The following is a 69,325-nucleotide window of genomic DNA, read 5'->3' on the forward strand; positions in this document are numbered from 1 at the left end:
ATCCCAGTAAAAAGAGTTTCTCTTTTTTCTGGGGAAAAGAGAGAAAAAAGAAAGAAACATAGGCACATTTAGGAGAAAAGATAAGCACTACTTGAGTACCTACTGTATATCAGCCTACTACTGGGCTAGGCGCTTGAGATACAATAAAGCATTCAATTCATCATAAACCCAATTTTATAAATGAAGAAATGGAGACACAGAGATAAAGGAACTAGCTCAAGGTTGGACAACCAAGTAGAAGACCTGGGATTTGAACCCAGGTCTGTCTGCATCCAAGACCACTACTCATAACCACTGAGGGGACCAGCACCCTCACACCATGCGATGGCAGTGAGAGCACTGGATTTGGGCTCAAAGACCCTGCTCATAACCTATTAGGAGTTATGTAGATTTGCTCAAGTCCTTTAATCTCTCCTGACCCCAATGTCTTCATCTGCAAAATGGGGCTCAATTTTGTTGCAAACTATGAAGTGCTATACACACAGGTCAAGGGGCTGGGAAGAAGGTAGAGGTTGGGTGGGGTTGGGTATGGAGTAGGTAGGTGGGATTCAGGGATTGGGGTCGGGGAAGGGAGGGAGAGCATTCTGGAGGTGCTCTTCCATCCCTTGACTGGATAAGAAACCAATGACAGGCAACCCCAACACTGGGTCTGGGGAGAAAACAGGCTAGAGCCTCCAGCACTGTGAACTCCACGATTACATCGATAACATCGCCCTTTCTCCAACATCTGCTTGGGACTAGACAGAAAGTTTTTGCCTGGGAGGGAGCCAGGAGAAAGGCCCCAGCCTGAAACTGTTAGGTAGGAGCTAAATCCAGGGCCAGATTTCCAGGAGGCAGTCCCGGCAAATTTAAAACACCAGGATTTTTAGGTGGGGTGGCCTGAGTTCCTGGGTCCAAATGGCCAGGGACCCACTCTCCACCTGAGGCTTCGTAAGACCATCTCCTGAGCCAATTTCCTCCTCCTTTATGAGGAAATGGGTGGTCCTCACCCACCATGCAAAGTTTCTTTGAGACAAATAATACCATGAGACTGAGCATTCTTCCGCCCTGTGGGGAAGCACAGACATCTCTCCTTTACAGACAGAGAAGGTCAAGGTGGCAGGATCTGTCATCAGAGCCCTGAGCAACCTCCTGGAAGGGAGTCCTAAGGAGGCCTCGGTCAAGGTGGCCCGTTGGAATAGTGGGCTTCTGTCCCCACCCTAAGCCTGGAGTTTGTGGAGACACCCCATCAACCCTACAAGGGCAGAAGGGAGAGAAAAGAGGGGGATGACCCGGGTTGTACCTACTCCCAGAGGGTGTCTTCAGGGGTCCTGGGGGTCAGCGTTTAGGAGGTCCGGACTCTTTGGGGACTTTGTCCCAAATATCCGGGTGCAGCCTAGGTCTGAGGGAGCAGTAAGGGTCCCCTCGACCCTGCCCTGGAAGGAGGAGCTCAGCACGGGCCCTTTAAGAAGGTTGGGGGTGGGGGCAGACGAGGGAGCCCCCGCCTGCCGCCCTCCCGAAACCCGAGCGCGGGTCGGCGCCTGCCCCGCCCCCCGAGTTAAGTACCGCGGGCGCCGAGCCCGGCCCAGCCCCGACGCAGAGCCCTCTCCGCTCGCCGCTTTGCTGTCGGGACTGCGGACTCGGGACTCGGGACTCCTCTACGCGTCGCGCCAGTCCTGCCGCCCAGCCCGCCGCGATGCGCTCCGGCCCGCGGAGCCCGCCTCCAGCCCCCGCCCTGGCCCTGGTTCTGACCCTGGCTCTGCTGGCCCGACGGGCATCTGCAGGTAAGTGGGGGGCTGAGACCTCTCGCTGGAGTTATGAGAGGCTCCTCAGAGGGAAAAGGGACCAGAGGGGCCAGAAGAGGCCCCCAGATGAGGAGTCAAGGGGGTCTGAGCTTTCCCCGCTCCACGCTGCGGTCTCCAGGGTTCACCCTGGGGTGGACATGGGGAACCCCAGAGAAAGCTCTTGATCTGGGTTATGGGGGACTCTGGTTGTCCCAGATTGTCCAGCTTGGGTGACCAGGGGCCCTGGAGTCAGATTGCCTAGGGCGTGGCTCTGCCCTCTGGGATCGTCTAAGCCTGCCTCAGTGCCATCCAGGCTCTGTGTGCCCGGCAGGCTTGGGGTGACCATGTTGGGTGCACTTTGTCACTCAGTGACAGTAGAAGCAGAGACCCCCAACCGCAGATGCCATACGCCATCTTTGGGACTGATGTGTGGCGGGAAATGGAGAAGGAGCCACCCTGCCTCACCCTGTGTATGGCGCCCCCCATGCTTTAGCCATCACCTCCTGGTTGTTTCTGGCCCCCTGCACCTTCCCCTCCCATTGTTCCCAGGTGGTCTTTTTTTTTTTTTGGCTCTGGGGATTGAACCCAGGTGTTTCACCACTGAGCTACACCCCCATACCTTTTTTAAGTTTTGATTTTGAGACAGGTTCTCACTAAGTTGCTTAGGGCCTTGCTAAATTACTGCTGCTGGCTTTTAATTTACAATCCTCCTGCCTCAGCCTCTTGAGCCACTGGGATTACAGGTGTGTGCAACTGTGCCTGGCTCTAGGTGGTCTCTTGGGCCCCTGGCCTCTGCTGCCACTTCCCCCTCTTCCTTCTGCCTTTGTCCCCCGCTCCTTTTCTCTCCTTACTGAGAGGCCTGGTTAGTGACAGGACCACCCATCCTTCAGCCTCCTAGAGGCAAGGCTGGAGCCCCCAAGTATCCTGTGCCCCAGGAGAGGCTCGTCCTTTAAACAGATCCAGGCAGCCACCCCCATGCCACACCTCCCTGTCCCTAGCACTAATGCCCCAGCAGGGACTGAATAAAAGTTTGCCTTCTGAAAGGTGCTGGTCTGCCTCCCCTGTCACCATGCCAGGAATCTCAACATTACAGCATTCTTCCTTTAGTGAAGGCATAGTCTAGTTATGCCATAAGAACCGTGGCCTCAGGGCCCATCGGTCATTACTACCCATGTATGAATCAGTGCTTCAGCCTACATCTTTTGGGACCAATCCCAAGAGCAACTTTGAGCAGAGGAGGGGCCTGAGCTCTCCCTTCCAGGGGCCCAGGCCACACCCTTCTCCCCATCAGATGGGGAAGCCAGTTCTAAAGGAGAGCGTCACGAGGTGCTCAGAAGGGAAATGAGTCAGGGAAGGACCCCCCTGTAATGGGGTGAGTCAGGGCTGAATTGCTGGGCTCCCTGTTTCTACCGCAAAGACCTAGTCCCCTAAGATCTCAGGGTGGGTCTCCAGAGACATGGGAAAGGGGCATCCAAGATGACTGGGGAGGTCAACTCATCCATCCTATGCCCAAGGGAGAGATTCCCAACACCCCCACCTCCTTGGGCTTCAACTGAGGGGCAGTCTCAAGTACCACCAGCAACATGCACATCATGCCAGGCAGTAAGGGGTGCTCAGAAAAGGAAAGGCTGAACTTTGACTTATTCAGGAGACAGAAAAGCAGATTAAAACTCAAACAGCATGCTGGGCGTGGTGGCATGCTCCAGTAATCTGGGCAGTTTGGGAGGTTGAGGCAGGAAGATTGCAAGTTCAAGGCCAGCCTCAGTAACTTAGCAAGGCACTAAGCAACTTGGTGAGACCCTATCTCAAAATGAAAACAGCTGGAGATGTAGCTCAGTGGTAAAGCACCCCTGGATTCAATCCTTAGTACAAAAAAAAGAAAAAGAAAGAAAGAAAGGAAAAATCCTAGTTGTATATGCAAAGATCCAAATCAAAAGTATGGAGCAGAGGAAATCGGGATGGGACAGGGATCCCTGAGATCAGCCCTGGAGTCTGGAAAGGGAGTCAGCATTCCAGGCAGTCCTTGCCTGAGCAAGAGAACTGAGGTGGTGTAAGCTGAGGGGTGTTGGGATCAGAAGGCATATTTTCAGCACAGGCCAAGGAGAGCCATTGGGCTGGAGCATTGAAACCGTAAATGGCAAAATGAAGCCCATAGCCTATGCCCAGTTGGCGATTGGAAGCCAATGAAGGCTCTAGGGCAGGAAAGTGGCAAGGTGCCTGTGGAATTTTATAATGTTAAGCTGACCTCTGACTTTAGGATTTGGAAATGGGGAGGGGGTGAAAGAGCTGGTATTCTCACCCCTGCCATCCCCATCCCCACCATGCACTGCTCCCCCCTCGTCCCCCCAGCCCCTGTGCCAGGCAGAGCTCCTGTCCAACAAACCTGTCACCATGCCTGGCCCAGCTCCCTGCAATAGGGGCAGCCCCTACCTGAGGAAGGCTTCCCTCTCCACTGTCCTGGAGACTCTCCATCACTCATCAGCAGCCTGGGAGTCGGGCATTCTTGGACTATCTGTACAAATTGGGAAACCGAGGCCCCAGGGAGTAAGCAAGGTGTCCTAAGTCCCAAGAAGAGCTCCCAGCCCTGCGTCATTATGACCTATGGATGAAAAATGTGCCTCCAGCTCCTTCCAGGCCCTGTGGAGGCCCTGAGCAGAGGAGCAGGCCCTGGGAGAGAGGGGGTGTGAGCCAGTGCCTGGAGGACAGGCACACAAGAAAGGAGATGGCATTGATTTTTTTTTTTTTTTAGAAGTAGTTGGACACAATACCTTTATTTTGTTTATTTATTTTTATGTGGTGCTGAGGATTGAACCCAGGGCCTCGCACGTGCTAGACAAGAGCTCTTCCACTGAGCCACAACCCCAGCCCTAGAGATGGCATTTCTGTCTGTATGAAAAAAAACCCTAGGAGGTCAGAGGGAGCGCAGAGCATACAGGGACGATGGCTCCTGTACCTCTTCTTTGCCCTGGCCTGGCTTGACTGTGAAAGGCAGAGAGTGAGGGACTGAGGTGGGACCCCCATGCAGCGCCTGACCTGCAGGGTTTTGTTACCTGGATAGGAACTCTGAACTGAGGGGTGCTGCAGAGAGCAGGGCAGGGGCCAGAGCCTTGTCCCAGCCCACTCGGACTCTAGAAAAGCTGTCCCTGAACCAAGTGTAACTGAGCCCCCTCCCGCACCCACCAGCCCAGGCAGGATAAGAAGGGCCTTTCAGTGCTGCTGCTCAGGGTGGGAGCGGCTGGGGGAGGGTGGGCCGCGCCAGGTGGGCCCTGTGGCTGGCGGCTGGCGGGAGCGTGTGCAGCTCGCAGAGGAAGTGTATAGGCTGCCTCTGGGAACTGGGCGTGCTGCCCGAAAGGGTGGGCAGGGGAGGGGGAGTTGGAAATAGCCCTGACGTCCACTCTCACTGGCGCTCACAGATGTGGGTGCACAGAAGAGGACGCAGAGACGCACGGACCATGGGCACAGCCCCCCTCACCAACCCAGACAAAGGGGCTGACACCAGGAGCCCGTCTCAGGGGTCCCTACCTCCCAGACCTGGCCTGGGCAGCACCGTGGGGAGAAGTGAGCCAGGGTGGGGTCAAAGGGCGTTGTGCTGAGCAGGTGGACAGGGGGGTGATCCAGGGCTTGGGCCTGCTCCCTCTGCTCTCTCACTGCCTCTCCCCCAAATCTTGGCAGCATCAGCTCCCTTCTTGCCTCCAACATACCCTCTGACCTGGCATGGGTCCAGTTCTATAGAACCTTCTAGAGTTAAGACTTTCTCCAGGTACAGGCAGAGCCTGGGTTTCACACTAACTGTATTACCATCATTCCTGAATTGGTGTGAATAATTTTGGAAATGAATTAAATTCAAATGAACAGCTCTGTGCTTGAACTCTCTCTAGGGTAGGAGTTCCTAGCTCTCCGCTTCTCGGGAGACTCCTTACTTCCAAGCAGGGCAAAGGAGGGAGCCATCTTATCCCTGAGCTCTGACCTCCAGACACCTCTTGATGGGCCCTGGCCATGTTACAGCAGCACTGCTGGTCGGGAAACAGCCCCACAGGTCACTCCTTGGACACACAACCATGGCGTCCTTACCCACCCCAACAACAGCAGGCCTTCCTGGATCTGGCCCAGTGGCCACACCCCACAGAGGGCTTAGGCCCTCCAGCAGGGAGAGACGGCTCCCTGCTCCTGTCCCCACATAATCCTCCAGCAATTGTCCCCCACCTCTCTAAACCCTCTACCTTTTCAGAGCCGAAGCAAATCCCTTCAAAAAGCCCCCCACACCTTAGCTAGGGCAGCCAATGAAGCCACCTCTGTCTTAGATGTAAGGTGTTACCCCTGAGGCTGCTGTCACAGTGGCTTGGTGGCCTGGGTGGATCTGGCCAGGGACAGTGCCTGTCTTGTTGGCCATTGCTTCCTCCTGTTCCATGCCGACCCACGCCCGTCGGCTCCCAGACCTGGTGTGCGTTAGCCAGGCCACCAGCCGTGCCTCATGCTTAAACGTTTCAGCGTGGCTCTCTCTCTGGTGGCTTAATGGTTGGTCGGTCAGTTGTCCTGGTGTGTCAGCGAGACTGCCTCCCTCCCTGGACTCTACTGCAGAACCCCCACCCCAGACCAGCTCACCCCCTGCTGTGGTTCAGCGGGAATTCGAAGCTCAGGGCAAGAAAGTTGCCGGACCAGAGTCACACAGAGCCTCCTGTAGGCCTCCCTGACCTTTGTCCCTATTCCCTGACTTGGGTGGCAGCCTCGCCCACAGGACCAGAAGCTTCCCTGGGGTGGACGTCCCCTCTGCTTTCTCTAGGGCTCTCCATCACACTGCTGAGCTCGGGGCTAGGCCCACAGAGGGCCGGGAGGCTTTCCAACAATGGCCTCTTACACCTGAGTCCCGCTGGGGGCAGCAGAGCCCAGGAACACAGGGCCCCTGTCCCTCCCAAATTCATGCCTAGCAGCTCCCTGAACGTATGTTTGTAGATTGGGTTTTTGTGTAAGATGTGGTCTTGACAGAGGGTCATGTGACTTTAAAAAGAAAAAGAAAAAAAATCTTTGAAAACTTCCTGGCTTTCAAAGATTCCCAAATCAGACTGATACCAAGGTTTCCTGGAAGATGTCCTTCCCCAGGTAGTGCTGTCCCCAGGAACCTGAAGGCGGGGTGCAGGCCAGGACCCCAGCTTCCTGGCAGCCAGGCCTGGGAGCTGTGGGTCTCTCCTGCCCCAACTTCCCGCTCCTGTTCTTCCTGGAAGCATGTAACATCGCTGAGCCCCCAGCGGGGAATGCCTCCTTGTCTGTAGGGCTGTGCCCTTCTCTTCCCCCCAGGGTATCAGCTTCCATGTTCAAGGTTATCCTGTGTCCCAGGGATGGCTGATGAAGTAGGCCATCAGATAACCATCCATTGTTCCCTGCACCCTCCACCTCTGTCCACACTGATCTTTGCAACTGGCCTTCCCTCCCCTCCCCTCCAAGGCTTGGCCCAGCAGGACACCCTCTGGGAGACTTTTCTAACCACAGATGGTCCTGAGACCCACAGCCTGCTCTGCTCTCTCCTGGGATCCTGCCCACTCTCACTGGCCCTCTGCCCCCTGGTCCATGGCCTTCATCAGTCTGACACCTAGCAGATGTGTGTGTGTGTGTGCATGTGTACACACACTCCGACACACGGCGCTATTCAGCAAGCTCTGGTAAGGAGCGTGTCCAGCCCCTGAGCCAGCAGCCCTGGGGGAAACCCCCAACTCAGGACACACAGCCTTTGGCTCCACAGACAGGGCAGGGCCTCTGGCCTGGGCCGGTCTACTCTCTGGGGACCTAAAGGGAACTGGGAAGAGGAGAGCAACTTCCGTTCCCACCTAAGAGCAACCCCTTCCCCCGCCCACATTTCAGGAGGGAGCAGCTATAAATATCAATGGGCCCAGGATGCTGATTCCCACGACACGGCCCCTCCCTGCCCCCTTTGCTTGTGCACAGCAGCTGGGGCCAGGCTGGCTGTCCTGCAGCTGGAGGCCAGCCAGGGAGGCCTCAGGCGCTGGTACACACCACACACACAGAGAGACACACACACACACTCACTTCCCATCCAGATCAGGGAAGGAACAAATCACCCTTTACCCTTTTTGGGAGTCTCCTGTCCTGACTCCCCTCTTCCCCTTCTGAGTCCTCAGCTCCCTGGGGACTACATGGGGGGCGGGGTGAGCAGGAGCAGTTGCTAACATGGTGTGAGAGAGCTGGGATTGCATTCCAGCCCTACTACTCTATGTGTGACCTTGGGCAAGTGACTTGGCCCCTCCAAGCCTCTCCTCTCCGTTTTCTCCTCTCTAAAGTGGAAGTAAGCCAGGCACGGTGCACACGCCTATAATCCCCCAAGGCTGGCTGGCTGGCTCTCCATTGCAAGTTCAAGGCCAGGCTCAGTAACTTAGTGAGACCCTGTCTCTAAATTTAAGAAAGGGCTGGGGATGTGGCTCAGTGGTTAAGCACCCCTAGGTTCAATCCCTGGTACAAAAATAAATAAATAAATGACCAGAAAACCTCCTAGCAATTCCATGTGTTAAGGATTTAACAAGATTCTTGACCTGAAATAAACACCCAGCTGGGTCTGCACCTGAGGTCACTGTTAGGGTCACTACCGTGTTCTTCCTGGGGTCGGGCACAGAGCAGTATGGGAGCCTTCATCAGGAGCCTTTAGGAAGTTTCCAAGGCAAGAGCTCAGAAGAGGTGAGTCTGTGGGGGATCAAGTGGCACAGGGGAGGTGGCTCTCCAGGACGGCATCAGCCAGCTTCTGCTTACCAGCCCAGGACCCTACAAAAGTAAGGCCCCTGCATCTGTCTGGCTGCGTGCCAAGCTCAAACTTCCCCCACCCGCAGGAGAAGCAGAGACAGCCCCTCAAAGCCCTCCAGGGCCCACTTCCCAAGGTCCACAGCCCCTGGGCAGGACACAGGAGCTGGAGGCAGCAAGAACCCAGTCAGTGGGGTCGAGCCACTGACCAAGTAGAACTCAGACCCGGTCTGCAGAGCAGGTGGCTGGGGAGAAGAGAGTGAATGTCTGCTCATGGGCCAGACAGCCTAGAAGCCTATCTTTTCCTTGCTCTCTGCCAATCTCTTAGGGGTTCCCTCTTGGTATACCTAGACTCTGGCCAGGGCACAGTGACATGAGATGACTCAACTGCCAAAACTACCATGGAGCTGTTAACCACCACCCATGATAAACAATGGTGGCTACATCATGAGGAGCAGAAATCCAGACTGAAGGAGGTGAAGGATCCTCTCTGGGGTGTTGGTAATGCCTGAGGTCCCTCTGTGTGAAATTGGAGCTGGGGAAGTGAGGGGAAATGAGTGTCCAGAGGTGGCTAGAGTGGAGCAAGCAGCCTGAGGCAGTGACAACTGCAGGGACCCTCTGGATCAGGGGCTGGCCAGAGCCTAGGCCTCCAGATTGAGATCCATCTGTGTGGACAATCTGCCTTCACCCCCAAAGGGATAACTTTTCTCCATTGGCCACCGGGCAGAATCCAGCAAGCTCCCCGGATATGTGCTAGTAGAATCCAGGCGCCTTCCCTTGGCCAAGTTTCCATCTCCAGGCATCTGGAGCCCAGCTGAGCCCTTCTAGGGAAGGATAATCAGGCGGGGTCCTGTTCCTCCAAGTACTGACAGCCCTGGGATGAGGGAGATTGTTATAGGGATCTGAGCCTGTGATAAGTTGAGATACCTGGCCCTGCTGTGTGGCCTTGGGCAGACTCCTGTCCCTCTCTGGGCCTTTGAGTGGGATCTTCAGTCTTCCAGATCAGCTCTAAATTTCTGAGCTCAAGCCTATTGAGAATAGGGTAGGGGAATTATGCTCCTGTCCAGAGAAAGCAAACTGTTCATCCTGGGTCACACAGCAGGGCAGGCAGGTCCTGAAATGGGGCTGAGAGGCAGCCTCTGGCATTGGGAAATTACTTTCCTAAGTTGGCATGGAGCCCTGGGGCTCTCCCGGGAAGAGCGTAGCAGCTCCTCTCCACCCCCGTTCCCATCTTCCACCCGCTGGCCCCAGCCCCACCCTGCCAAAAATAAACCCAGACCACCCCATCTAGTACCCAGCAGACCCACCCGGCCCTTCACAGCCAGTTGAGTCACCGCTCAGAGCTGCTCCTTTTTTAACTGTCTGAGTCACTGGTTGTGGCTCTGGCTCCAAGACACATGCCCCAGGCTGGAGTCACCCCACCGCCCTGAGGAAGCACAGCCACGAGGGGTCCGGTAGAGGCCAGGAGCAGGTGTGAGGCCTGTGATGGCCTCAGCTTGTCACCTCTCAGGCTGGGGACTCCCTCCCCAGCAAGCCAGAGACCAGAGCTGTCCCCAAGAGTCCTGGCTTTGCCCTGTCCCTTCCTTCCATTTGAGGACCTTGGGACGGGGCTGGATGTGGCTCAGTGGTGCAGCACTTCCTAGCATGCGCAGGACCCTGGCTTCCATCCCAGATACCACAAACAACAACAAATGATAAAGGATCGTGGTGACAAGTTCACTGCAGGGCCTCTATCCTGCACCTACTAAGAACAGAGGGTCCCCAGGCCCTGGGACAGGAGGGGCTGCGGTCTGACCTGTGGAGCAAGGGCCACAGAGATGCCTGATTCCTTGCTCACCTGGATCCAACTGAGATCCTGCTGTGCCTAGAGCACACTGAGACTCTAGGGAACAGAAACCCCTCTCAGGCTTCCTTGAGCCTCCCCTTTCCCCTCTGCCCCAGGGTCAGCTGGCCTGCAGGCCGCTCTCCCCAGCCCTGCTCTCCCATCTTGTCCTCCCCCGGTTCTGCCTCCCCATCTCTGGTCCCTTTTCTCTGGGTCCCCTTCATGGAGCGCTGGTGGAGTCTGAGGTGCTTCCTCTGCTGCTGGCACCCCGGCCCTCCTGGTCCTCCTCAGTAGACATCACAGACCCCACCTCCACCCATGCCCACATGGGACTCTGAGCCCCAGGGACAATCCCGAGAGACATTTTCTATCCTCCTCACTCGGGTCTCCTCCCCAGCCCCAAAGCACAGGCTACATCCTGTCCCAGCGAATTCAGGATCCCACAGGCACTTCCTTGGGGGCTAGGGGTGGGCAGGGGCCTGGGAATGGCCCCACCCCGCAGCCCCTGCCTGAGCAGGAGCCTGCATGGCCTCAAACCAGTCCCTCCGTCTGTGGCTATGGCCCCCAGCTATAAATAGGGGCTCTGAGTCTATTTTCTTAAAAAACAAGCACCAGACTCAGTCACCACAGGCCCAGAAAAGCACTCCCTGCCGGGGCAGTCCCCACCCTCTCTGGCCGCTGTGTCTAACCCCTGCCTTTGAGCACAGGGGCCCTGGAGGGCTGGAAAGCAGGGGTGCGGCCAGGTGGCAGAGAGCTGGGGTGGGCTCCCAGCGGGGCCAGGCGGGGATGTGGCCGCCACTGGCGCCCTGCAGCAGCCCTCCCTCCTCCCTTTCCATCTTCTTTCACTGTCCCCAAGACTCACAGTGTTAACAGAGAGGTGGCAGTAACGCAGATCCCCAAGTCCTAGCTGAGCGTCTTTGAACCCCAGTTGAAGAGAAGGTGCCTTGGGTCAGGGGTGGATGGACTGGTTCCTGCAGGAACAAAGGGACAGAAGAGCTTTGGGGTACGGGGCGGGACAGGGAAGGCCCGCCGAGCCCAGGCAGGGAATGGGGACCTGCTAGGTGTCCATGAGAAAGCCCAGGGTCCAGCGAAGCTGGTGTCGAGTGTCCAGGGGAGGTGACAGGAAAGCCTGGCTGGCAGCGGCAAGGCCATCCCTGGGCTCCAGTTGTGCTGGGGTCTGGAGGCCTGGCCCTGGGGGGAGGGAGGCATGGAAGGCGCCCAGGCAGGGAAGGAGGATGCAGGGACCCAGTTCAGGTGTGCGGTGGCTGCTGCTAGAGGGACAGGAAGGTCCTTGAACCAGGCAGAGGAGAAGGAGACGAACTTAAAGGAGAATTTAGAAGCAGGATTGAAAATATGGGTATTCGTCAACTTTGGGGAGGGAGGAAGAAGAGGGTCTAGGGTGACTCAGGTGGCTGCTGGCTGGACCTTCACTGACTGGAGAGCAGGTTGGGGAGAGGTGACTCTGAGGCCGGCTTATGGTGGGTGGTCTTAGATGTCCTGCATGTCCTGTGGGCACATCAGCTAAGAGGCCATGTCTGAGGTTGGAGGAGAAAAGGTGTGCGAGAGAGAGTGGGAGCCGTGAGCCTGGCCCCCGGGGCCGCGGGACTGACAGTGCCAGCTGGAGGGATCCTGCCCAGGAGGTGAGACCTCAGCATGGGGACCTCTGGAGGGCCACAGCCTCCTACTGGCAGTGCCTGGAGCTTGCTGCATGCCTGTCTGTGTGGGGAGCTCTGCCTGATGGAACCCCTCTAATGGGGCCAAATGCCACCTCCATTTGATCCCTTTAGTCCCCTAGATGCTAATGTTCCCTCTGCAGCCCGTATCCGTGGGTCTCATGATGTACAGGTAGCTTGTCAGGGGACATGGGCCCTGGGTCGTGTCCTTAGGAGCTTCTAGCCCGTGGGGGTACAGCGCAGTGGACGAGTGCGTGCTTGGGCCAGGGTTGGGGCTTAGTGGTAGAGCATTTGCCTGGCACATGAGAAATACTGGGGTCGATCCTCAGCACCACATAAAAATAAATAAAATAAAAGTACTGTGTCCACCTACAACTAAAGAAAAAAGGAAAAGTGTGCACGCTTAGTGTAATGTAAGCAAGGCCCTGGTTGGATTCCCAGCACCAAAAAAACAAAAAGCAGCAGCTTCCAGCCTGGCTAGGCTTGTGGCCATTTATACTAGAGGTGGCTCTGCTGTACTCACTGTGGTGACCACAGCTTTCTGCCAGCCACTGACCCTGGGGTCCAGGCATATATCATTCTCTCCTCTTAGACCCCTTTCATGGATGGGAAAACTGAGGCCAGAGAGAGCATGGGGCACGTGTCTCTGAATGACATGGGGGAGGCCTCTGACCTGGCATCTGCTCTGGACAAGGGACTTTTTTCTGGGTCATTCTGCTCTTCTTCCCTGTGTGTCACATGGGGAACTAAGGATGAGATGGCCGTGGCTTTTCCAAGGCGCATGGCCACCGGGCTTCAGGTCCAAGCCACTGTCCAGATCCACCACCATTGTTTCCCGCCCCAGCTCACACACTCACACTCTCCAAGGTAGCCTGCCAGGCAGGGGAGCCCAGCCACGTCCCCACAGCCTTGTCCTTAGGACCTTCTTGCCCCGTGGCTGCTGAGCCAAGGAGAGACTGGGAGAAGAACAGTAGGTTCCCCACTCTGAATCCTGCCCAGGGGAGGCCCAGGGTAGAGTCCAGACCCCCTGCCCTCCTGACCCCTTCCTGACCTTCAAGCCCCCCAGTGGGCAGGGCTGGCCACCTCCCACCAGCCCCCAGGCAGGTCCCTTCCTCTTCTGGCAGTCCCAAAGCCAGACCTCACAACCCCTCCAGAAGAGGCTGATGCTTTCCTGCCCCGCCCACCCCCACCCCTCCCTGACACAGGGAGCCTCAGGGGGGCAAGAAGGGAAAAAGTGTGTCTCCGCAGGCACAGGCTGAGGGCCAGCTCTCACACCCTCATCCTCTGCAGCCAGGGCAGATGTTCCACTTCCGATCCACAGCCTGCTTCTTGGGCCTGGGGTGTTGCACACACACCCTGCCAACACCCCCAGCACCCAGCCCCAGCCACACCCAGCTCCACCTCTGCTCCCTGTGAGGCCGAGCATGAGGGAGTGTCCTCTCTGAGCCTCAGCTTCCTCGCCTGTAGAACGGGAGCCGGAGGAGCCGGGTGAGTTGCTGGCCAGGTGAGTTCCTCCTCTTTCTCTTTCCAGCAAGAGGGGCCACTGAGATGAGAGCCCCACGTCCCCTAGGTCCTGGAAAGTCAGGGACTGGGGATGTGGAAAAGAGCCAAGAGATCCACCCATCTCCCCGAACAAGGAGGAAAATTATAAGGCAGGGAAAAGCCTCCTGGAATGGCTCCCCACCACAGCAGCCCCACCCTCTGGGCCCGGGCCTGGGGAGCAGTAGTGCTTCACAAAGACGCCATTGAAGCCCATCCTCTCCTCCCACCCCTCCAGCCTGGGCTGGACTCTGGGCTACTGCTTCCCTCAAAACCTCTCATTTTCTCTCCCACTTCCTCTGTGCCCCACATGGCCCCAGGGTTGGGACACATGGCTGGGAGCCCAGAACACCAGCCTGCCCCTGTAGGCCTCCATGGACCAAGCTCAGCATCCACCACTCCACCCATCATCCCCTGCTGTCTGTCCGGGGGCACTCATCTTCCAGGGGAAGGCCCTAATTTGGAAATATTCCCAAATATATGCCCCTCTGCGTGGGTGACTCATGGCACTTGGTTAGAGGACCTGTAGCTGAGGCCAGCGCCCAGGGGGCCAGGACTGAAGCAAGAGCCAGGGAAATCACTTTCCTGCCCTGGCCTCCTTTGAAAGGGACCAGAAAGGCAATGAAACAAGAAGGTCAAGTGCCTGGAGTGAGAGTCCCGTGACTCAAGAGTTCTGGGGTGGAGTGGGAGGGAGCCACCCTGACCCCAGCAGAGGTCTCCGCAGTGCCTATTTATGGAGGCCGTCCACCCTGAGCCCTGTGGAGCCTGGCATTCAGCTCTCCACCAGGATGAGGTCTTGTCACCTGAGAGGGATGGCTGCCATGTTAAGTTCCATATGATTTTGAACTAATCTCCCACTGTCTGGAGGCAAATCTTGAGCCAGCGGAGGAGCAGTGGCTGCTGGTTATAGAACCATCTGGAATCAGGGATTTAGAATGGCTGAAAACCCATGACTACCGTGTGAGCTGCAGGTGTGGGGTCTGCAGCTCCCAGACAGCAATCCCAGCCAGCAATGAGCCATCTAGCCTTGGCTCTGGGGACCCCACTGTCATGTCATCCCTGGACAGGCTATGTTGTCCCTTGGGTCTGACCTGAAGTCTGCCCCCTGTAAATCCCATGGCACCTTCAGAGTAGCAGAGTTGGGGGGAGGGTAATAACTCAAGTTTGGGACGGCCAAGCCTTGTGGGGGTGATAATGGAGGGTTTGCTGGGGAGGAGGTTCCGGAGAGGCTGGCACCTGAGCAGGTCCAAGAGGCAGTGTCTCCCTTGTGATGGGAGCCCAGACAGGAGGCAGACACAAGGCAGGGAAGGGGCCCTCCAGTCCTGTCCAGTGTCCAGAGTTCACGGTGGACCAGAGTGTGGACCCAGGGTTCCCATCCTTACCACCCACTCACCTCCTCATTGCCTGTGGCTGCTGACCCAGGCACACCCACACACCACCCACATGGCCATGCAGGCTCCGTGCCCTCCGCACATCCCTTTGCTGTCCTTCCTTGGAGATGGGAAAACCGGCCCAGAGCAGCAGCCCCACAGGCTCTGCCGGCAAATCAGAGACCTGTCCACCCCACCCCACCTCCTGTAAGTGTCCCTGGCCTCAGGGCCGAACACTGGTGTTAAGAAGAGCTGATCCCCTCACCCTGGGTGGTGTGGCGGCACATGCCTATAATCTCAGCCAGGAGGCTGAGGCAGGAGGATCCCAAGTAGTCTGGGCAACCCCTAACTCAAAATAAAAAAAGGGCTGGGATGAGCCCTTTGATGGGCCCAGGTGGTAGAGCACCCCTGGGTTTAATTCTAGTACTGAAAAAAACAAAGGTGAGGGTGTCCCTTGAAGCTCCAAGGGAAGGAATCTGGCCCATGGTCTAGAGGGCTGGGTGACCTCAAAGAGGGCCTGGCTGCTGGAGCGGGGCACCAGGCCCTCTCCTGCTCTCACACAAGGCCAGCATTCAGCCTCCAGGTGGGCCACCCCCAACACACCCATCCTCAAGGGGAGACAGAGAGGACTTCATCCTTGCCTCGGCCCTCCCACGCACTGCACACCATGTCCCCCTCAGGCTACCTCAGACTCCAGCCTCACCCAGACCTGCCACCCCTGGTGCCAAACCCCAAGGGGCTATGGTGGAGAAGTCCAGCTCCACCCAGGCGGGACCTCTCCCTCCCCCGCTGGCCCCCTCCTCCCTCCTGTCCAGGGAGGCAGGGCCTCTGCCAACGTCCTGCCTTCTCTGTCCTCCACCTCCTGCCTCTGCCTTGGTCTGAATCCCTGGGTTTACTCTGTGGAGGAGGAGAGCATCTTCATTTCTTTCTTTTTTTTTTTTTTTTTTTTTATCCTTTGATACTAGAAATTGTACCCAGGGGCACTTAACCACTGAGCCACATCCCAACCCTTTTCATTTTTTCTTTTGAGATTGGGAACACTGACTTGTTTAGGGCCTTGCTAAGTTGCTGAGGCTGGCTTTGAACTCACGATCCTCTCGCCTCAGCCTCTCTGGCTCCTGGGATTATAGGTGTGCGCCACCGCGCCGGGCTTCTTCTTCTAAGTTTCAATCTCTCTCTCAGGCTCACTGTCTCCAGGTTGGCTCTCGCATCCCTGCCTTCTAGCATTTGGGAATGAATGAATGATGAATATGCCCCCCCTTCCCAGCCACCTCTCCCTTAGAGCAGCACTCAGTGCCCCCCAACACTCCCATGCCCGGGTCTCCAGTCCCAGCCTCAGCTGGGCCCTGGGCATTTCTCACTGGCCATCCTGCCCGGTGGCTCTGGGCTCCCACTTACTCCCTTATAAAGTCAGGCAGCAGCAGACACCCAGGAATGCTGCCACCGCCCATGACGCACGCCGGCTGTGGGGCCTGCCTGGCTGCCCCCAGGCAAACGGGAATGTGGCGGAGAGCAGGGCACAGAGGGATCCGCTGCCAGGGAGTGGGGTGCCCCTGGGGAGCCTGGGAAGCAGGCCTCGGGTGGCTAGGCCAGGAACTGCAGCTCTTTCTGCCTCCCTGTCAGGTGCTTCTCCCCTGGAGCCTCCGTGTGTCTGTCTGGAAAGTGCAGTCTATCTCAGGCTTGGGCTGCAGACAACTTTGACATTGGGGGACTCAACTCCCAGGAATTGGAGGTACAGGGCGGGGATGGCTGGAGGCCCCAGGCCTGATTCCCCAGACTGTCCTAGGGCAGGAGGAGCCAAAGACCAAGCTAGGGAAGGACCAGGGCAAAATAGAGGTCCAGGCTGGCATGCATGGCAGAGAGGACAAGACAGAGACAGGGACAGAGGCAGCTGGCGTGTCCCCAGACATCCTGAGAACTCTGCAGGCTCTGCAGCAGCCTCAGGTTAGGAAAGGCTGGGGCCTTGCCCTGCCAGGAGCCTAATGCACCGAGGTGCTCCCCACACAAGGACCCCTTATCCCAAGAACCTACTGACAGGCAGAAGGTCGGGCATATGATAAGAAGCAGGCCTCTTGCTTAGGGCTCCCCGGGGGCAGGGACCAGGTCCCCATTCACACACATCCCAGGGATGCCCCCAGGGAGCCAGGAGATGCCAACACAGCCCATGACCTGCCAGATGGTGGCTTGCTGGGGGACCCTGACTCAAGCTTCATCTGCCCATCTGAGAAGGGGATTGGCAGGAAAGGACACAGGGCTTTTTCTATGCCCTCAGGTCTCAAGAAGGACAGAGCCGCCCCACCCTGGGCCCAGGCAACAGCGCCCTGCACAGCAGAGCCCTGTTCTGGGAGGAAGGGTGGGCAGCTGAGGGCTTCTCCACCTTCGGCCGACCTCTCGGATGGGCGCCAGCGGGAGGGGCAGGAGCCCTCCAGGAACACACGGCTGCTTTCACACCACCAGGCCCAGCCAAGCAGCAGCGGGCAAGCACTAAGGGGCAGGACAGGCCTGGGCACAATCGCTGCTCTGTCCTGGCAGCTCCCGGCCCACACGCGCACACACACAAACACATAGCCTTATGCAAACTCAAAGCACACCCCGTCAGCCACCCACTTGCACACACTCGCGAGTACACATCTGCATAGCCCTGGATACTTCCCTATGCACCTTCCTCCAGACAGGGAGGCCCAGGCCCACGCTGTCCTCCTGCTCCTCTGCATGTCCCCCAGGCCCTCAGGGCATCCTGCTCCTTCTATGCTGAAGGCTTGGTACGACCCTGGCAGCCCATACCATTAACCCTCTGCACATCCATACTGGAGAGCAGACTCCTGGACCTGGAAGGGACCTCCAGGATCAGTCCCCAGAGTCAGAAGTGAGAAGGGGTGGGAAGGAGTGTCCATTTCACAGAATGGTACCACTGAGACCTGACCTGCCAGTGAATGGAATAGTCTACCCAACTGCTGCAAGTCTGGGCTGGTGTTTTGATAAATCTTTGGGGTCAAGAGAATGGAGGGCAGGTCTCAGCTGTGCGATGCCTCATCACCGCCCATCTCTCCCCACTACACTGCCCTAATCTGGTCACTACACCTGTCGTGGCTCATGCTGCTTTTTCCTTCTGCTTCTCTACCTTCTAGAGCCACTAGGGGATGAGGGGGCAGAAACATCCTCTGCCCCACTGAAGGAGGACCTGTGTATTCCCACTGGCCCCTCACATGGCCTCACTGCCCACCTCAGAGATGGTCTCTTCCCCTTCCTCTCTTCATCTGTGGCACCCTCACCTCCTCCAGGAAGTTTTCCGGAGTTGGCTCAGTTGGAGGCTTCTTTATCCTGCACCCCTCTACATTCAAAGCCCCCTTCAGCTGCTCCCCCACCTCCAGGACAGGGATTCCAGGTTCTTGCAACTGTAGCCCATCAGAGAGGGTAAGAGGGGCAGAAGAAGAACAGAAGTAGGGGGAGAGGCTCTGTCAGAGTTTCCAAAGCCCTGGCCAGCAAGGCCTCTGCCGGGACAAGGGGCTGCCTGGCCTGCGTACTCCAGAGCACAAGGCAGCCAGTGTGAGCCCCTCCTCGCCTGTACCCACAGGAAACAGCAGGGCCCAGCCCCTCAATAGGCCCATTCACACCCCAGCTCTCTGGAAAGTACCTCTGCTTCCTGCCGCCCTCCCACTCTGGCCAAACAGACTGCTGCTCTCTCCTGTGGGAGGGGGCTGGCCGCAGGTGGCTGAATGGTTAGGGCCAGCCATGTACTTCAGTTCCTGCCTGGCCCAGCGCCCTGGCTTCCACCACATCCCAACCAGTTTACGTACACCTTCAGTGCAAGGGAGTGTGGGTGGGCTGGCTCCCACCAGGGGAGGGAGAGGCGCCCCCTTCCTTGTGGGAGACCAGCAGGTCAATGTTTCGCAACAGGATTTCTGGAGGGGAGGGGGAGTCTTGATTTGACATGTTTACTTCTTTCCATGATATAAATATTCTCACTGTGGGCAACATCACCTGGCTCACCGAATTCCTGAAACTTTAACACTTGGCTCTTGCCAGCTGCTGTGAGCCACCCCAGCCCATCTCCATGGTGGCTCCATCCTGTGGGGGCTGCATGCCCCATCCTCTGTGCCACGGCTGCCCTCAGTTTAGCATGCTGTGTTGTGCTCTTAAGAAGCAATGATCTGCCAGGCATGATGACACATTCCTGTAATCCCAGCAGCTTGGGAGGCTGAGGCAGGAGGATCATAAGTTCAAAGCCAGCCTCAGCAAGTTAGCAAGGCCCTATCTCAAAGTAAAACACAAAAAGGGCTGGGGATGTGGCTCAGTGGTTAAGCGCCCCTGGGCTCAATCCCTGTTACAAGAAGCAGAAGCAATGACCTTGCCTATAGGTGCCCCTATAGGCACTCACCACCTGCCAGTTTCCTGGTCTGTCCCTTACTGGCCTGAGGTGCTCTGGGCCTGCTGAGCCCACTGGGCTGCACCTGCCCAGATGCTTTAGCATTCTTCCTTGATCCTGTTAGCTCCCAGACAAGGTTCCAGTGTTACCAGCAGTGCTGGCAAGAGAAGGTGCTGGAGGGGATTCCAGCCCAGCCTAGGGAAGAGCGATATCTTTCTTGCACATCCCTCCCAGGGCACGCAAGGCTCAGGCCCCTCCAGTGGCTGATGCTACTTCCTCAGGCAGATGTCAGCTGGCTCAGGCTGGCTGGGGACCAGCACGTGTGTGGCTGGTGCCAGATTATCCCTATCAAGGCCATCAGCCTGTGCTTATTCACAGGGTTTCAGGGGAGCCCAAAAGAGCTGAGTCCTCCTTTCCCCCATTCCTGTCTGCCCCCCACACCCAGCCCCAGCCCTGGTCATCTGCAGGCGGAGTCAAGGTTACAATTATTCTAAACACTGCAAAAGGAATGGACCAGAAATTGTGGTGGCAGGTTAGAGATCAAGGGAGGCTAATTTTAGGAAACTGCCTAAAGAAAACAGTAACTAATAAAAGAAAGTGTCCCAGTGTGGTACAAGAGGAACCCTACGCAGTGACCAAACAGGCTCTGCTGTTTTGGGAGCCCTCTTTGGCCTGCTCAGCAGACCCTTTGGCCTCCCACACCGTGTCTTCAGCCTCAGGCCCCAGATTGTCCTGAGGGAGGAGGATCTCAGCTGTTGTCATCCCAAACTCCTTGGCCATGGTGGAAACATAGGGGTGGATCTGAGTGCTCACCAGGGACTGGTAACAGCTCTGTAGCAGGAAGCAATAGCAGTGGGGATGGAGGAAGTTTGGGCCAATTTTGGGTCTGACACTGCAAGTGGTTTCCATCTGGCCTCCGAGCCTTTGCTCCTTGGCAGACTCAGACCAACAAGCCGCTACCCCCACCCCAAAATGCAGCTGTAAGAATGGCCTAGGAGAAGAGCCGGGTGGGTGGGCTGTCTGTCTGAGAACCACCATCAGGCATCAGCATGGCCCCAGCCAACCATGAAGGTAGACGTGGTGTGGCAAGGATTTCCCAGGAACCCTTGCCGGTATGGTGCCCCTGGGGGCACCCAGGAGAAGGAATGTTAGCACGGATTAGCTTGGATTAGAAGTGATTCTTCTGACACTCCATTTCAAGGCTCTGTGACCACCAAACAAGGTTTTCAGGCCAGGGATGGTTTCCTATGGACCAGGGAGGTTCCACACTGAGGCAAGAGTCTCTGGGGCCCCAGAGAGGAGAACCAGAGCTGTTCGAGGCCTTCTGCCCTACAACCTCTAAGAAAGGGATCTAGATTACTGGAAACTTCTGGTCTGGCCTTCTTCATGTCCAAGGCCTGGACTGGACACAAGGTGAAACTGTGCCTTCTGCTGGGAGCAAGAGGATTCCGGGAGCTGGCCAATACTCTCAGGCTGGGCCACAGAGAACCAGGAGGGTACCTCAGCCCAGGACCCCCTCCCTGCAGCCACCTGCCTATCTCTGCAGCACCTCTCCTCCTCCAGGCAAGGTGTGAGCCTTGACCACAGCTCCCTCTCTCACCCAGCCTCCTTCTTCGGTGAGAACCACCTGGAGGTGCCCGTGGCCACTGCCCTGACCAACATAGACCTACAGCTGCAATTCTCCACGTCTCAGCCTGAAGCCCTTCTTCTCCTGGCAGCAGGCCAGGCTGACCACCTCCTGCTGCAACTCTACTCCGGACGCCTACAGGTCAGTGACATTCCTCTGGGAGCAGGGACAGGATTCCTTCTCTAGCTTAGAATGATGCCCAGCTGGTCACGTGGCCTTATGCAAGTACTTTCACCTTGGAGTCTCAAGTGCTGCACTGCAAATGGGTAGCAGCATCCCAGAAAATGTGACTCCCTCTTAAAAAGACTCTGCCCCCCAGCCACAGCCACTCTGCAGCAGTCCCCTGTGACCAGCCTGGCCCCTCACCATGTCCCTAGCTAGACTTCAGCTCTGAGCACCCTGAACCGGTTCCCATTCCCTGGCCATCGGCGACTTCTGGCTGCAGGCCTTTCCTCTACCGTGTGTTCACCCTTCCCTGGGCCTGCTGAGCCTGGTCTCCTTCCCATCTCAATGCAAACAGCCTGTTTTATTCAGCTTTTTTTCTGCCGTGACTAAAAGACCTGACCAGAACAATTGTAGGGGAAGAAAAGTTGATTTGGGGGCTCACATTTTCAAAGGTCTTAGTTCACAGACGACACCTCCTTTCCTCGGGGCTCAAGGTGGGACAAAGCATCATGGTGGAAGAGCGTGGCGCTGTTCACATCATGATCAGAAGGCAGAAAGAGAGACTCCACTTGCCAGATACAAAATATATACCCCAAAGCCATGCCCCCAATGTACCACCTCCTCCAGCCACACCCCACCTGTCTCAAGCTACCACCCAGTTAATCCAATCATGGGATTAATTCACTAATTGGGTTAAGACTCTGACAACCTGATCATTTCTCCCGTGAATTGCACTGTCTCACACATGTGCTTTTGGGGGACACCTCACATAACACATCCCTTCGCCCAGAGAGTCCCCTGGTGCTTACCCTACCTAGGCCCCCTCTCCTGAGCTCCCACTGTCCACTGGGCATCCTCTGGCACTGCATTAGTTAGGCTGTGTGGCTACTGTTCATCCTGATGGTAATGGCCAGTATTGCCAGCTGAGCCTCCTCATTTTTCCCTTCATCCTTTAACACAAGCTTTATTACCAAGGAATCTTCTGGCTCTCCCTTGAGTCTTCCCTCTAATCATGAAGAGTGTGAGAACCCAGGGTCTTAGTCCACATCTGGCAGATCCATCTGCTCCACACCCCAATGGGAAGAGGACTGTGGCCTGATCAGTCTGCTGACGCCATTGCTTCTCACTGCCACAAGGTGTCACTGTGGAACCCTGGCCTGGTGCGGTCTGGTGCTGATGCAGTTCTGCCCTGCAGGAATGATGGTGGTGGCCACCCTGTAGAGGGTGCTCCATACTGGGACTCCCAAGGTCCCATGCTCTACCACCACCCATTCTACTGTCTGGTTGTGGAAGTATCAATACAGCCAGTTCTGGTGTTGATGTTATGGAAGACCCCCACATACACGGAGTCCCCGTCCCCCCAAGTCAGGGAGATTTTCTTTACTAAACTATCAAAACACTGATTGAGTTCCCATCCCTGAACAGTGAGCCCAGCCGCCTTTAGTCACCCCAATGGCCTTCAATGACTTTGCCTTCCTTATGGGGTCTTTCAGACAATTTCCAAGTGCTCATTTTTTTGGAGGTAGAATTTTCTAGAACCCATGGTGATTCTTCTGGCACCTCTCACCCAAGGAAAGAGGAAGAAGAATAAAGATATGAATCGAATCTTTGGGAGAACATCTTGCTCTGCAGCAGTCCCCTGTGAGCAGGATCAGATTCACATCAGGGTCCCTGAGTCTCTCCAGACCTGGCTGAGTTCCTTTTGCTGAGTTTTCTGGAGATGAGTAAAGAAATGGCAAGAAGGCAACAAGGGCCCTTGTCCTAGGACCCCTTTTTCAGGGAACCCCAAGTGTGAGGGACACACTATGCTTTTGTAGGGGAAGGGTGGATTCAGGGTGCCCTGATCTCCCTGTCTCTCCTCAGGTCAGACTCGTCCTGGGCCACGAGGAGCTGAGGCTGCAGACACCGGGGGAGATGCTGCTCAGCGACTCAGCCCCCCACACTGTGGTGCTCACCATTTCAGACAGCTGGGCCCTGCTCTCTGTCGATGGGCTTCTGAACACCTCCGCCCCAGTCCAGGGAGCCCCCCTGGAGGTCCCCTATGGGCTCTTTGTGGGGGGCTGTGGGAGCCTCAGCCTGCCTTACCTGAGAGGAACCAGCCGACCCCTGAGGGGCTGCCTCCATGCAGCCACCCTCAATGGCCGTAGCCTCCTCAGGCCACTGACCCCTGATGTTCCTGACGGCTGTGCTGAGGAGTTCTCTGCTGGCAATGATGTGGCCCTGGGCTTCTCTGGGCCCCACTCACTGGCTGCCTTCCCTGCCTGGAGCACTCAGGACGAAGGCACGCTGGAGTTTACGCTCACCACCCAGAGCCAGCAGGCACCCTTGGCCTTCCAGGCAGGGGGCCGGCAGGGGGACTTCATCTATGTAGACATATTCGAGGGCCACCTGCGGGCTGTGGTTGAGAAGGGCCAGGGCACCGTGCTGCTTCACAACAGCGTGCCTGTGGCCGACGGACAGCCCCATGAGGTCAGCATCCACATGGATGCTCACCGGCTGGAAATCTCTGTGGACCAGTACCCCACACGTACGTCCAACCGTGGGGTTCTCAGCTACCTGGAGCCACGTGGCAGTCTCCTCCTGGGGGGACTGGACACAGAGGCCTCCCGTCACCTCCAGGAACACCGCCTGAGCCTGGCCCCGGGGGCTGCCAACGCCTCCCTGCTGGGCTGCATGGAGGACCTCAGCGTCAATGGCCAGAGGCAGGGGCTGCGGGAAGCTCTGCTCACTCGCGGCATGACGGCCGGCTGCAGGCTGGAGGGAGACGAGTACGAGGAGGACGGCTACGGCCCCTACGAGGCTTTCTCCACCGTGGCACCTGAGGCTTGGCCAGCCATGGAGCTGCCTGAGCCATGCATCCCCGAACCCGGACTGCCTCCTGTCTTTGCCAACTTTACCCAACTGCTGACCATCAGCCCACTTGTGGTGGCCGAGGGTGGCACGGCCTGGCTTGAGTGGCGGCACGTGCAGCCCACACTGGACCTGACTGAAGCTGAGCTCCGTAAATCCCAGGTGCTGTTCAGTGTGAGCCGGGGGGCACGCCATGGCGAGCTGGAGCTGGACATCCCTGGTGCCCAGGCCCGGAAGATGTTCACTCTGCTGGACGTGGTGAACCGCAAGGCCCGCTTCGTTCACGACGGCTCTGAGGACACCTCCGACCAGCTGGTGCTGGAGGTGTCAGTGACAGCTCGGGCACCTGTGCCCTCTTGCTTACGGAGGGGTCAAACTTACCTCCTGCCCATCCAGATCAACCCTGTCAATGACCCACCCCGAATCATCTTCCCGCACGGGAATCTCATGGTGATCCTGGAACACACACAGAAGCCTCTGGGGCCCGAGATTTTCCAGGCTTATGACCCCGACTCTGCCTGCGAGGGCCTCACCTTCCAGCTCCTAGGTGCTTCCACCCGCCTCCCTGTGGAGCCCCGAGACCAGCCTGGGGAGCCGGCCACGGAGTTCTCCTGCCCGGAGCTAGAGGCCGGTAGCATCGTGTACATCCACCGCGATGGCCCCGCACAGGACCTGACGTTCCGTGTCAGTGATGGGCTGCAGGCTAGCCCCCCAGCCACACTGAAGGTAGTGGCTGTCCGGCCAGCCATCCGGATCCGTCACAGCACGGGGCTGCGCCTGGCCCAGGGCTCTGCCACCCCCATCTTGCCCGCCAACCTCTCGGTGGAGACCAACGCTGTGGGGCAGGATGTGAGTGTGCTGTTCCGAGTCATGGGCACCCTGCATTTCGGGGAGCTGCAGAAGCAGGGGGCAGGGGGGGCGGAGGGCGCAGAGTGGTGGGCCACGCAGGCGTTCCACCAGCGCGACGTGGAGCAGGGCCGGGTGAGGTACCTGAGCACCGATCCCCAGCACCACTCTGAGGACACCGTGGAGAACCTGGCCCTGGAGGTGCAGGTGGGCCAGGAGACTCTGAGCAATCTGACCTTCCCAGTGAGCATCCAGAGAGCCACGGTGTGGATGGTGCGGCTAGAGCCGCTGCACACCCAGAACACCCAGCAGGAGGTCCTCACCACAGCCCACCTGGAGGCTGCCGTGGAGGAGGCAGGCCCGGGGCCCCGGTCCTTCCACTACGAGGTGACTCAGGCCCCCAGGAAAGGCAACCTTCAGCTACAGGGCAGGAGGCTGGCAGATGGCGAGAGTTTCAGCCAGGATGACCTGCAGGCTGGGCGGGTGACCTATGGGGCCACAGCACGGGCCTCAGAGGCCGTCGAGGACTCCTTCCGCTTCAGGGTCATGACCCCTCCACACTTCTCCCCGCTCTATACTTTCCCTATCCACATTGGTGGTGACCCAGATGCTCCGGTGCTCACCAACGTCCTCCTCTCAGTGCCCGAGGGTGGTGAGGGTGTCCTGTCTGCTGACCACCTCTTTGTCAAGAGTCTCAACAGTGCCAGCTACCTCTATGAGGTCATGGAGCGACCCCGCCACGGAAGGTTGGCTTGGCGGGGGCCACAGGAACAGGCCACCATGGTAACATCCTTCACCAACGAAGACCTGCTGCGTGGCCGGCTGGTCTACCAGCATGATGACTCCGAGACCACAGAAGATGATATCCCATTTGTGGCCACCCGCCAGGGCGAGGGCAGCGGTGACATGGCCTGGGAGGAGGTTCGGGGTGTCTTCCGAGTGGCCATCCAGCCTGTGAATGACCACGCCCCTGTGCAAACCATCAGCCGTGTCTTTCACGTGGCCCGAGGTGGACAGCGGCTTTTGACGACGGACGACGTGGCCTTCAGCGACGCCGACTCGGGCTTCACTGATGCTCAGCTGGTGCTGACCCGCAAGGACCTCCTCTTTGGCAGCATCGTGGCTGTGGATGAGCCAAGCCGGCCCATTTACCGCTTCACACAGGAGGACCTCAGGAAGAGGCAGGTCCTGTTTGTGCACTCAGGGGCTGACCATGGCTGGCTGCAGCTGCAGGTGTCCGATGGGCAGCACCAGGCCACCGCAATGCTCGAGGTGCAGGCCTCCGCACCCTACCTCCGTGTGGCCAATGGCTCCAGCCTCGTGGTCCCTCAAGGAGGCCAGGGCACCATCGATACCGCAGTGCTCCATCTGGACACCAACCTGGACATCCGCAGTGGGGATGAGGTCCATTATCACGTCACAGCTGGCCCTCGCTGGGGGCAGCTGCTCCGGGCTGGCCAGCCAACCACCAGCTTCTCCCATCAGGATTTGCTGGATGGGGCCATTCTCTACAGCCACAATGGCAGCCTCAGCCCCCGTGACACCCTATCCCTCTCTGTGGAAGCAGGGCCAGTGCACACAGATGCCACCCTACAGGTGACCATTGCTCTGGAGGGCCCAGTGGCCCCACTGCAACTGGTTCAGCACAAAAAGATCTACGTCTTCCAGGGGGAAGCAGCTGAGATCAGAAGGGACCAACTGGAGGTAAGGAGCTGGGTGGACCAGGCTGGGCCAGGTGGGGCCTCCATTGCGGCCTCCTGCCGAGCATGCTTGTGTGCTGGGGATGTGAGTGCTGGCTTCTGGGGTGAGTGTGCCCTTGCCTCGATGTGTACGTGTTGTGGCCCACAGGTTCTGGGGAACTTGTGGGACACACATCTGCCCATGAGTTGTATGTGCCTTCAGATATACACACGTGTGCGCCTGCTGTGGCTAGCCATGCAGACTCCTGGGCTATAGATAGACGCTCAGAATCTTTGAAGTGGAGCCCAAGAGTCTGCATTCTAGTAAGTTCCCAGGGAGGTTATCATGGGCACAGAGATTTGAGAGTTGCTGGACGTGGAAACAGGCTTCAGTGTCTCTCAAGTTCCTGCACTCTCAGTTCCTTTTCCAGGACTGTGACAATCGGTGAAGGGCTTCTCACCACCCAGGAACCTCGCAGCGCAACCACAGGCTGTCTGGCAGGCTCATTGACTTGCTGTGTGATCTCGGGCCAGGCCCTTGCCCTCTCTTGGCTGTATTCTCCTACACTGCCAGATTCTGAAGCCCTTCTGGTTCTGAGTGTCTGGAGTTTTGGAGAGACTGACTAAACACATCTGGCGTCAGGATGTCCCCCCACTAGAGAAGGCTGCATTTGAACCAGGCTTTGAAGAATACAGGGTGTCAATAGCAGGGGAAAGTGATGATATTCTAAGCAGAGGCACAGGATCAGAAATGTGCATTTGGTGGTAGTGTTTAGCCTTGTTTTTTGTGGCTCCATTTCTTCAGATGAGGGAGCACCCCACAGCTTTTGGGCAGGTCCCCCTCCAGACTCTCTGGGATCTGGAGTGTGGGAGCCTGAGCCTCTAGGAAGGACTGGGCGCCCTCTGGTGGCCAGAGATTGTAACAGCAGGGTGGGGGACAGAAGGCTCCAGGCAAACCAGGAATCACCTTAGCAGAGTCTGAGTACAACCCTGCGTGTGTGTGTGTGTGTGTGTGTGTGTGTGAGAGAGAGAGAGAGAGAGAGAGAGAGAGAGAGAGAGAGAGAATGTGTGTGTGTGTGAAAGAGAGAGACGGCCCCTCTGTGGCCTGCTGTGAGTCCCCACTGCCTTCTGTTGACCAGGCAGCCCAGGAGGCAGTACCGCCAGCAGACATCGTGTTCTCAGTGAAGAGCCCCCCAAGTGCTGGCTACCTGGTGATGGTGTCACATGGTGCCTCAGTGGATGAGCCACCCAGGTTGGACCCCGTGCACAGCTTCCCTCAGGAGGCCGTGGATGCGGGCCTCGTCCTGTACCTACACTCCCGCCCTGAGGCCTGGCGTGATACCTTCTCCCTGGACGTGACCTCAGGCCTGGGTGCTCCCCTCGAGGGCATCCTTATGGAGCTGGAGGTGCTGCCCACTGCCATCCCCCTGGAGGCGCAGAACTTCAGTGTCCCCGAGGGTGGTACCCGCACCCTGGCCCCTCCGCTGCTCCGTGTCACTGGGCCTTACTTCCCCACTCTGCCAAGCCTCAACCTGCAGGTCCTGGAGCCGCCCCAGCACGGGGCCCTGCAGAGGGAGGAGCAAGCTCAAGATGGGACCCTCAGCACCTTCTCCTGGAAAGAGGTACAGCTATCCGGGAGACCCAGGGGCTGTGCGGTTGCCCACCCCTGGGCACAGAGTGAGGAGCCCCAGAAATTCCCAGTCTAGGGGTAGGTACCGAGAAGAGATGGGGAGCCACAGACTTTAGGGACCACCTTGTTTTATATCTCACTTTCCCCTCAATCCCTCCGGGACGTAGAAATTATTCTTCCTGCCTTCCCCCTATGGAAGCTAAAGCTCTGAAGAGGCGGTCTCCTCCTACACCCAAAAGCAGGACACGAGGGTGCTGGGCCTAAGACCCCCTGTAAGTCCCAGTCCTGCTGGGGCCTGACCGCCAGCCCTGCGCCTGCCTGTAGGTGGAGGAGCAGATGATCCGCTATGTGCACGACGGGAGTGAGACGCTGACAGACAGCTTTGTCCTGGTGGCAAATGCTTCTGAGGTGGACCGCCAGAGTCATCCCGTGACCTTCGCCATCACCATCCTGCCAGTTAATGACCAGCCCCCTGTCCTCATCACAAACACAGGCCTGCAGGTGGGAGCATCCCTGGGACCACCCCTATCTCTGCTCCTATGAAGAGGCCAGGGTCCCCTACTTCCCTGCATATAGTACACCCCCTCCAAGTCTCAGTTTCCTCCTCTGCAAAGTGGCACATGCCTTAGTAGGTTGTTGGAAGACGAGATGGGATACCGTGCCGAGGATAGAACACAGGAGTGAGCTTTCGTTGTTGAATGCTTTCAAGTGCAGCCAGTAGCCTCGTGAATGGCTACACTGGCCCTGCTAGCTCCTGGACTCACTTGTAGCAGAAGGCTTTTCCTAAAACAAAACACCTGACAGAATTTCTTACAAGTCCTTAAGGGTGGTCCTGAGGTGGGGAGAAGTTAAGCCTCCACCTCCATCCTCCACAAGCAGAGGCCATAGCTGGGCTCTCCCGACCCTTATGCCACTGCAGAGCAGTGGCACCCCCACTCTGCAGAGGTGAAGATTGAGGCCCGGACAGGATAGATGTTACTTGCGGAACAGAAAGGCTGCAGCTTGGCCCAGCCCACATGGCACAACACGGGATAGGCAGGGCTTTGATTGCCAGCTTCCGGGGTGAAGACAACCCCCGTCAGTAGGAGCTCTATAAGGTTCCAAGCAGGAGCAGTGGCTCATGCCTGTAATTCTGTTGACTCAGGAGACTGAGGTGCAAAGATAGAAAGTTCAAGGCCAGGCCGGGCACCTTAGCAAGGCCATATCTCAAAATAAATTTTAAACCATGTCCCCACCTTTTTTTTTTTTCTTTGTACCAGGGATTGAACCCAGGGGTGCTTTACCACTGAGCCACATCTCCAGCCCTTTTTATTCTTTATTTTGAGAGTCTTGGTAAGTTGTTGAGGTTAGCCTCCAGCTTGCAATCCTCCTGCTGCCTCAGCCTCCCCAGTCATTGGGATTACAGGCATGTGCCACCATGCCTGGCTCAAAATAAAAAAGGGTTACGGAGGTAGCTCAGTGGTAGCGCACTTGCCTCACATGTGCAAGGCCCTCGGTTCAACTCCAAGTACTAAATAATTTCCAGAAAAGGGCTGGGCTGTCTCTGACATAGGGCACAGAGTCCTTTGTGGTTCAGGATATACCTTGGGGGGCAGCTGGGGGGCGGGGAAACCAGTATGACTCAGACTAAAGGCTGCCTGGGCAATCACCGGCCAGGAATGCTGTGTGGCAGTTTGGCCACCAGGTGGTGCCATCCACCCATGTTTGTGTCCCCAGCCCAGGGCTGGAGCCTCCTCTTCCTAGGGCTGTAGGAGGGAGGAGCCCAGGAATGCCAAAAGACCGTTGTTTCTGGGAATGGGGGTCCCTCTCAACACTGCCCATGAGTGATTGACCCAGAAGGACATGTAACCCGACCTAGGGGCAAGACCCCACCCCTCAGATGGTGGCCCCAGGGCAGGAGAACGGGGGTGGGTAAGCTTGGCAGGGATGGAACCTTCACAGGCCTATGTCCCCAGATGTGGGAGGGGGCCACTGTGCCCATACCTACTGAGGCCCTTCGGAGCACAGACGGCGACTCGGGACCCGAGGACCTGGTCTACACCATTGAGCAGCCCAGCAACGGGCGTGTAGTGCTGCGCATGGTGCCAGGCACCGAGGTCCACCACTTCACACAGGCCCAGCTGGACAGCGGGCTCGTACTGTTCTCGCATAGAGGTGAGTGCTTGGGTTTCTGCAGCCAGTGGGGATGTCCTGAGGGTAGGGACCCGTCTTGGGCCAGTGGGATTCAGCTCCACCCCTGTCCTCAGGAGCCCTGGATGGAGGCTTCCGCTTTGACCTCTCTGATGGGGAGCACACTTCCTCCGGACACTTCTTCCGCGTGGCAGCCCAGAAGCAAGTGCTGCTGTCGCTGGAGGGCAGCCGGACACTGACTGTCTGCCCAGGTGGGTCTGCTGAGTAGCTGGGGCAAAGCTGAGGACAGCCACCAGGACCATGTGGCCTCTGGCGGCTGCAGGGTTTGTCTTGGCTCCTGGGCAAAGGCTGACCAGCCCTTTTTGCCTCTCACAGAGTCTGTCCAGCCTCTCAGCAGCCAGAGCCTGAGAGCCAGCTCCAGCGCAGGCACGGACCCCCACCACCTGTTCTACCGAGTGCTGCGGGGGCCCCAGCTTGGCCGGCTATTCCACGTCCAGCAGGGCAGTGCTGGGGAGGCCCTGGTGAACTTCACTCAGGCTGAGGTAAGGGCCCAACTCTGCAGCCACTGCAGATCTCCATCCAAACTCAGGTGACCTGCAGGGCCTAAAGACTTCCACATGGGGCTGAGGTTGTAGCTCAGCGGTAGAGCACTCACTTAGCACATGCAAGGCGCTAGGTTCAATCATCAGCACCACATAAAAATAAATAAATAAAGGCATGTGTCCAACAACAACTAAAAAAATATTAAAAAAAAAAAAAAAGACTTCCACATGAACACAGGTACCAGCTCCAGCATCATTAGCAGCAGACCACCCCCCTCCCTAGGGCCTGCACTCCAGGAACTGCCAGGCAGGTGGAGCAGGTGGGGTTTAGTGGTCCAAGGGAGCAGGACAAGGATACAGAAGGTCAGGGCTGCAGGGTCCCAAAGCAAGGATAAGGTCCTGGGGCCCAGTATCCGGGGAAGCTGCAACTAGATCCTAGAGGCTTGGAAAGATGCAGGGGAGAAGGCAGCAGAGGCAGCCCAGTAGCTGGTGAGGGGGCGGTGCTTGGTTCAGGGGATAGAGCTTGAGATGAAGTTAGGCTGAGGGCAGAGGAGTGAGCCTGGGGCTTGAGTCAGGTGCCCGCAAGGAGCAGAGTGGGCTGTGGGAACAGCTCGGTAGACAGGCAGCTGAGTAGGCCAGGCTGGGAGTGAAGTCACTGCCACCCATCAGAGCAGCTTCAGAGTATAGCTGTCCCTGGGCATACCAGGGCCACCAGTCAGAATTAGAACTCTCAGTCACAGGTAAAGGCAGGCTGTTAGGCTGCTGGGATTGCAGGGCTCTCTGCTAACTGCATCTGTGGGGCCAGCCGCCATCACTGCCTCTGTAGATAGAGGTGCTGTGAGTTTCCTGACAGCCTTGTCTTTCCCCAAAGGCAGAGAAGAACACGGGCTCTGCTGAGCTGCCAGTGCCCCTGATGCTCCTGCCCAGAGGCTGTGTTGGTGTCCAGGCCCAGCACAGGATCCCAGTTAGTCCTGAGTAGGGGCAGTCTTGGGGTGCTCAGGACTGGTACTGCTTCAAGGACCTCCCAGGGGTCCTGCCTTCCCTCTAAAACAGTAGACCCCCACCTCTAGGTCCCTTTCCAACTCCCTCTCCTCTCCTCCCAGAGACCTCCTAAGCCCTAATCATTCCTTCCCACCCCACCAGGGTGCCCAGTCTCTTCTGAGAAGCACCACATTAAGTGGAACTCAGCACGTGACAAGCCAGTCCCTGCCTCAGCAAGTAGCGCAGACAGGGAAGGGGATGGCTTTGACCAAGGTGGAGGGAGAGCTCTTAGGTCTATCGCATCAATGCTGTAAAGCTGGGTTTCCTGTTCTCCTGGAACCCCAGCTCCTACGAGGGCCCCTTGCCTGCCCCCTCCCACAGCAAAATACCCAGCAGGCCAGTGGCTACAGCAGCTGAGTACCCCAATTCTCTAGGAGCCGTGACATTGAATATTCAGGAAGGGAGAAGGCACAGGATGAGGCTGTATGTACCCCTCCCCAGCTCTACAGTCCCCACATTAACTTCCCTCATACCCCAGAAAAGTGAAGAGCTAGACTGAATGGCCACCAGGGGCCCAGGCTGGCAGTGTCACCCAGGGAGGCTGGGAAAAGGCTATGTGGCAGAGACACCTTCCTCCACTAGGGGTAGGGGGCAGGGCAGGACCAGACTGGCAGTGTTTTAATAGCACCGCTGTCCTACATTGCTCTGAGCTAGGCAGGGCAGGGATCAGGTGTCCCCACTTTGCAGATAAGGAAACTGAGGCTCATGGAGGTCAGGTGAGAGCATGTGGCTAGTAAGAGACAAAACCAGCACTGCCTTCTGACTGCTGATCTTCCTTTCACCAGAGGACAGTGCTTGTTTCCCGCAACCCAGGGATCCCTCCTCCCTGGCCTGGGTTTACCTGACTCCCCTCCAGACACCTCCTACCCACAGGAGTTCTGGAATACAGGCATCCAGCCTCCTACACCCACTGCTTGGGGGTCTCCATTCCCTGGCAGCCTGTTCATCAGCCTGGGAGTCTTTCATTCTTTGCAATCTACATCTGAGCCACAGATGTGTTTTATTTGGGCACACTTTGAATTTATATTTTTAAGTTAACCATCAGCATATAAATCATGGTGTTCCCAAAACCCTGATTATCCATTTCTTAAAAGGCCTGTGTTCTCTCTTGTAGCAAACTCCTGAGGATCAGCGCCTCCCTTAGCACAAGATCTCCTCCCCATTTAGACCAGTTTGTTCCCAGCCCACCCCAGTCCCCGCTGTGCCTGGAGTCTCTGCACACTAAGTTTCTATTCAGAGCTGGTGCCGTGGCACATGCCTGTAATCGCAGCGATTGTTGGAGGGGGTTGAAGTCACAGAAGCAACAGGGTTATTATGGGGCCTTTGTGTTCAAATGGTGAGCCATTATAGAATTTGAGCAAAAGAGTGACCTAATAAGCTGGGGACAATGGTATATGCTGTAGTCCCAGCTGCTCAGGAGGCTGAGGCAGGAGAATCACTTGAGCCCAAGAGTTGGAGACCAGCCTGGGCAACATAGCAAGAACTTGACTCAGAAGAGAAAAAAAAAAAAAAGATCTTAACCTTGACTTTTTTAGTCTCACTTTGTTTCCATATAAAGAACAAACTGTAGAGGGCGCGGGCCAGCAACCAAGCCTGGAAGTTATTGCTACAATCCAGGCAGGAGATGTGGTGGTGAAGAACAGCCACAGAGGACTTCTGTGGTTCTTACTGAGACACTGATGAGTTGAGCTGCCATCATCTGTGGTGGGAGACTGGGAGGCAGGGCAGAGCAGGAGTCCAAATGATCTGTGAAGCTTGAGATGTCCATTGGACATCCACATGGTACTGCTGAGGACTTGGGTAGAAATCTAAGTCTGGAGCCAGGTGTGGTGGGTCACGCCTGTAATCCCAGCAGCTTGGGAGGCTGAAGCAGGAGGATCACAAGTTCAAAGCCAGCCTCAGCAACTTAGCAAGGCCCTAAGCAACTCAGTGAGACCCTGTCTCAAAAAACAAAAAGGGCTGGGGATGTGGCTTAGTGGTTAAAGCACTCCTGAGTTCATTCCCCACTACCAAAAAAAGAAAGAAAGAAAGAAATCTTTCTCAGGTCTCAGGTTCAGGCAAGAGCATTCTGGACTAGAGATATGGATCAGGGGTCTTTAGCAGAGCTGCTGTCTGAGGCCCTGCATCTGCTTGAAAGCACCAGGGAGTCTAGCAGGACAGTCAAAGGCCTCTCCATAAGACGCTGGAGAGAAGTAAAGAAACCATCAATAGTCTGTGAGCTAGGAGGAGAACCCAGAGGGTAGAATGTCCCAGAAATCAACAGCTATCTTGGAGAAGGACTGCTCCATTGGTCAATGATGCCAAGCAGGTCCGTGAGGCCGGAGACCCTGCCCCTGGGTCTGACACCCCTGAGCCCCCTGGTGCCCTTGGCAAAAACAAGTTTCGGATCACAAGCCTGAGTGGAGCGACTGATCATGGTGGGGGGGGGGGGCACTGATCCAATTGGAGAAAGAAGGGAGATTATAGAAGTGGTGTGTTTAGTAAGTCAGAGAGGAAGGGACCTGGTGGATCACAAGGACTTGCAGTCGATGGGAGCACAGTTAGATGATGGCATTCCCCAGAGACTGAGAGCTGGGGATTGGCACAGCTGGTGGAACTGGGATAGGAACCCAGGCAGCTGAGCCCAGCCCTTTGCTGCCACCCAACTGCCTAATGGCGACCCCTGGGCTGGTGAGGCAGAGAGCAGAGTATACACGCACACAGGCCTGGGCACAGCTGGGAGAGCACAGAGTGAGGCTGGGCACTGGAGTATTGGGGAAACAGGAGTGCCCAGTGCCGGTGCCAGCCTGTAACCCCCAACAACGGTGTCTCCTTCAGGTATATGCTGGGAATGTCCTATATGAGCACGAGATGTCCCCTGAGCCCTTCTGGGAAGCCCATGATGCCATAGAGCTCCTGCTGTCCTCGCCCCCTGCTCCTGACATGGCTGCCACCCTCGCTGTGACTATCTCTTTTGAGGCCACCTGTCCTCAGCGTCTCACCTGCCTCTGGAGAAACAAAGGTGAGAAGCTGATGCCCTGGCAAGGTTGGGGCTGAAGGGAGAGGCCCCACGAGGAGGGCTACAGGACTGGTCAGCAGCTCCTATTACAGCTCCCCGAGATCTGGGAAGTTATAGGAAGGCTGGGTTGGGGGCTTTGTGATGGGGGGATAGAATCCTTGTCCCCCCAGGGCCCCCAGCCCAATTCTGGGGTACCTGGTCTGAAGGAAGGCACAACCTTGCCCTGGAGTCCCCCTTCTAGCCATCTGGGCTCTTCCCTCAGTGGACTGGACCTTTACAGCCTGTGTCCCGCCCCCAGGTCTCTGGGTCTCTGAGGGCCAGCGGGCCAAGATCACCGTTGCTGCTCTTGATGCCTCCAACCTCCTGGCCAGTGTCCCAGCATCCCAGCGCCCCGAGTATGACGTGCTGTTCCAGGTCACCCAGTTCCCCACCCGGGGCCAGCTGTTGGTGTCTGAGGAGCCCCTCCACGCCGGGAGGCCCCACTTCCTGCAGTCCGAGGTGGCTGCGGGACAGCTGGTGTATGCCCACGGTGGTGGGGGCACCCAGCAGGATGGCTTCCGCTTCCGTGCTCATCTCCAGGGGCCAGCTGGGGCCTCCGTAGTGGGACCCCAAACCTCAGAGGCCTTCAGCATCACCGTGCGGGATGTGAACGAGAGGCCTCCGCAGCCGCAGGCCTCCACGCCGCTGAGGCTCACAAGGGGCTCTCGCGCCCTGGTCTCCCGAGCCCAGCTGAGTGTGGTGGACCCAGACTCAGCTCCTGGGGAGATCGAGTATGAGGTGCAGAGGGCACCCCACAATGGCTTCCTGAGTCTGCTGGGGGGCAGCCCGGGGCCCACGACCCGCTTCACACAGGCCGACGTGGATGCGGGGCGACTGGCCTTTGTGGCCAATGGGAGCAGCGTGGCGGGAGTCTTCCAGCTGAGCATGTCTGATGGGGCCAGCCCGCCTCTGCCCATGACCCTGGCTGTGGACGTCTTGCCTTCTGCCATCCAGGTGCAGCCGCGAGCCCCCCTGGAGGTGCCCCAAGCCCTGGGGCGCTCCCCCCTGAGCCGGCAGCAGCTCCAGGTGGTTTCGGATCGGGAGGAGCCCGACGTGGCCTACCGCCTCACCCAGGGGCCGCAGTACGGGCACCTCCTGGTGGGCGGGCAGCCTGCCTCAGCCTTCAGCCAGCTCCAAGTGGACCAGGGCGAGGTGGTCTTTGCCTTCACCAACTTCTCCTCCTCTCACGACCACTTCAAGGTCCTGGCGCTGGCCAGGGGCGTCAATGCATCAGCCACAGTGAATGTCACTGTGCGGGCTCTGCTGCACGTGTGGGCAGGTGGGCCATGGCCCCAGGGTGCCACCCTACGCCTGGACTCCACCGTGCTGGATGCCGGCGAGCTGGCCAATCGCACGGGCAGCGTGCCCCGCTTCAGGCTTCTGGCGGGACCCCAGCATGGCCGCGTGGTCCGTGTGCCGCGGGCCAGGACGGAGCCCAGGAGCCGGCCACTTGTGGAGCACTTCACTCAGCAGGACCTGGAGGATGGCAGGCTGGGGCTCGAGGTGGGCAGGCCAGAGGGTAGGGTGCCTGGCCCAGCAGGGGACAGTCTCACTCTGGAACTATGGGCACGGGGTGTCCCACCTGCTGTGGCCTCCCTGGACTTTACTACCGAGCCTTATAATGCAGCCCGGCCCTACAGCGTGGCCCTGCTCAGTGTCCCTGAGGCTACTCAGACGGACTCAGGGGAGCCAGAGAGCATCTCTCCCACGGGTGAGCCAGGCCCGGCAGCATCCAGCCCTGTGCCCACTGTGGCCAGGGGTGGCTTTCTGGGCTTCCTGGAGGCCAACATGTTCAGCATCATCATTCCTGTGTGCCTGGTCCTCCTGCTCCTGGCGCTCATCTTGCCCCTGCTCTTCTACCTCCGCAAACGCAACAAGACGGGCAAGCATGACGTCCAGATTCTGACTGCCAAACCCCGCAATGGCCTGGCCGGGGACACAGAGACTTTTCGCAAGGTAGAGCCAGGCCAGGCCATACCCCTCACAGCTGTGCCTGGACAGGGGTCCCCGCCAGGAGGCCAGCCTGACCCGGAGCTGCTGCAGTTCTGCCGGACACCCAACCCTGCCCTCAGGAATGGCCAATACTGGGTATGAGGCCTGGCCTGGGCCCAGATGCTGTTCGGGCCAGGGCCAGGCTTGCCCACACCCCAGACTCCATGGCTTCCGTGCCCTGGTGCTGTCTGAGAATTCCCAGAGCAAGAGAGACCTGGAGGCGCCAGGGGTGGAGGGTGCTAGTGAACAGCCCCAAGGGTCCTGGACAGAGTGCAGTCAAGAGCTGGAACCTTCCTCAGCTACTCAGAAGCTAGAGAACTGCAGGGGCCCAGCAGGAGCAGGCAGGGAGTCAGCCCCCTGCCCTGGAGCTGCTTGGGGCTGTCAAAACCAGGGTGACCTCCTGGGTGGGTCAGGACTCTGGGTCCTGGGTCTGTGACGTTGGGTAAGTCACACCTGCCCCAGCTGCTAAGAGAGCAAGGAGAAGGAAGTGCTCCAGGGAGAGAGAGGACACAGGGGTGATTCCTGGCTTTTCTACCCCAACCCAGGCCCCCTTTGTCTCTGCTCCAGGGTTATGGGAAAATTCTTCCCCTCTGGTGTGTTAAGGAGATGGTTTTCCCTGGAGCTGAGAGTCCCTCCACAATAGGAGACAGAAACTGATAGAATAATATATTCCCGGTGCAGGGTGGGTGGGTTGCTCTGGGGATGGCTGTTTTCAGGGGATTGCAGGGAGTTATTTAACAGGTGCTGGGCTGGCTGGGCCCCATGGAGTCCCTGGGGGTGTGGGATGGAGGATCTGAAGCCAGTTCATTCCCAGGGCCCCACTGTGGTGAGCAGTCCTAGAGCAGACATGTTGGGAAGCATGGAGGGTCTCGGGCTGAGGGCCACTGCGGTGCCTATGTTCCCCTGAACACCAGGGGACACTTGGCTCCATGGAGCCTGGATAAATGGTGCTTCCGAGGCTCTGGACAGCTGTGTGTTGTTTGTGTCTGACCGTGCACTGGGCCTTTGTCCACATGGGCTTCACTCCACTGGGGCAGGGCATCTGGCCCGGCCCAGCCAGCGGATGAACAGAGCCAGGCAAGGTCCTGAGTGTCCACCTGCTGGTGCCTTCCATATCTCTTGGTGGCCCAGTCTTTGGATGGGACCAATTAGGTAGAGATAGGCCAAGTCCTTTACAGGGAGCTTCAAGGAAAACATCAAAATAAATGCTCCCAGTCCTAGATTTTTTTTTTTTTTGCCTGAGTTTGGGCCTCCACAGCCCTGTCCCTCCCCATTCACTTGTGTTTAGAGTAACAAAGGAGAAGGTGGGGGGACCTTGGGGACCCTGAGGCAGGAACATGGCACACAGAACGAGGATGCGGGGGGCTGCCCCAGGTGCTTCCTCCCAACTCCCTGTGGACTTGAAAAGGAAGACTTCTGCTGCCTCCATCCTCCAACAGAAGGACCAAGGGTGCTTCTTCTTGAAGGTACAAGAAGCAGCAAAGACCCAAAAGAGCTAGATGTCCCTGTACTTGGTCTGTCATTTGGTTAGAAATGGGTCCTGAGACCTCTGAGCCATTCTGTGAGTTACCAAGGAGGCTCCACCCTCAGGCCCTTGCCCTTTAGAGGGTGTCACAGGGTTGGGGGCAATAGAAATGGATTCTGGATCCCAGGGGACATGTCTGGCCCTGAGAGTAGGTTGAAGTCATCAGAAGGGAAACGTGAGAGGTGTCTGAGTTCTGGGGAGAAATACGGAAGTCTTGGGGCCTGAGTACAGCTAGGTTCGGGGTAGAGAGCCCCAGCCAGCCTTTGGAAACTGACTTGCATCTGAGAACCAAAGTGACATCCTCCTGTACCCCAGAATCGATAACATTTGGTCCAGGAACTAAGGCAAGGGATGAGACTCTCTCCTCCCCACCATCCTGTCCCTGGACCAGCCTCCCCTGATGCCCTTCATATCTCAGCACCCGGTTTCCTGGTTCTCCACTCTCAAGCTTCCTCCTTCCAAAGGATTGAGAGGTGACTGAGGTTCAGAGAGGGAAAGAGGGTTAACTAGAGCCACACAATAAAGTAGAAGGAAAGTACGCAAGACCCCCAAGGCCTAGTGAGGCTCTTCTTGCTACACTGAAAAGCACTGTGCCCCAAGAAGAGTGACCAAGGCCTGTAGGCTTGGAGATGAGGTGGCCCCAGAGTGTCTCCACACCCTGAGCTTGCAGCCCTACCTTGGTTTATAAGCCTGGTTTTTCCGGCACCTCCAGGCAAAGGAGACCCTGCCAAGGGTGTCTCCACGCCACACCCCATGCTCTCCTGCCCCTCTCTGAAGCTCAGGGCTAGATCCTCAGGGCCTTGATATCTGGGACCAGCCTCCACCCATGGTAACCAGTTTCCCTGGAAGTGTAAGCCGAGATGGGGTGACAGACCTGTCAGGCAGGATCTAGCCTCATCTCCAGTTTCCTCCAGAGAACACTCTATTCACACAGCCTGGCTTGCCCCACCCCCAGGGAGCTGGTGCTGGCTGACACCCTCCACTCCTCTCAGCCTGGACCGGACAGTGGGCTGGCCAGCAGCCCTGCCAGGACCTGAGAGGGGGTCTTTCATCGGCACACCAATGCTGGGAACTCAGTTTGCACGGGGGGCCTTTGTTGATGTTCAGATGTGCACCCAAAGCTTAGAGCAGGCGCCACTCACTGTATAAAATACCACATGATCCCCTTCCTCTAAGAAGCTGCTCCCCCATGGCATCGGAGACAGGAGCCAACCATTGTCCAAGTGTTAGGTATGTTTGGAAGCCTCTGGCCCTCGACTTCATATACACACATACAAACACATGTGCACTTGTGCATGCTTGGGTATGTGAACACAGGTTTGCTATGACTTTCAAACCCACAACATAGATCAATCCTGAACACACACATGCAGGTGCACACACAAACTTCAAAAGCTTGTGCTCCTTGCCTGAGTGTCCACCCCCTGGTGCCTTCCAGATCTCTTGTCCCCACCTGTGTGTGCAGGAGGCCCTCCCACAGGCCCTGAAGCTAAGGGGACCAGGGTACCCTTTCCCATTAAGAGACCAAAGCTGACATCAGAGTTGGAAAGTGAACCCATGGATGTGGGGAGGGGTTTCCAGAGGAGCACAAAATCCCTGAGTCCCTAGCTTGGAGATGCTGCCTACCACTCTCGATAATTAGCACCTCTAAGGTGCTAAAGAAGGGGCTCCCTTTGAAGCCTTCTAGAAGCTGTCCCTTTAAGTGGGGTTGCCATGGCAGCTGTGGAATGCACTGAGCTGGAACACTCATCCTCCAATAGGGAGCCAGAGAAGTGCTTCCCTCACCTCTCCACCCCAGCTTCCCCTGACCAACGGGAACTGCAAGGGCTGCTGGCATCTTCCTCTGGTCCCAGAAGATTCCGGATCTTAAAGAGATGGAGGTACCGGAGCAGACCTCCAGAGATCTCTGGGTGGGTCCTCCCATTCCTGGCCACAACATAAGAAGGAGGCCTGGCAAGTGGGTGGAAATGACATGGGCAACCAAACCCGCTGGACTTCCGCCCCCACCCCACACTAGGCCCTCTCCTACTTCTTGCTGCCCCTGCGTAGTGACTGCTAAGAGCAGTCAGACATTGGAAAGGCGTTTCGTGCCAAAACTATTGTGGGAGATTCAAATAGGAACAACCCAGCCCTTCTCGAGAGCCCCAGACATTCCAACGGACAATTACCGTGCGTTAACCCAGGGATGTGAGCTGGACAGTGAGGGGAAAGCCCAGAGGGGGAAGCTAGCTAACTGTCCGCTCCTGCCCATCCTTAGAAAGCAACGGCCTTCCATAGAAGAGACAGCCATGCAGCTTCATTTCCATCCTCAGTGTAAAAAATCACAGTATTTAAACTGACGGCTGCTGCCCTCATAAAAGGCACCACCTCCTCAGAGGGCCCCCTGTGGCCACAAGGATAGTAGTGGGTTATATCCTTCATATTTCAGATGTCTGAAGTAGCTCTACTAACAGAAGCAACCTTGGCTAGATTATCCAGTGACCAAAGGACTTTTGTACCCAAACCCAGCCTCACCTAAGAGCTGAAGGAGCTCCTGCTCCTCATCCTAAGAACTGCCACCTCAAAGCCTGAAGTTAATCCCAAAGCACCCTTCTGATGCCTTGTGTGGTCACAAAGGGCTCAAGTGACCCAGTTCCCAGGTCCTAAAGGCTCAAATGAGATGGATTGTCTGAGTTTTTGCTGTCCAAAGTGGGGTCCTTACACTGGCAGCACCAGCATTACTTGGGAGCCTGTTAGAAATGAAGAATTGAGCTGGGCATGGTGGTATACACCTGAATCCCAGTGACTTGGGAGGCTGAAGCAGGAGGATCACAAGTTTGAGGCCAGCCTCAACAATTTAATGAAACTCTGTCACAAAATAAAAAATTAAAAGGGATGGGGATGTAGCACAGTAAAAGAGTATTCCTGGTTTCAATCAAAAAAAAGGAAAGAAAGGGAGGAAGGAGGGAAATATTGGGCTGGGGCTGTAGCTTGGTGGTAGAGTGTTTGCCTATTGCCTAACATGTGCAAGTCCTTAGGTTTAATCCCTAGCACTATACAAAGAAAAGAAAAAGAAATAAGAATCTCAGGCCCTACCCCAGATGGCTGAGTCAGACTGCTTTAGCAAGGTCCCCAGGTGACTGGAATACACACTGCACAGGAGAGTCTGAGATCCATCGACCGAAGCCCTCCCATCAACCTCTAATTGGGGGATGGGAGAGGCAAAGACAGGACCGAGATCACACAGCCATTTAGTGGCAGAGCTGTCCCAGGGTTTTGTCCTCCACTTCATGCTACCATCTGTCCTTCCTCACACACTGTGAAGTCTCCATGTGCCAGGCCAACTTGGGGGATAGGGTTCTGATATGGGTCCCTGTTCCAGGACCTCCATGAGGACAGGAGAAGCACAGGAGGGCAGGCTGGCGGCCAAGTCCGGTCCAGCGGGGAGGGTCTGCAGGAAGCTGCCCACACCTACCCTTACCTCCCACAGTGCAGGATCCCCCCACCACCCTGGTTTTGACCTTCCGGCTGGCCCTTCCCTCCCTGGACCCTCCCTGTCTTGGACCCACCTGTCAGAGGAAAGGACAAAGGGAACTGTCCAAAGTGACCAGTCAGTGCTCATGTGTCAGGGCCTCCCCTTGGAGGAGCCTCAATAACCAGCAGAGAGGGAGGAAGAAGCTCTTATGGGCTACTGCCCAGGCCTGGTTAGGAAGGAGGGAGTGGGCCACCCAGAGTTTTCACCTACAGAGAGTGGGAACCCAGGCTGCCATATTGACCTTTCTGTCCCAGGAAGGAAAGCCAGGCTGTGACCCCTGTGTGCTGCCCTGGTGCTGGGAGAGCCTGGAGCCAACTCCCCTCTGCTCCCAGAGGCTGAGCTCCTAGAGGCCCAGCCCCGCTCCCCTTAAAGAAAACATTGTCCACTTCATCAAGACATCTAGCCTGACCCGGCCACTGCTGCGCCCTGTGATAGGTCCACAGCAGTTTCAGTCAACACCTATTGCCAGAATATGTTGCTTCCTTTCCCACAGAGATGCCCTCCAGCCAAGAGGCTTCCGACCCCCCAGACTTTATCTCCCAAGTTCTCATTCTGCGTACCCTGGTCTCTCGCCACCCCCAGGGGTACTGTCTAGACCCCGGCTGCTACTCTGGCACCAGAACTCTGCCAGAGCCCAGACGGACCCGGCCCCAAGCTCTGGATTCTAGAGGGCAGGCTTACTCTACCCCTCCCACAGACTCAGGGCTCACAACTCCCTCCCTCCCTCCTCCTCTTACTGCCCCCTCCTACTGGCTCGATCTGCTCCTAACCCCACAGGCAGAACATGGTCACAAATGTAGCTCACTGCATAGAAGCAAAGTTCATGAAGTGCAGCAGAAAAGGAGACAACCCAGAACCCCCTCCCCCCCGCCCTTCCCCCCGCCCCCCCCCCTCCGCCGCAGCTGCTCCCCAGAACTCCAGGTTTGAGATCCCAGTGCTGAGAGGCACTTCCTTGGCCACTAGGAAGGTTTCAAGCCCCCCACCCCCGGGGCGACTCAGCCCTGCCCGTGAATTGCTGTGACAGTCACTCCTCTCTAAGGAGACCTAAGTTTGGGACTCTGAGGAGCTCTGCAGGTCAGACTGAGAAGCTTCGTGGAGCCCTGGGCTGACGGGGAATAGCCCCAGGAAGACACCTGGTGCTGGACCTCCTGGGCATCCTCATTGCCCACTTTCCCCGACCACCTTTAAGATGCATGCCTGGTGTGAGGAGTGGGGCTCTGGTGAGTCCCTGGGGCAGACCCTGCACTCAGCTGCCCCCCCAGCTTGAGTGTTCCCTGTGGCTCAGAAGTCACCCTAGGAGGCTTATAAGCCAGCAGGATGGGACATGATCACCCCTCACACAAAAACAACCAAACTGTACCCAGCTGATGCTGCCTAGCTGTCTCAGTGGGAGGGGAGGCTGCCACTCTGCTGATGGGGACAGCATGGCCTCAGGGTAGCCAAGGAGGGACAGAGAGAAGAGCTCTCTGGGCCTCCAGAGGGCTGAGAATAGCCAATGCACACCTCCCTCCCTCCCCAGGCCTGGCAGAGAAAGAGCGAATGACTCCCTGGAGTGAGTCACGGGTTGGGTGGGAGGTGGGAAATGACGTCAGGGAGGAGGCATCCATTCAGCCACCAGCTGCTGTGGCGCCCCACGTGCACAGGCACACGTTTGCACAGCACTGCCACACGCAGCTGAGCACACAGTATGTGCAGACTCACGGACCCCGCAGCAAGCATGCAAACCAGACCTGCACACACACCCTCCCTGGAGACTGCAGATAGAGCCACACACTCCTGGAGTCACCTGCTATGATCCAGGCTCTGGGGACACAGCAGTGAGCAAGACACAAATGCCAGCTTCCCTGATGGCTGCTCTCCAGAAAGGCATCTAAAACAATCACCTTTGTATGCTTGGGAGGCTGGGGCAGGAGGAATGCAAGTTTGAGGCCAGCCTCAGGAACTTAGCAAGGCCCCAAGCAAATTAGTAAGATCCTGTCTCAAAATAAAAAATAAAAAGGGCTGGGGATGTAGCTCAATGGTTAAGTGCCCCTGGGTTCAACACCTAGTACCAAAAAAGAAAAATAATAATAATACTCTTTGTACTGAAGTATATGCAGATGACATTAGGTGATGTCTGCAGTTTTCTGGAAAACAAGGGATATGGGAGAATAAAATATGAGCTCACTATTGATTATTATTGGAACTGAGGAATGGGCACACAAAGAACTATATATGTTTCTCTATTTTTATGTCTGTTTGAAACTTTCCATAATAAGATGTTTAAAATACACACATGTGGGGCTGGGGTTGTAGCTCAGTTGGTATAGTGCTTGCCTAGCAAGTGGGAGGAACTGGGTTCGATCCTCAGCACCACATAAAAATAAATAAATAAAATGAAGGTATTGTGTCCATCTACAACTAAAAAAAAATTTAAATACACACATGTATGTAATTGACAGTTGGTAATAAGTGAAATGAATAAAAATAAAGCAAGGTAAAGGGACAGAGGGACTGGGAAGGCTCCTTAGATAGCATGGTCAAGGGAGACTTCTCCAAGTGACATTTAAGCAGAGACCTGAGTTAACTGAGTTGCAAATTGCATGCTCCCTGAGAGGAAGGACATTCCAGACAGAGGGAACAGCAAATGCTAAGGTCTTCGGATGTCAGCAAACATGGCAGAGGAAACGGCAAGCAGACAAGCCTGTCTGGAGTTCCAAAACCAAAGAGAAGAGGGGTCCAAGGTGAGATCAGATCAGGGCCTTGTGGGCTGAGGGAGGAGTTTGGAGTTTGAAAGACCCCATCCTAAGTATGGAGAAACACAGTCTGATTTAGAATACGATTTTTTAAAATATTTTTTAGTTGTAGATGGACACAATATTTTTATTTTATTTGTTTGCTTGTTTGGTTGTTTGGTTATGAGGTGCTGAGGATAGAACCCAGTGCCTCATGCAGGCAAGGCAAGTGCTCAACCACTGAGCCACAACCCCAGCCCCATAGAATATGATTTTAAAAGACCACACTGACCAGACACAGTGGCACACACCCATAATTCCAGCTAATCAGAAGACGGAGACAGGAGGATGGCAAATTTGAGGCCATCAATTTAGTGAGACCATGTCTCAAAACATTAAAAAAAAAAAAAAAGGACTGAGGATGTAGCTCAGTGGTGTAGTGCCCTGAGTTCAATCCCGAATACCCAAACAAAAGGTCCTACTGGACCACCAGGGGATGGGAAGGAGCAGAGAGCAGTTTAGGGGTTTCTGCACTAGACCAGGCAAGCACAGTGACAGCTTGTGCCCCAGTGGTGAAAGGGTCAGATTTTGGATCTCTCTCTCTCTCCCCAGCTTCTCTCTCTAGCAGGGATTGAACCCAGGGACATTCTACCACTGAGCTACACCCCCAGCCCTTTTTATTTTTATTTTTTTAATATTTAATTTACATTTTAGTTTTTGGCAGACACAACATCTTTCTTTGTATGTGGTGCTGAGGATCGAACCCGGGCTGCACCCATGCCAGGAGAGCGCGCTACCACTTGAGCCACATTCCCAGCCCCCCTTTTTATTTTATTTTTTTTTTGAGACAGGGTTTTGCTTAGTTGCTTAGGACCTCAGTAAGTTGCTGAGGCTGACCTTGAACTTGTGATCCTCCTGCTTCAGCCACCCAAGTTACTGAGATCACAGGTGTGCCTGGCTTGGGTTCTCTTTTGAGGCGCTAACAAGCTTTGCTTATGAATGTGGTGAGGAGTGGGAGAAAAAGAAAAAGAAACTAAGCATGATTCCAACCCTGGGCCAGGCTGAGAGGTGTTGCTTTTCCAAGCTGGAAAACACAAGGATATGCTCGTGCTGTCAAATGACAATAGGCACCAAGTGTCACTGCAGGGAAATACACACAGGTGGACACACGGACAGCAACCACACAGGATACACATACTCCAGGTACGAGGCACAAACACAGACCCCATCACCGCACCTCTGCCTGCCCCTTACTCCATGGAAGCCCCAGAGCCAGAGGCCTTCCCCCCTCCCTCACTCAGTCCTAGCACCCGCTAGACCACCATCAGCATTTCCTAAGGGTTCTCACTGTCCCGTCTTGGCCCCTGGAGAAAAGATGCTCCTAACAATTCTTCATAGAGACTAGAGTCCTATTCCTGCCCCCGTTCACTGTTCCTGTCCTCCTCTGTCCAGCCCCCTCCTAAAGCCTGCTCCCATACCTCTTTCTGAGACCCCTACAGAAAATTATCACTCAGCCTGACATGGTGGCACACACCTGTAATCCCAGCAGCTCCAGAGGCTGAAGCAGGGGGATTGTAAATTCAAGGTCAGCTTTGGCAACTTAACAAGACCCCAGCAACTTACTGTGAACTTATCTTAAAATTTTAAAAGATTTAAAAAGACTGGGGAGGTAGCTCAGTGGTAAAATCCTCCTGGGTTCCATCCCCAGTACCGAAAATAAAAAAAGAAAGAAAGAAAATTATTATTCAACAAATATTTGCTCAGCATTCTCTGTGGGCCAAGCTCTTTGCCTTCCACCTACTGACAGGAGGGCATAGCCATCTCCACCCAATACCTGCCACCCACCCCCACCTGTCCTGTGGCCACCTGCCCCTCTCCTTCCCCATTCTTCTCTATTCCCAGCACCCCTGCTTTCATTCTGAGATAGGACAGTGGCCCTACTCTTGCCCAGTTCCACCAGCCTTGGAAAGGGCATGGCTCTGGTGCAGGCAGACCTCGGCCTGGGCCTGCCCAGGGCAGCTGCTCAATCTCACACGCTCGCCTGACTCAGGGCCTCTGAGCCACTGTCTGCTGGAGAATGTTAGCCAGAGACATTCTTACTTTCCAGACGTCGTGGGCCATGAGATAACTCATGGTAGGCCCTTTGCCCAAGGCCCAGCACACCTCTCTGGCTTTGAGAATGCTGAACAGCAAAGAAAGGGCTCACACTCATGAACCTGGTCACAAATGAGCACCATCACTGGAGTGGTGTTGGGGGAACTGAGGCTGAGCGGTGTGACCTTGCCTTAGATCACCTGGTGACTCCATTAATGGAAGGCCTGGGTTGTGAGCCTGGATCTCTTAATTCCTGGGCATGCATTAGTGATATGTAACAGTCAGCGGCCCTATGGGCCCTTCCGCCCAGACCAATGAATCCCATGACAGCCAGGAGATTGTTTCCCATGGAGACTGTGACAACATGGGGCAGAGCTCAAGATCTGAGGGCAGATGAGGGCTTGGCCCCAGCCCGGCCCCCCGTCCACCATCTGTGGCTTTCCAGGGGTGCCAGATTCTTGCCTCTGCAATGAGTTGAACTTGCTCTAGCTCTGGGCGAGGCTGATAATCCCAGCCACTCCTCGCTGAGCACTTACTATGTGGGCACTACCCAGCTGTTGTTTTTCATTCATGGAACCCTCCCAACAGCCACGTGGACCTCCATGATACAAATGGGCAAAAGGAAGCATGAGCAGTTAAGAACATCCCTGCAGCAAGTGCGCATGGGAGGATTTGCACTTGGCTCAGCCACTCTGTGGTCCTGCCTCTATGGTGGAGGCAAAGGAGTGGGGCCTGTTGCTATCAGGGGGAGAGCAGGGCTACGGATGGAGCCTCATACCATCCCTACCCAGGGGTCTCCTGCCAAAAGACAGCAAGGGGGTTTGGGTCAGTCCAAAAGAGGCTCCAAGGGCCTCCACACTCCAGCCATCTTCCAACTCCTGCCCCAGACATTAGCCATTTGCCTCTCAGCACAGGTGGCCCAGGCCTAACCAGTGTCCACCAGGGGCTGCAATGGGGGAGCAGAGGAACCCCAGAGAGGTCGGGAGGTCCAGGACTTATACCCCTTCCCCAGGTAGAGCCCCTAAGATGCAGCCAGATGCCAGATGGCAAGAGGATGCCCAGGGTGTCTAAGCAGCCCAGAGCTCCCTGCACTTGTGAGGTGGCAGCTGTGGAATCATGACCACAAGCCACAGAGGGGACCACAGGCCACAGAAGGGACCTTTGCCAAGAGGAAAGATGATCAGAGAGCCCAGGACACACCACAGGGCCAGTGCCAAGGTCTAGCTCTGCAAGAATCAGCCTATAACGTTTGCAGCTGGGGGTGGAGGGTAGGGTGGAAAAGAAAAGAGGAAAAAAAAAGTCAAAATCAAAATCAATAAATTTTAATTAATATCTACAAGAAAATACATTGTCGAGGGGTAAACTGAACCCCTTCATGTGGAGTGAAGGCAGATTTGAATATGCGGGATTCAGCCTCTGAAAATCAAAATCAGGGGGCCTTCCTAAGGTCTCCACATGTGCCATCCCTGAAACTTACATGCAACCTGGAGGGAAGGAGGCCTCCCCAAATAATAATAATAATAATAATTATTATTATTATTATTATGTGAGAAGCCTATTACCATTCCGCTCTGCACCTTCAAAACTCCCCCAAATTACTTGAGATTACTTTTCTTTTTCTTTTTTTTTTTTCAAAGAGAGAGGGGGAGAGAGGGAGAATTTTAATATTTATTTTTTAGTTTTCGGCGGACACAACATCTTTGTTTGTATGTGGTGCTGAGGATCGAACCCGGGCCGCACGCGTGCCAGGCGAGCACGCTACCGCTTGAGCCACATCCCCAACCCATGAGATTATTTTTCTACCATGTGTAGGTGGGGTGGGGAGCAAAAGAGAAATTTAGGGCAGACTAGAAAAATGAAGTTCTGCTCCTCACACGTGTTTCTTTGTAAATGGAGCTTTTGAATCACTGTGGATGTCACCGTGCAGTGCTGTCCTCAGTCTTTTCTCCCTGGGGACTGCTGAGACTCGCCCTACCCTCCAACCCCCCTTCACACTCTAACAGTTGGTTCACTGGCCTCCCAATCTTTCCGGCCTCCCAATCTTTCTGACCTCCAGAGCAGAGGACCTGCCAATTAATTTGTCAATGCAGCTTTAAGGAATGGAGTCAGAGAGCTGGGTTTGAGACCAGCCTTCCGGGGCCTTGCTGTGTGATCCTAGGAGGGTCCTGTCCCCCCTCTGCCAAGTCTGTCTCTGTAAGATGGAATGGAGATGCTGACCTGGGCTGGTGTGTAGGTGCAGGAGGCCACCGCCACATGAGACGCTGCTTTTTATACAAACTGGACTGCTTTGGGCTTGGGGTTTGATTAATAAAAGCAAACCAGGAGAGAAAGGTTTGAACCACGCGGCTGGGTGTCGGAATCAGCCCCTCTGGGGTACGCCTGGGGGAGGTGAATTTTGATCCCCCCCAGTCTTCTTGCCAGGACTCACCGTCTCCTCTTGCCTCAGCCCCCACTGGTGGGGAAGCAGGTTGGCGTGGGTGGGGAGCTTCGAGGGCTTGGCTCCTGGAGGCCTGAGTCAGCGGGCAGGCGGGCAGGGCGGGGTGGCCCAGTCCTCACATGCTCGGGAGGACTTGACGCAGGAATGTTCTTCCCGCCCAGGCACAGGCCCTGCCCACGGCATCCTGGCCCCTGCTCTCGTGGACACTAAGCTCAGCTCGAGTTGGAAAGATGGAAGATGGCTGGAACTTTGTTAGGAGGGTTCAGCCAGGAGCCTGCTGATCAGCCTGGCTGTGAGGTTGGCCCAGGGTGGTTAGGGCCAGGCCACAGAGCCAGGAGCATCCCCCACCCTGGTGGATGAGGTAGCCAGCTACCACCAGAGTTCATTAGGCCTCAGGGTCACTGTCTGCAATGAGTTGAACTTGATGCCACCTGTTCATCCCAACTACACACCCAGATCTCTCAGGGTGTGCGCAGAACGTGGTACTTGTAACTTCCTCTATTCTTCCTCAGAGACAACCCCCCTTCAAGGCTGCTTGTCCCTCAAAGTTCTCTTGAAACCCTGATGAGCTGGGTTCGGCATTATGAGAAGTGGCACAGATGCATCCGGTACAGCTACGCTTGTGTGACACCTTTACACCTTTGTTATGTCCACGTGTGACTTATGTGTATCACGGTGTAAGGACAGGACTATGCACACAGAACCGTGGTGTGGCTACATGTGACAAAGTGGTGGAGACAGATGCTGTTGATTGCATGTGAGGCCATGGCTATGAGCATGTGGCAGGTGTGGAGGTATGGCTGGGAGGCAACTCTGGGAGCAAACGGGCACACGTGTCTGTGGCCAGGTGTGGTGTGGTGGGCAGGTGGTGTGACCACATGCAGCTGTGTCTGCTTTGGGCTGTGTGTCTGCCACTGAGTGGCTCTGTGACTGCATGGATGTGTGGATGACCATGTGGCTCTGTCACGGGGCTGCCAAAGCCACTTGGCTCTCCCAGGCCTGGCTCTGCTCCAGTCAGTGGCATAGTCATGACACAGTGGCTCACAGCCCTCCTGTGTTCAGGAGGTGACAGGATATGGGATCTGAGGTCTGCCTCCATCCCCAACCCCCACATGAAGGCACAAAGCAGACCCCTCCTGGGTTGGGCCAAGATTGGGGATCAGGGGTCCCCCACCCCCACTCCAGGTCCTGGTAGCTGCCCAAGACAGAAAAAGAGGCCTTGTTTTCCACCCCCCTCAAAGTGAGGGAGGAAACTAGAGGCAGCTGGGCCCAGCTTAGTCTGGAACATCTGCCTGGCATGTGACTAAGGCCAGCAAGCCCTGCCACCACCAGCATGCCCCCCCAACTAGTCCCCCTAGTGTCAGGGGCTCCAGCTAGTGCAGAACAATCCCAAATCCCCCCAACACCCTAACCCCATACTGACAGAAACCAGAGCGGGGCTGTGACATCCCCTGCCTCACCCACACACACCTGCGCCCCCAGAGACCTCAGGACGCCTGGAGCAGGCCTGGCCCATCCCAAGTCTTCACTTCTGGTTCTTCTCCTAGGTCCAAGCCCCTCTTGAGAAGTTGCTCTGAGGATGGTAGGTGTGGGAGGTGGTCTCCTCTCGACCAAGAGACACAGAGGGCAACTATTCCCCAGGGCAGGAAGCATTAATGGGACTTTCCAGGCACTGTGGAAGATGAGGCGCATTCCACACTGCTCAGGAAGGGGACCCTTCCCAATGCTCAGAGCCTGCTCTGCAGAAGGCTACATGGAGGTCAAAGCTGAGAAGAGGTCAAGGGTGGGAAGTTCCTCAGATGGGATGGAAAATGAAGGAAGAAGAGCAGGGAGGGGGAAATTCCTCAGAAAGTCCCAGATCTGACCTAATTTTGATACAAGGCCAGAGGGACCCATTCCAGAAGTTCCTCTAAGGACACTTTGCCCTGAATGGGGAGCCCTGCCCTGAGTGGAGCCACTTCCCCATTTCCCTGCCATGAGCTCTCTGATCCCTGGCCTGGCCAAAGCCTTACTGGTGGCCCTGACCCTGGAAGTGTGTCCTCCACCTTACCCCACCTAAGTCCCCATCGCCTCTGGAGAAGAGCCATGTTTCTCTCCTCTCTGGAGGAATAATTCCAATCCACCTTGACCAGGGAGCCCCCAGGGCATAGCTGTGGGCACTATTCAGTTTCCAACATGGAAGCCACTGCAAGGTTGAGCACCCAGGACTGACTGGAGGGGGATGCAGTTTCTGAGTGCTTCCCCTCCCTTCCCCTGGACTGGGGCTTTCCAGAGGCAAGGTCAGGACATGGCTCCCTTGGGATAGAAACAACCTGGGACTATCCTGGGCAAGGCCCCCTCTGCCTTCCTCCTACAACCCTCAGCATAGAGCTTATAGCACAGTCAAACCCCTGCACAGGACCCTAGCTATCTTAGATGGTGGGTGAGGTCCCAGAAGGTAGTGAGGCCAACTGAGGGTAAGGGCCATCTCTTGATCCTCCCACCAGCCAAGTCCTCGCTCTCCCTTTCAACACTCTATAGTAAATTCTGTGCCAAATCTGGTCCTGTGGTTCCCAGGGACAATTCAGGTTCTATCCTTCCCCAACCCTCACCTCCTTCTAGGATCCAAACAGAAAAAGTCATGCTTCTCTCAACTTAATTGTAACAGTTTATCAAGAGAAAAAAGACAGAAAAAAAAATTTAAGCAGCAGCAGCTATAGCAGACCATTATAGACCATGAGCTCCCAGGTGGGCAGAAGTGGTAAGGTCAGCTAACCCGACAGCTGCTGGCCCACAGCCTGGCCTTGGTGGGGGGCAGTCACCCCTGCAGGATGTAAACAGGTGGGAGGCAGCCCAACCTGACCAGGAGCAAGAACTCCCTCACAGTGAGGCTGGCCAAGGGCAGAGGGGCCTGGAACCTCTTCTTTTCTCCCCTTAGGTTTCCTACTGTGCAATGTGAAGGACTCAGGAAGAAAGTGCTGGGGGCGGGGGACAGAGACCCTGGGAGCCTCAGATCTGAGTCTGTTTGGGGTACAGAGAGTTACTGCTGGTGAAATCACATATCTAGGAACTTTGAGACTGTCCTTTGGGAAAGTGCCACCAGGGCCTGGGAGTCCATGGCTTGTCTCAGCACCTGTAGTCCAGACAGGAAAGGATGCTACATGGTCCTCTAGCCAAGAGAAAGTTGGGGCTCAGCAGAAGGGGGGGTCAGAGGCCTGCAGGAGGGAGTTGGCCTGCAGCCCCTCCTGCAGGCAATGGGATGGGGCAGGAAAATCCAGGCACATATGAGCATAGGCCTTCCCTCTGCCATAGGCCAGGGACCCCAAGAAGAGGGCATCAAACTTGCTTAGGAAAAGTAAGGGAAATAAAAGCCCATGTTGGGCCTCTCCCACAAATGTCCTTCTCCCTGTTTACAGTCTGGTAGGTCCTCGTCATTCTTCAAGACATTGCTGGAATGTCACCTACCAATGGAGTCTCCTCTGACCAGCAAAATGCTGTGGTCTCTCCTGTGTGCTTCTACCTGTCACATTACATTGACTTTGCCTATTTCTGTGTCTGATCCCCACCTTGGATGGAGACTCCTCCAGGGAACACTCGTCCTAGTTTGTGTGCCCAGGTCTGATCCAGGGCCATCACTGGGCCATCATGGGCCTCTTGGTAATTTGCTGAATGAATGGGGGTGGTGGCCAGATGAATGTGTGCTACGGGCTCCAGAGGAAGTGGATCCTGGCTTAGCCTTTAGTGACTGACCAGCAGCCCAGGCTTTGGCCTGGAGGGTGCCCAGCTCCATTCTCTCCCCTGTCAAGTCCCATCTTTAAAGGGTGGGAAACATTCCAGGGGCACCTGTGACTCCTCCAAGACCCCTTCTCTGGGGAGGATGAAGAGGCGGCTTACCTCACCCACCCCAAGTCCCCACAGCCATTGCTGGTGCAGGGAGGTCTGAAGTGAGGTAAACGGTAGTGACCAGGCCTTAGGGTGGGGAGGGACCCAGGGCATGTGGTCAGAGGTGGTCGTACATGCGCAGGGTCTTCTCCAGCTGCTGGCCCACCCGCTGGTAGAACAGGATCTGCTGGCGCAGGTAGTTCTGCATCATGTGCTTGAAGTCGAGCTCCCGGCGCTGGTGGAAGTGGTTCATCTCGGCCTGCAGGGCAAAGCCCACCACACGGCAGCGCCTTCGAATGCCATCTGCCTCATCTTGGGCCATGCGGCCCTCGTCGCTCATGCGCTGGCTCTCTTTCACCTTGGCAAAGGCACCTGGCAGGGCAGAGAGGACCGGCACGTTAGGGCTTGGGCCTCCTCTCTCTGCTCCCTGTGTGCTCCCTGAGCGCCATCAAAGGCAGACAACATCCTCATCAGCTTGATTCAGTCCTTATCCCTGGACTCTAGACCCACAGCCCAGCCACCTGGCTGTTTCCATCAGGGAATTCCCTCAGCACCTCCTAACCGGGACACACCATTTTCTCTCCAAACCTACAGCACCAACAGCAGCTGGTCCCAATCAGTCACAGCCCCGCTAATGGATCAATTTCCAGGACTGGGAAATCCCTGACCCTCCCGATCGCAGGCCTGACCATCCCACACTGACTCCTAATTCAGCCCAGGTCCCAGCTCACCAGCAAACCTTCTCTGTGGCCTTTGGCCCCCACAGGCCCTCCTGGTGACACCAAGCTCCCTGGCTTTTCCCTACCCCAGTTATTACACCCTGTAACTTCTCTGCCCACCTACCCTGGGCAGAGGTGGCTGGATCAGTTCAGGGCCTGTCTTAGCTTCTGTTCCCTAATTCCCAGAACCAGGCCTGGCCCACAGTAGATCCTGATACAGGTCTGCTGAACAGACTGATCCTGTCCCTGGGCTGCTACAGCAGTCCCCACCCTTGATCCAGCTTGTCTGTCCTGTAGTACCCCAAAATACCCCCCAAGCTGGGTACCTTCCTTGGCTCCTCCCACTGGCTACAGATCAAGGTCCACATCTGTTCCCCTGGCCCAGGAGGCTTCTGGGAGTCAGTCTCTGTGTTCATTCCAAACTGACCCCATGTTCATTAAACCCACCCAGCTCCTTCATACCTCTGCCTGCTGGATCCCTATCCATAATTCAAGGCCCAGATCAGATGCCACTTCTACACCAGAGCCTTCTCCAGTACCTCCAAGCAGAATGCCTCCCCTATCTTATCTGTCCTGTCTCCCCATCCTGCCCATCATACTGCTGATTCTAAAACAGTACTTCAAAGGCCACCTGATATGTCTCCCCTCCAAAGAGGCTTTGCCCACTCCTCTCCCCAGCCCTTGGGAAACAGAGGAGACTATTGTAATAATCAGGTGGCAGATGGAGGATAGGGGATAAACTTGAGCAGGAGACCCAATACGGGAGAATCTGAATGAATCAACAAGTGCTGGTTAATGAATTTCAGTTCTGAATTATAAGGTCCTTGACTAATTCTGCCTTTAAGCCAGTGGGGACAGTTACTGGGAAGAGGAGGTGGTTTGCCTTGCCTAGCACCCACTCCTCCAGGGCTGAGACAGAATCCACTGTGCAAAGAGGATAACAGAGGTGGGAACACAGCACCTTCCCTCCGGGTCCTCAAGAACATCCACCACACACACATAGCACGATCGTTATCTACGCTTTGCTGCTTCTCCTTTAAGGAGGACTATTGAGGACCTTCTAGATGGTATTCTTTTTATTCTCACTCAAGGTGTCAGATGCATTCAAAGTGCATTTGGTGAGCACTTACTACATCCAAGCCCAGGGCTCTACATGCTGAAAATATCTCTTGAGAGTCACCAGAGCCACTCACACAGCATCGAAAAGAAATCCGTAGTCCCTATTTCCTAACTTCCCAGGCCACTCCACCTTCTGTCACTCTCCCTCAACCACTTCCTGCCCCCTGTTCCATCCCAACGGTCCAGCCCTGGGCAGCAGAATAGGGATCACCCTGAGGCCCAGTCCTCACCCCTCTACTGCTATAAGAGGAAACTGAGGGACAGGGACTTACCTAGGGGTTCCCAGACTCCTTTCTGCCCCATAAGTGGGGTGTGCTTGGCTGGAAAGTGGACACCATCTCTGCTGCAGGGAGCCTATGCTGGACCCAGACAATGGACATAGGGATCTGAGAAGGTCCCAGGGGGTATGAGGAGCCATAAGAAGAAAGGCAGAAAATAGGGCTGAGTGTGGTGGCTCATGCCTATAATCCCAGTGACTTGGGAGTTGAGAGAGGAGGACTCTGCAAAATCAAGGACTGCCTCAGCAATTTAGTGAGACCCTGTCTCAAAATAAAATAAAATAAGAAGGGGCTGAGGATGTGGCTCGGTAACAAAGTACCCCTGAGTTCAATCCCTAGGAAAGAAAGAGAAAAAGAAGAGAGGGGTTGGGGAGAGAAGGAAGGAGGTATGGGGAAAGGAGGAAGGATGAAAACAAATAGCAGGACAAAAAAAAAAAAATGGAGGTGAGCTTCAGCCAAAGGGTCTTACCTGAAGGGGAGACTTGGGCGCCTGGATTCCACCTGCCTGCAAGAATTTAGGGGCAATGGAGATGCATGGGCTTTCTTGCCCATGACCTTGGAGGAAGGAAAAGTTCCTTCTGTGGATGAGAAGACTGTGACCCAAAGAGCAAGAATGAACCTATTGCAATTGCTAGATATCCATAGGCAGGCTAGGGTCAGGGATGGGGGCAAAGGCTGCAGGGGTGGGGACAGGCAGAAGCCCCACCCTGCTCTCTGTCACTTTCTCACCCTGTTGACTCAGTTTTGGGGCCAGGATCAGCTAAGGCTAAGGGGTTCCACCCAACAGGCTGGGAGTCAGGACCCAGACCTGTCCAGCGTCCCCTCGACATTCTATTTGGGACTTGACCTGGGAGTCCTCTAGGGTTGTCTCCTGCCTTGGCATGTTGGGGCACAGGAATGGGAAGGGAGAGCTGAAGCCCACCAGCCGCACAGTCTCAGGGCCCCAAAATTATTTCCTAAGCTCCAGCCTCAAACCATCTTGCTTCAGTCTCATGAAGGTAGTTACCACCTGCCCAAGTTGGGGGAAAGAGGTCTCTGAGTCCTAGTTCCAGCTGTGTCCCCTTTAGCAAACCACTGCTCTCGCCTGGGCTGCTGGTCTCCCTGCTGTCAAATGGGACAAGTCCTATTAGATGTGATGCTGCTGACAACTGCTCACAACAGTATAGTACTTTACAGATTCCACTTCTGTGAAACGGGACGCTGATAGTATGCACCCTACACAGTTCAGTTGAGGTTTAACTGAACTCATGTGTGAAGTGCTGAGGATAGTGCCTGATATGACCGAGAGCCCAGGATACTGTGCACTGTGGTGTGCAAAATTGCCTTCCTATCCATGAACTCACAGAAAGCTGCAGCCACTGGTGGCTCATGGCAGCACTATCCTGTTTATAAAACCCAGGAGAAGCTGGATGCACTGGTGCATGCCTATAATCCCAGCAACTCTGGAGATTGAGGCAGGAGGATCACAAGTTTGAGGCAAGTCTTGACAACTTAGAACCTGTCTCAAAATAAAAATAAAAAGGGCTGGGGATGTAGCTGATAAAATGTGCCTGGGTTCAATCCCTAGTACCAAGAAGGAAAAAAAAAAAGGAAGAGAGGTAGAGGATTAAATGATAGCTCAGAATCTACAAAGGCAGAACCCACCTACTTGTCTATCTCCCAGGCAAGAGCAAAGGTCACATGGTCCTGGCCATGCTATGAGCTCCTCCACTGTGGTCCTGCACTTAGGATGCCAACTGAGTTAATGCTGGAGTGCCCAGTCCACCCAAACCTCTTTCCTTCCTCTCCGCTTCTGGCTTATCTCTCTCAGCTGTCCATCCCTTGAGAACTGCTTCCTCCATCTGTCTGGCAGTGGAAACAGCCTGGGCTGTTAGTTATACTTGGACACCTGGGCTCCAATGCCTGCTCTGCTTATCAAATCACCTCAGTGTACCTCATCTGGAAAACGGGGGGATCACACCAGACTGCTGACTTGTGATGAGCCTCAGGACTTCGCCTGCCCTAGCTGGCTCTCAGGAGGGGACCACAGGCCCTGGTTTGCCCCAGGCAGCCACTTTCTTCTTGTGTCCCAAGATAAACTTTACTAACTAGGGCACCCTTTCATCCCCAAACTGCCCCAATTCTGATGTTAATTATATGGCGGTTGTTCCCATAGGAGACCCCTGGACTGGGCTCCAGAGTCTGGCCCAGTGGGCAGACCAGGTAAATGGACCTCAGCTCAGCTCCCATTTTATTAATGTGGAGACTGAGGGGAGAAAACTTTCCAAGGTCACCTCAGAGTCAAGTTTGCCCCAATCCTGGTCTGACGGCTCACCTGGGCCTCCTCCATCTGTCTCTTCTACACATTCATCATTCATTCAGATATCCAACAGGACAGACAGAATCCTAGGGACCCAGGACCCAATTGTCCTGCTCTGCCTGAGGGAGAGCTCCACCCACAGGGCCAGTATAGGACCCCCTCAGGCTGTCCCCAAAGCCTGCCCAGGTCTCTCTCTCTCTCTCTCTCTCTCTCTCTCTCTCTAATATTCTTTTAGTTGTAGTTGGACACAATATCTTTATTTGTTTATTTTTATGTGATGCTGAGGATGGAACCCAGGGCCTCACACTTGCAAGGCAAGTGCTCTACCACTGAGCCCAAGCCCCAGCCCCCTAGGTTTCTCTTAAACCAATTCCAACCCCTAATCTTTGACTCTCCCTAGAGCCCAGGCCAGAGCCCAAAACTCAGAGTAAGTCCAGGAGAGCTTACCCTGGGAGGTGGGGTATGTGTGGTGGGGGTCTGGGTGAGGGAAGGTGGGCTAAGTCTCTGCTTCAGGTTGCCTAATTGCTCCAAAGGATGATGACCCCTGACTCTTAGAAATACCTCCAGCCATACCTCAGACATGGCTTCCATCAGCTCTGTCTCCCTTCCTGGAGTCAAAAAGTCTGATCTGGCTTCACTCCCCACCTGTTTGATGCAAGCCTGGGAGCCATGGGTGCCCTGGACATGGGGTTGCCCTCCTGTTCTAGCTCTGCCCTAGGCAAGTGTCCCCTGTCACTGCGTGGGAGCAGCTGTTTAATCATTGTGCCCAGCCTCCTGCTGCCCACACAGGAGCCAAGGAGCTGGTTGAACCAGCTTTCCCAGGCCCTGGTGCAGAGTGCAGCTCCACTTCTGCACAGGAAGGTGCCTGCCCTACTGGGCCCCCAGCCACAGCTACCTCCCTTGGCCTTCCCCGGCCCAGAGCATAGAGCCAGATCTAAGGCATCATTTTGCTTCTGGGCCAGACCCTCCCCAGAACCCCTTCCTGTCCTCTCCCTTGAAGGCCTAAGATCTCACTGTCCCCACTCCATCTTTTCTCAGGGGTAGGAAACTAAGGCCCAGAGAGGCAAAGACACTTCCCAGGGACACAAGACAAACTAGGAAAAGCCAGACTAGAATCAGGCCTTGGATCTCCTGGAGCTGAAAGGAGGAAGGAAGGTGGAGATGTGGGGTAGGGAACACACAGGAGGGAGAGGAGGAGGAGGAGGAGAAAGTTAGGGGACAAAGCATACTGGGAACTAAAGTTCTGACAGTCAATGTCCTGCTGATAAGGAGAGCTGCTGGCTTTCCCCAGACTCTGTTGGATACTGAGGGCGAAGGGGGGTTTGCGGTCCCCCAGGCTCATCTGCCTCTGGGCCCCACCCAGAGTAAAACTCCCCACCAAGCCAGGCCTGACCTCAGGGCCTAGGGTCCAGGGGCCAGTCCCACGCCCTGCACAAGTTCTTCCTGAGTTACCAAGCAGCCCCAGGGAGAACCACACCTCTCTTCTGACATGTGCCCTCCCAATGGTCCCCAAGACTCCAACACCTGCCTCCCCCTGCTGGGTCAGCCCCTGACTCACTCCTTAGAAGAGAAGCCAGGCTTGGGAAGGGGGATTAGATTGGCTATGTGGACTGTGCCCTGACCCTTGCTGGCTCTCAGGAGGGGACCACAGGCCCTGTTTCTGCTCCCCAGCCCAGCCCAGAGCCCTTGTGTGACCCAGGATGAGTCATTTCCCTGGCAGTTCCTTGACATCCCCAGCAGTAACAGGCAGGGGCCCATCCTGTCCCTCCCCCAGAGAGGGGGCCATGAGAACTGAAAACATGGGCGCCTGGGAGGCAGCCAATATGAATGTGTCCTTGGGGAGGTGGCAGGAAAAAAGGACAGTCCCAGCTGGTCCATGGACTCTGTGCAACCACTCTGCTGTGGACACAGGCTCTTTCATTTGCAAAATAAGGACAGAGATCCTCCTGCACAGATAGGGAGCTCTTAGATAGGGTGGAGGGGAGACATGAGAAGGCTCTGAAACTGCAAAGGTGGGTTCTGAGCTTATGAGAAGACAGGAGATAAGGAGAGAGCTGCACACTGTGCTCTTGTTATCCAGGTTTGGTTCTGGGTCCCCCTGAGCCCCTGGACTCCTCAAGGGCAAGGCCTGGGGCCTGATCATCTCTGTGTTTCCAGAACCCAGCCTGATACCTTGAGGCTTCATGCATAATGAGATAAATGAGACAAAGAGAAAATGAATGAACTGACAAGAAGTTAAACATAGAATTCCAAGAGGACAGGAACCAGGCCTGTCCACAACATCCCTGTATGTAGAGAGCACCTGCCACATAGTACATACTCAACTCATTTTTTGAGTGAATGATTGAGATAGAGACAGAAAGACTTGGTGAGCTGCTCCAGTCCATCCCTACATCCCCAGGCTCCAGCAAAGCACCAGACTCAGGGAGAGTCACCTGTCTGCATTGGGTCTTACCTTTCTGCAGGTGGATAATGTCTGGGAAGTTGGAGAGCAGGCCCTGGTAGAGAGAGAGTGTGTCGAGCATCTGGAAGAGGTCATTCTTGGGCTGCTCAGCGAACATCTCACCCACGGCTTCGTAGGTCCGACCGGTGTGAGAAATGGCACTGTTGAGGGCTTCAGAGCTAAAGGGGGGGTCCATCTGGAAGGCATGGCTGATGGCCTGGAAGGCACTACCCAGCTTCTGGAATTCCTTGCGGAAGCCCCCCACATGCTTCCGCACCAGCTCTGACGCCACAGTGCTGAGCTGCAGGACACTGTCATCCATCTTTTTGCTGAAAGCCTTGAATGTGTCTACACGGTCCTCCACATCCTGCAGGTCCTGGTGCTCCGTGGGGATCTGGAAGGTAAGCAGGAAGCTGGCGCCCACCATCTCGTCCCTTTCTGCCCTGCGTTTGCCCATCTTCCACTGCTTGGCATCCAGGCAGCTGAGGAAATGCTGGAAGCCCTCGTACTGGGAGAGCACCGGGTGGCTGGTCATGTGGTCCATCCAGAGGATAAGACGCCGCTTCCGCTTCTCAATGAAGTCCTCCTCAAAGCGGCCTGTGGCCTGCTTCTCAGGCAGGTGGGGAACCGAGATGACAGTGAACTTGTGTAGTAGGCGGTTATAGAGCCAATCAAAGTGTTTGTAGCGCCGGTAGACTGGCGAGCCAGCATGGGTGGGTGTGAGCTTGTAGGAGATGTAGCTTTTGATGCCTTTGAACTTGGTCTGTTTCGTGGGGTCCTCCACAGAGCAGGCAAATGGGTGGGGGTTGGCCTTCCACTGGGGGCCACGAGGGCCCATTTCAATAGAGTATGTCTCAGCGATCTTGGCCATCATGGGCACATCCCCCAGGATGAAGGCCTCCACTCCAGAGCGCACAAAGCAGGAGAAACGGTTGAGGTTGCGTCCCACCACACTGCCTCTCTTGGCAGATGCCAGGCTGTCCTGCCGCTCCAGGGGTGGTTTGGGCCGGAAGGCCATGTGTTGGCTGGGGTAGGCACCCGGGTAGGAGAGGTTGAGTGGGGGGTGCCCATTGGTACCCAGCCCACCAGCCCGAGGCTCCTCCACCACTGTGCATCCATCATCCCAGTCATCCCAATCATCATCATCATCATCCTCAAAGCTGCCCTGGTTTGACAGGAAGCCACTGCCCACACCACTTCTGGCTGGGCTGGCCACACTGGGGCTGTACAAGCTCACCTGGGTGCTTGAAAAATCTGCAGGGCTGCTAGAGTTGTCAGCATGGTTGGGGCTGATGCCAGCAGGGACGATCTCCACATAAGAGGCAGGGAAGAGTCCTGTCTCACCACGACTATTCTGCCCCTGTAGCCAGCCATCCAGTGAGGTCTCACTAAAGATAACCAGGTCTTCATCCTGCTGGATGCTGATTTCCTCCTTGTTCTCACTGCGAAAGTCATACAGGGCTCGGCCTTTCAGTGCCATGCTGGATAAAGAAGGAGATGGTCCTGCCCAGACAGGGATGCTCACAAGGTCCGAGCACAAGAATGCACTCACAGCTCAATCTCTCAGCCCCTAAAGTGGGGTCTCAGCACCCACAGACTCTGTCCAACCTCCCTTTCTTCAGAACAATGTCCATGGCCCAGAAATTACTCTATTAAGTCTCTGGGCATATGCCTGTGAGCAGGGAGGGCTCATGTCCTTAGTCTTCCTCCCCTCCCTTGGCAGCCCCTGGAGGGGGGCTCTGCTTTCCACCACAAGCAGAAAAGTCAAATGACCTGGAGAAACCAGCTCTCTGAGGGCAAGAATTCCACACTTTCCACTGGAACAATGTTCTAAAATAGACAAGAATCACTCAGAAACAACCGTCCCAGAACCCCGGGGCAGGGCTCTGCAATCCCTCTGGCTCTGGGCTGCTTCTGGCTGCTCCGGCTTTGGGAGGCTCTCACATTCCTCTGCAGATCTGCCCCTTCCTCCTTCCTCCTCCTCCTCCTCCTAGGCCACTGGGTTTTCAAAAATCCAGAAAATCCAAGAGGGGCAAGGAGAAAAGCAGCAGCCTCCTGAATCGAGTCCAAGGGTGGATGTGTCCGGCCTCACAACGAGCCAGGCCGGGAAAACAAGGGCCGAGGCTTGCACAACAGGCCTCCAACTCCACGACCCTAGCGGCTCGGCCGAGCCCCGCCGGCTCCGGTCGCCACTTGTCGCCCCTCAAGTGGCCAGCCCCCACCCTGGGGAAGGAGGGGGCGCGACGGGTCGCTCAGGCGACTTCTGGCCGGTCGCTCAGTGTCCTCTTTTGTTTGCCTAATTCCTCAGCTGTTTCTGCGCCTGAAGCTGACCCCGATCTGAGTCCAAGGACCCCAGTCCCGAGGTAGCCTAGCGGAAATCCGTCCGGGAGCCCGGGATTCACGACCCCCGTCCCCCACTCCTCGCGTGCCCCCCAAACACTCAACAGTAGTTTGCAGAGGGAGCTCCGGTGAGTAGATGGCCAGGCTGGTGATTTGTCCGTCCGTCCGTCCTCCGCTCTGCCCTGCGGGGCCCCCGCTTGCACTTCTCCCGCACTCGCAGCCCCTCCAAGGCGCCGGCGAGAAGCCAGCTCCAACACAAAACAAAACAAAAAGGCGATTCCGGGAGGTGGCGTCCCAAGGAAGGAGGGAATAGCCGAAGGGGAGGTGAGGGGTGGGGTGAGGGAGGGAGGGAGAGAGGAAAAGCAGGCTGGGGAATTGGGCAAACTCCACCGCACTTCCGCGCGTCCCGCCTGGGCAGGGACAGCCCGGCTCCGCCCTCCCGCGGGCCAGGGGCCCTGGAACCCGGCCCCGCCGAATCTTCCGCACCTCTTTCCTTGTGGCCCTCGCGCTCTGTCCAGGAGGCGAGACAGCGGGGACGATCCGGGACTTAGTGGGTTTCGAGCCGCCACCCAGCCAAGCCGCCCGCGCGGTGAAACACCTCTCGCCCCAGGGCCTTGAGCGCCGCGCGGGGGAGCTCGCCAGCCGCGGCCGCCTCGCCTCCCGGACTCTGTCACCCTCCTGCCTTTTCCGTGACGCAAGTGCAGGAAAACTCCGAAAGTTTGCAAAGCGCCGGGTGGCAACCAGGGCGTCCGAGCCGGGACGGGGTGGGGTGCCTGGAGAGCCGCGCCCGCCGAAGGGGCCTCCTTTCCTTCCTAACCCTCACTGGGGCTGCGTCCGCACCGGGCCGTGGCGCGGCTCCGGGATTGTTCTCTGGACTGGCCACTGCCTGCGCGGCAGCAGCCAGCGCGACCCAGGCGTCTGACCTGGGATACCGTCTGCTGCGTGCTCCAGTTTCTTAGAACACCTCTGCTCTGGGCAACTTCTTGGGGGCTGGTTGGAGGGGAGGGGACGGCAAAACCCTACATCTATAGAGACTGGGAACAAACCTAAGACGCAGCCAGGTTCCCTGTTGCTTTGTGCTGCGGCCGGCTGGGACCAAATGCTTTGTGCTTTATCGCAGCAGCAAAGAGAAATGGTCTTGTAGAGACTTCAGAAGAGGCAAGCGTTTTGGACACTGATTCTGCTGGACACTGGGGAGCACCAGCAGCACTAGCAATTCAGGTTCCTGCTAGGCACTTACAGTCTAGTTCCACTTGTCTTTAATTCACCCATTCTGTCTCATTCATTCTGTTATGGATTCAAGAAATTGAAGCCAGGGGCCATGGTGCATGACTGATCCCAGTACTCTAGAGGCTGAGACAGGAGGATTACAAGCTCGAAGCCATCCTCGGCAATTTAGTGAGGCCGTGTCTCAAAATAAAAAATAAAAAGAACTGGGATGTAATTTAGTGGTAAAGCATCTCTGGGTTCAATTCCCATTATTGCCAAAATAATAACAACAACAACAACAACAATTAACTGAGTACCTATTATGTACCAGGACCTTGGGGTACACAGACAAGTAAAATATTATCCTTACCTGCCAGAAACTCAGTTGAGTCCTGACAAGTAGAGAGATGCTCCTTGCACAGGGTGACCATTGCAATGAAATGTGCATTGGGGAATGGAGGCCCATTGGGGAATGGAGGCTGTGCTCCATGGTAGAGCACTTGCCTAGCATGCACAATGTCCTGGGTTTAATCCTCAACAGCTCCCCCAACACACACACACACACACACACACACACACACACGGTGCATGGGAGGGCACCTACACTAGTCTGGGTGGAGCAAGAATCAAGAAAGCTGCAGTGCAGGTGCAGCGGTGTATGTCTGTAATCCCATCAGTTTGGGAGGCTGAGGCAGGAGGATCACAAGTTCAAAGTCAGCTTCAGGGGCTGGAGATGTGGCTCAAGCGGTAGCATGCTCGCCTGGCATGCGTGCGGCCCGGGTTCCATCCTCAGCACCACATACAAACAAAGATGTTGTATCCGCCGAAATCTAAAAAATAAATATTAAAAAAAATTCTCTCTTACTCTCTTTAAAAAAAAAAAAAAAAAACAAAGTCAGCTTCAGTAATTCAGCAAGACCCTAAGCAATTTAGTGAGACACTGTCTTTAAATAAAATATTACAAAAGGGCTGGGGATGTGGCTTAGTGATTAAGCCCTTGGATTCAATCCTATGTATGAAAAAAAAAAAAAGAAAGAAAGAAAAAAGAAAGCCTTTCTGGCCCGGCTACATAGGAGGCTGAGACTAGAGGATTCAGTTTGGGGCTAGTCTGGGCAAATTAGCAATACCCTGTCTCAAAACCCAAAAATAGATAAATAGAGGGCTGGGGAATGTAGCTCAGTGGTAAAGTGCTTGCCTGGTATGTGTGAGGCCCTGGGTTCAATCCCTCCCTCTCTCTCTCTCTCTCTCTCTCTCTCTCTCTCTCTCTCACACACACACACACACACACACACACATACACACACACAGTGAAAGTGCTGAACTATTCTCTGAACACCAGGGATTTAACCCAGGGTCTCTCCTCCTCTCTCATACACACTTAACCTTGTAGTAAAATATTTTTATCAAGTAACCTTGGTGTTGCTGAATCCCAATGATTCTCAATTGCTCTCTTATTCAACCTCTCACTAGCATTTTAACCCCTCCTCCCTTTTGGATATACTTTCTTCATTTGTACCAGAGAGACCATATTGTAATTGGTTTTCCTTCTATGTCATTGGTTCATCCTCTTCTCTCCAATTATCTTTTTTTTTTTTTTAACTTAGAGCCTTTCACTTGTTAGGCAAACACTCTGCCACTGAGCTAAATCCCCAGCCCTTTTTGTGTTTTGAGACAGGGTCTTGCTGAGTTGTTTAGGGCCTCGATAAATTGCTGAGGCTGGCCTTGAACTGGAAACCCTCCTGCCTCAGCCTCCCTAGCCCCTGTGATCACAGGCAGCATGCGCCACCATGTCGGGTTCTCTAATAATTATTAATACTAGAGTGACCACAATAAAGTGATCCTCTTGTATTTTCTATTCAGTCTGTGACCATACCACCCTGAACGCCCAACCTTGTCTCTGTCCATGCATATATTTATATTCATTCCTTTGATTATCTTATTTAGGCTCATAGCATGGAACACCATATATTTAACATATTTGCTAATGATGATGTCCCCCTCTCCCCGCCACCATCCAGTCCTTTTTTTTTTTTTTTTTTTGGTGGTGGTACTGAATACTGAACTCAGGTGCTTTCTACCACTAAACTAAAGCCCTAGCCCCTTTTTATTTATTTATTTATTTTTATTTGGAGACAGATCTACAGTTACATAGGCTGGCCTCGGACTTGTAATCCTCCTGCCTCAGCCTCCTGAGTTGCTGAGATTATAGGCAAACACCACTGCACCTGCCTTCTAGGATTCCTCTTTTATCAGCATCTTTCTACTGCTCTCCTGGTCCCAGCTGCCTGGATCACTGGATCACTGTAGTAGCCACCTGATGGACTCTGCATTTCCATTTCTGCTTTCCTAGAATCTATTCTCACTACAGCTTTCAGAGTGATTCTTTTTAAATATGTTAGGTGTCAATTCTCTGCTCAAAACCCTACAAAGTCCTTACAAAGGCTTGGAAGCCTCTATGTTATCTGATACCCTTTAATATCCTCCTTTCTCACTCTGTTCCAGCCAAGACAGCTTTGTAATTTCTCTTCTGGCATGTCAGGTACATTCTTATCCTAATGTATTTGCACTATTTCCTCTTCCTGAAATGCTCTTCCTTCCCCTGAATGTGCACAAGGATTAACTATAAAATAGAACTTTCTCAGCAAGACCTACCCTGGCATACCCTATTTAAAATTAAAACCTGCAGAGCAGAGTACTGCCTGCCTGGAATCCCGGTGACTTGGGAGGCTGAAGCAGGTGGATTCCAATTCAACCCCAGTTTCAGCAACTTAGCAAGGCCCTAAGCAACTTAGCAAGACCCTGTCTCAAAAAATAAAAAAGAACTGGGAGTATAGGTCAATGGTTAGGCACTCCTAGGTTCAATCCTCAGTACCTAAATAAATAAATAAATGGTCGGGGATGAAGCTCCATGGTAGAATAGAACAGTAGCCTCTCGTGTTAGAGGCCCTAGGTTCAATCGCCAGTACTACCAAAAAATAAAAAATCTATAGTCATTTCTTATTGCAGCTATAATGAATAATCACAAATGTAATGTCTTAAAATAATACAAATTTATCATCTTACAGTACTAGAAACTAGTAATCCAAAGTGGATCTCACTGGGCTAAAAAAATCAAGATATGGCAGAGCTATATTCCTTCTCTGGGGAATAATCTCTTTCCTTGCTTTTTCCAGTTTCCTAGAGGTTGTCTACATCTCTTGGCTCTTGGAACACTTTCATTATCATAGTCAGCAATCTCATCAGGCTTCTGCTTCCATCATCTCCTCTGACTCTTCTGACTCCCTCCTTCACTCATAAGGACTCCTGTGGCTCTTGTAATTACATGGGACCCACCAGGATAATCTCCCCATGCCAATATTGCCCCCCACTTTTTTTTTGCATTTAAAATTTTCAACTGCAGGGCTGGGGTTGTGGTTCAGTGATAGAGTGCTTGCCTAGCATGTGTGAAGCACTGGGTTCGATTCTCAGTACCATATATAAATAAATAAAATCAAGGTCCATCAACAACTAAAAAATATATTTTAAAATTTTTTTCAACTTCAAATTGCTAAAGTATTGTATATATTTATGGCATACAGAGTGATGTTATGATTTATAAATACAATGTGGAATTAAGTCAAGATAATTACAATATCCATTATCTCAATAAACAGTCTTAAACATACCTGCAAAGTCCTTTATGTAGTATAAGGTAACGCATTCACAGGTTCCTGGTGGACGTCTTTAGGAGGTCATTATTCTACTTACCATACAATCTCATTGAAAAATAAACAAAGGACACAAAGAGGCATTTCCCAGAGTAAGAAACACATAAAGCTTTTATTCATTGAGACAATGCAAATTAAAGTCACAATGAAATACCATTACACATTGGGCCCACGGTGGTACATGCCTATAACCCACTTCAGCACCACATAAAAAATAAATAAGTGAAGTAAAGGTATTGTATCCAACTACAACTAAAAAATAAAATATTAAAACAACAAACAAACAAAACAGCTGGGAATGTCGCTCAGTGGTAAAGTGCCAAAAAAAAAAAAAAAAAAAGAAGGAAGGAAGAAAACAGATACACACCTACACACCACATTGACAAACATTTTAAAAACTAATAACCAAGCCTGGCACAGTGGTACATGCCTGTAATCGAAGCGATTCAGGAGTCTGAGGCAGGAGAATTGCAAGTTTGAGGCCAGTCATGGCAATTAGTAAAGCCCTGTCTCAAAATAATAAATTAAAAAGGGCTATGGATGTGGCTCAGTGGTACAGAATCCTGGGTTTAGCTGAGTGTGGTGGCAAAGCAGCTCAGGAGGCTTCGGAAGGAGAACAGCAGGAGTTAGGCCTGCCTCAAAACAAAACAAACAAACAAACAAAAACTGGCTGGGGATGTGGCTGAGTGATTAAGTGCTTCTGGGTTAAATCCTTGGTACCAAAAAAAAAAAAAGAGGACCCCTGGGTTTAAACTCCTATACTCCAAAACAACAAACAACCTAACAATAACAACAAAAATAACCAAGCATTGATGAGAATACGAAGCAAAGGGGATTCTTTTTTTTTAAATACGTTTATTCTATTTATTCATTTGTATGTGGTGCTGAGGATCGAATTCAGGGCCTCACATGTGCTAAGCAAGCGCTCTACTGCTGAGCTATCACCCCAGCCCCAGGGAATTCTTATATATTCCCAAAGGAATATAAATTCATACAATCTTTTTGGAAACAATTTGGCAATATCTACTAAGGTTGACTAGCAACTCTCCTACAATGTATACTGGAAACTACTGCATATGTGCAACATATGACATGTATAAAAATGTTAATGGCAATTTTGCTGAAAACAGTCCCTCCAAAGAAATCCAACAATAACAAAGCCAACAGGAAAATGGATTAATAAATGAGTCAAACAAAGACTATTACACGATAGGGAAAAAAGCAATTACAGCTACACGTAACAAACTCCAATCAATGTCTTGTCTTCTATGAAACACTTCTGAAATATCAGGGTGCACACAAATTAAGATCTTGTTAAAATGAGATTGAGTCTCAGGAATAGGGCCTGAGAATCTGCATTTCCAACAAGCTCTCTGTTGATCCATAGGTTATACTTTGAATAAACTCGGTCTTCAGGTGTGCGGCTCAGAGGTAGAGTGCTTGCCTAGCATGGGTAAGGTTCTGGGTTCCATCCCCAGCACCTAATATTAAATACATATGTGTGTATACATATATTTGTATGTATAATGATGAAAAAATTTTTAAACAAAATAATAAACACAAAATTCAGGAGAGGAGCTGGGCAGAGTGGTGCACATCTGTAACCCCAGCAACTCCGGAGGCTGAGGCAGAAGAATCACAAACTCGAGAACGGCCTGGTCATTTGAGTAAAACACTGTTTCAAATTAAAAAAAAAAAAATTAGATGGGCTGGGGAATGTAGCTCAGTGGTAGAGCGCCCCTAAAAAATACCGCCAAAAAAAAAAAAATCAGGACAGGAGATCCCGTTACCTTTGGAAGGAGAAAGAGGCTGGATTAGGTAAATGAAATGGTTCAATTGTTGTGGTGATGTTTACTTAAATATGCTGTTGAGTACACGAGTATGCATTATACACGATAACTTACATGTTACATATGTATTTTCCAGCTAGTAAATACTGCATTAAAAAAAAAAAAAGACAATGAAAAACAAAAATGATCAGAGTAGAAGCTAGATGGCGTCAGAGGCCTAGGTTAAAAGGGAGTTAGTCCCGCTGCGCTCAAATGTAATTTACATATCTAACTAGCTCAAACAGCGTTCAATACTCGGTGGCCAGAAATCCACCCAAGCTAATTCGTTTGAGGCTAGACTAAAGGGTTAGGACTTGTACTAACAGTCCAAGTTTCTCAAATTCGCTGTATTTCGTGAAACCAGCTGGCACTTGTTAAAAATACAGATTTCCAGTCAGGCGCAGTGGCACACGCCTGTAATCCC

The 69,325-nt window shown here is 54.8% G+C and overlaps 2 protein-coding genes across 2 annotated transcripts; one reads left to right on the top strand and one right to left on the bottom strand.

Annotated features, from left to right (window-relative positions):
- The first annotated feature begins 1,578 nt into the window (after nucleotides 1–1,578).
- On the top strand, nucleotides 1,579–37,779 carry Cspg4 (chondroitin sulfate proteoglycan 4). Its single transcript, XM_046428101.1, has 10 exons — nucleotides 1,579–1,763; nucleotides 20,879–21,042; nucleotides 22,930–26,466; nucleotides 27,581–28,063; nucleotides 28,396–28,572; nucleotides 30,027–30,225; nucleotides 30,318–30,452; nucleotides 30,577–30,743; nucleotides 34,602–34,785; nucleotides 35,081–37,779. The coding sequence occupies exons 1-10, from the start codon at nucleotides 1,676–1,678 to the stop codon at nucleotides 36,913–36,915; spliced, it is 6,969 nt and encodes a 2,322-aa protein (XP_046284057.1). The 5' UTR covers nucleotides 1,579–1,675; the 3' UTR covers nucleotides 36,916–37,779.
- A 13,952-nt stretch (nucleotides 37,780–51,731) lies between these two features.
- On the bottom strand, nucleotides 51,732–62,474 carry Snx33 (sorting nexin 33). Its single transcript, XM_046428056.2, has 2 exons — nucleotides 59,829–62,474; nucleotides 51,732–53,330 (listed from the first exon to the last, which is right to left on the bottom strand). Exons 1-2 carry the CDS (start codon nucleotides 61,294–61,296, stop codon nucleotides 53,077–53,079), a joined length of 1,722 nt encoding a protein of 573 aa, XP_046284012.1. The 5' UTR covers nucleotides 61,297–62,474; the 3' UTR covers nucleotides 51,732–53,076.
- Between the last annotated feature and the right edge of the window lie 6,851 nt (nucleotides 62,475–69,325).

Source organism: Marmota monax, unplaced genomic scaffold, assembly GCF_021218885.2.
Source record: "Marmota monax isolate L192 unplaced genomic scaffold, Marmota_monax_Labrador192_F-V1.1 WCK01_AAM20220418_F8-fsc00111, whole genome shotgun sequence".
In the NCBI taxonomy this organism is placed as follows: domain Eukaryota; kingdom Metazoa; phylum Chordata; class Mammalia; order Rodentia; family Sciuridae; genus Marmota; species Marmota monax.

Coding starts and splice junctions, on each gene's coding strand:
- Cspg4 (XM_046428101.1), top strand. CDS start 1,676: ATGCGCTCCGGCCCGCGGAGCCCGCCTCCAGCCCCCGCCCTGGCCCTG. Junction 21,043..22,929: donor TCTACTCCGGACGCCTACAG/GTCAGTGACATT, acceptor GTCTCTCCTCAG/GTCAGACTCGTCCTGGGCCA. Junction 30,453..30,576: donor GACACTGACTGTCTGCCCAG/GTGGGTCTGCTG, acceptor TGCCTCTCACAG/AGTCTGTCCAGCCTCTCAGC.
- Snx33 (XM_046428056.2), bottom strand. CDS start 61,296: ATGGCACTGAAAGGCCGAGCCCTGTATGACTTTCGCAGTGAGAACAAG. Junction 53,331..59,828: donor CATTATCCACCTGCAGAAAG/GTAAGACCCAAT, acceptor CTGCCCTGCCAG/GTGCCTTTGCCAAGGTGAAA.